Genomic DNA, 72,089 nt, shown 5'->3' with positions numbered 1-72,089 from the left:
TTAATAGTGCTGCTCCAGCAGAATTCTGTGCTGAAATCCATTTCTCAAAAGAGCAAACAGATTTTTTATATTCAATTTTGAAATCGGACATGGGGCTGGACATATTGTCAATTTCCCAGCTGCCCCAGGTCATGTGACTTGTGCTCTGATAAACTTCAGTCTCTCTTTACTGCTGTACTGCAAATTGGAGTGATATCACCCCCTCCCTTCCCCCCAGCAGCCTAACAAAAGAACAATGGGAAGGTAACCAGATAACAGCTCCCTCACACAAGATAACAGCTGCCTGGTAGATCTAAGAACAACACTCAATAGTAAAATCCAGGTCCCACTGAGACACATTCAGTTACATTGAGAAGGAAAAACAGCAGCCTGCCAGAAAGCATTTCTCTCCTAAAGTGCAGGCACAAGTCACATGACCAGGGGCAGCTGGGAAATTGACAAAATGTCTAGCCCCATGTCAGATTTCAAAATTGAATATAAAAAAATCTGTTTGCTCTTTTGAGAAATCGATTTCAGTGCAGAATTCTGCTGGAGCGGCACTATTAACTGATGCATTTTGAAAAAAAACATGTTTTCTGATGACAGGATCCCTTTAAGGATTTGTACAATGGCATGAGAATTTGCCTGAATGAGAATCCTGCTGAAAAAGCCCAAATCCTGGCCAAATACCGAATCAAATCCTAAATGCTCTGGATCCCTAGTAAATTGGACCCTAGCAACCAGATTGCTGTAATTGTAAACTGGAGAGCTGCTGAATAAAAAGCTAAAGAACTCAAAAACCACAAATAATAAAAAATGAAAACCAATTACAAATTGTCTCAGAATATCCCTCTCTAAATCTTACTAAAAGTTAATTCAAAGGTGAACAACCACTTTAAGCTACTAGAAAATGCCATCAAGGAATGTTTGTCCATTTATTTCAATATATTTAAGATGAACGACTACATCAAAGTCATCCCTGCTCTGGCCAGTCCTACTCTCACTTTCAGATTATTCTAATGTGTGTGTTTCCGATGCTGCACAGAGTAGATTGGTTAACATAGTCTAAGCCCGTCTGCCTTTGTGAATGTAGGGCATATGTAACTGCCTGACAATCAATAGACTTTAATTTTATTTTCGTTGACTAATGAAAAATAACAGTGAACTCTTACTTTGTAACAGAACATCTCCCAGTGAGAGACAAGTCCCCCTAGAGCCATCTAAAGGCATCATTATAGGGAAGACACCTGCATTCTAATTTTATGATTAGAGCTGCAAAAATAAGGTTATTAGTTGAGAGAGTGAGCCGATAAGAATAGACAGAAAAACAATTCCTAGAAAAACTGGAGCAGCTACAGAATAGTCATGAAGCAGATTTTTATTTTTTTTAGATAACCACAGACTTTTTTTTTTTTACATTGTTAAAGTTTGAGTCTAGATCTGCTTTTATCCATTAGTTACACTACACGGACAAAGGTGTGTGGACACCCCTTCTGATTATTGGAATTTTTTTAAATTGCCTCCATTGCCTACACAGGTTCCACTGCTTCATAGAATGATACAAATCTCATACTTGCTTTTAGCTTCCTACTTTGGGGCAACGGTTTGGGGAAGGTGCTCTCCTGTTTTGACACAATAATCCCCCCCTGCAAAATGTGGGGTCCAAACAGAGTTGCTTTGCTGAGAAAGGAGAGGAAGAATTTGACTGGTCCAAACAGAGACTTGGAGAATATGGAAGCAGAGCTGAACGGCACTCGAACGGATCCACAGGACCAGAGATATTCAGTTAAAAATAATTTTATTGGTAGAAAAATTAAAAATATAGCTGCATCTCCATCCACCCTATGCGTTTCGCACCCCTCAGGGTTCTTAGTCATGGGCCCAAACAGAGACTTGACCTAAACTTAACCTAAAGGGGTGGTTCACCTTCAAACAACTAGTTGTTTTCAGATAGATCACCAGAAATAACGACTTTTTCCAATGACTTTCTAGTTTCTATATGTGACCGCTTTTCTAATATTGAAGTGTAAAGTGTCCTTTTTCACCTTCTAACGCAACTCTGGCAGGGGGGGTCGCTGACCCCCCAACTGTTCTAAATTGATACATTTAGTTGATACATTTCTTATGTTTGTCCCTGCTGAGCAGAATCTCTTTCATTACAGGCAGCTGTTAGAATTAATACAATAGTTGCTAATACTCCAGAGATGCTGCTGAGAAATGTATCAACTAATTGTTACAATTTTGCAACAATTAGTTTATTTCTCAGCAGCATCTCTGGAGTATTAGCAAGTATTGTATCAATTCAGTTCAGTTCAATATCAGTTCAGAGTCTGCACTCGAATTACTGAGCTGCCAGACTGAGACAGGAACATTCAACTTTAAACGTAGATTTTGGAAAAACAGTAAAAAATAAATAATGGAAAGTAAATGAAAAAAGTCTTTATTTCTGGGGAACAATCTAAAAATAACTAAAAAAAAGTGTTTGGACGGTGAACAACCCCTTTAAACGATAAGTAAACCTTTAAAATAAGTGAATATTAAACTGATGACTGATAAACACTTTTGCAATTTGCATTGATATTTCTTTTTCAATTCCAAGATATTAAAGAAAACATGTAATGTTCATTTAAATAAATTTTCTTTCAACAGTGACACCTGCTGGTCAGTTTCAGACCATTCTGACCACTAAGTAGTGGAGGGAGTTGTCAGGAGAAATATAAAAGGCTGGGCTGATTAGGATTCTGGTTAGGAACAGCAAGCATTTTTTTCGGATCTGCACACACACAATTATCTGCAGTTGGGGAGCTTACCCCTCTTATTATATTACCAACAGTATCAATGTTTCGGGTGGGTACACCCTCCCTTCATCAGGATTCATCTGGTTAGGGACAACATTTTAAAATGATTTGGCTTCTTCTTCTGATTGTTTCCAGCTTTCAAATTGGGGTCACTGACTCATCTAAAAACAAATGTTCTTTAAAGGAACAGTAACATCAAAAAATTTTATTGTTTTAAAGTAATAAAAATATAATGTACCATTTCCCTGCACTGGTAAAACTGCTGTGTTTGCTTCAGAAACACTACTATTGTTTATATAAATCAGCTGCTGTGTAGCCATGGGGGCAGCCATTCAAAGGAGAAAAGGCTCAGGTTACACAGCAGATAAGCTCTGCAGAACATAATGGTGTTATCTGTTATCCACTATTTAACCTGTGCCATATAGACTTTTTCCAATTTCCACCATTGCTAGACAGCAGCTCATTTATATGAACTATAGTAATGTTTCTGAAGCAAACACATCAGTTTTACAAGTGCAGGGCAACAGTGCATGATATTTTCATTACTTCAAAACACTTTAAAGGGATACTGTCATGGGAAAAAAATTTTTTTTCAAAATGAATCAGTTAATAGTGCTGCTCCAGCAGAATTCTGCACTGAAATCCATTTCTCAAAAGAGCAAACAGATTTTTTTATATTCAATTTTGAAATCTGACATGGGGCTAGACATTTTGTCAATTTCCCAGCTGCCCCAAGTCATGTGACTTGTGCTCTGATAAACTTCAATCACTCTTTACTGCTGTACTGCAAGTTGGAGTGATATCACTCCCCTCCCTTCCCCCCCCCCCCAGCAGCCAAACAAAAGAACAATGGGAAGGTAACCAGATAACAGCTCCTTAACACAAGATAACAACTGCCTGGTAGATCTAAGAACAACACTCAATAGTAAAAACCCATGTCTCATTGAGACACATTCAGTTACATTGAGAAGGAAAAACAGCAGCCTGCCAGAAAGCATTTCTCTCCTAAAGTGCAGGCACAAGTCACATGACCAGGGGCAGCTGGGAAATTGACAAAATGTCTAGCCCCATGTCAGATTTTAAAATTGAATATAAAAAAATCTGTTTGCTCTTTTGAGAAATGGATTTCAGTGCAAAAGTCTGCTGGAGCAGCACTATTAACTGATTCATTTTGAAAAAATTTTTTTTTCCCATGACAGTATCCCTTTAATGTTTTGGTGTTACTGTTCCTTTAAAGGGATACTGTCATGGGAAAAAAAAAATTTTTCAAAATGAATCAGTTAATAGTGCTGCTCCAGCAGAATTCTGCACTGAAATCCATTTCTCAAAAGAGCAAACAGATTTTTTTATATTCAATTTTGAAATCTGACATGGGGCTAGACATTTTGTCAATTTCCCAGCTGCCCCATGTCATGTGACTTGTGCTCTGATAAACTTCAATTACTCTTTACTGCTGTACTGCAAGTTGGAGTGATTATCACCCCCTCCCTTTTCCCCCCAGCAGCCAAACAAAAGAACAATGGGAAGGTAACCAGATAACAGCTCCCTAACACAAGATAACAGCTGCCTGGTAGATCTAAGAACAACACTCAATCGTAAAAACCCATGTCCCACTGAGACTCCTTCAGTTACATTGAGAAGGAGAAACAGCAGCCTGCCAAAAAGCATTACTCTCCTGAAGTGCAGGCACAAGTCACATGACATGGGGCAGCTGGGAAATTGACAAAATGTCTAGCCCCGTGTCAGATTTCAAAATTGAATATAAAAAAATCTGTTTGCTCTTTTGAGAAATGGATTTCAGTGCAGAATTCTGCTGGAGCAGCACTATTAACTGATTCATTTTGAAAAAAAAATTTTTTCCCATGACAGTATCCCTTTAAGGCTACACATTTATTTCTACTGCAACTTTTTATTTCTCCTCTTTCTATTCAGGCCCCCTCCTATTCATATCCTGGTCTCTTATTCAAATCAGTGCATGGTTGCCAGGATCATTTTGACCCTAGCAACCAGATTGCTGAAATTGCAAACTGCTGAAAAAAACTCAAACGCTGAATTGTCTCAGAATATCGCTCTCTACATCTTACTAAAATTTAATTTAAAGGTGAACAACCCCTTTAAATATCATACCCTGTGTCAGCCACTTAAATAAGATGAGCCATCTATACTACTACAAGTCAAGGCTGTTTCTGTTACTCTGTTGCATACGCAGACTAAAAGAATTTATGAAGCCCATTGCTCTGTAGCCAAAATATTTCCTTTTTATAATGGGATTCACTTCTTTTAATAACAAATGGCAGCTGTGCGGCATGAGCAGCACAATTTCAAATGACCTATAAAGGAATGATTCAAAGGTTCGGCTTTTTGGTCTTTTCATTTTTTGCTTATTTTATTTTGTATTGCCAATCCTTTGAATCTGGTGCTGTTCGGTATATATCGCTTGTAGCTGGTTGGGTTAACGGAATCCTTCCCGAGCTGTCGCCTGATCAAAAGGCTGAAATGGCAGTGCGGAAATAAAGAGAAAGGCACTTTATCTTGTTTGAAAAGCTCTGCTGCTAATAACTAACCTGGAAGTCTGTAACCACCAAAGGTTCCCTTTTTATGTTCTCCTTGAGAAATCTGCTTTTCAGAAACCCTCTTTGTGTGTGTGTGCCGAGTAATTACTGCATTCGGAATGGTACACTCAGCTGGTGACTCTGGGAACTTGGCTCTATCAAATATTCCTTTGCTTTCCTGCAACACAGTGCCAGCTCTGCTTTGCGATTAATTAGTCAACAACATCCTTATAGCTACCTGTATATGTCAGTGGGAAAAAATCCAAATTCCTATGACAAATAAATAGACCAGACGCACTTATCTTACTAGTTTTGTGCCCATGCTGAGTTTGCAAATTGCAACCCCCAGAATGCTCAGCCAAACTTCAGCCGCGGTGCTTAATACAAGACTTTTTTTTTTCTAGTTTTTCTTAAAACTCAATCAAGACTAAATAAATATTTTGTGTGAGACAACTGGCGGTGAAGCAAGTAGGAGAAAAAGAATAAGACAAAAATGTGATTATAAGGAAATGGTTTAATCCAATGGGATGTGTGCTATACACGGCATTATTATGTGAGAATAAAGCAGAGACTAAAATGCACGCTTGTGTCTTGCAGGGAATATTCTATGATGTGACATTTCAAGGCCTGGCTATCATTGTTCCTTTGATAAATCTGGAACTCGCTTGTCGGGAGCCAAGAGCAAAGATGTACATTAGCTTGCGTGACAGCTACCTCTAATGGTCAGTTAGAGCGCTGCATCCAGTTTGTTGCTTGTGTTATGAGATTTACAGTGAGGAATATACTGTACTAACATTTAGGGCAGGGGCACATGGGCAGATTCGGGGAAATTTAGCTGCCTGGCGACTAATCGCCTCTTCTTCGGGGCGACAATTTCCCCGAACTGCCATCCCCCCTGCCTTCCGCCTGCTAAAATAAAAATCGACTGCACCAATTCACTCGCTGCGTTTCGATTTCAGAAGTCACCCAAACTTTCCTCGTGAGACAACTTTCGGAAATTGAATCGCCCCGAGTGCCATTGCGCTGGCGTTTTTTCATTATAGCAGGCGGAAGGCAGCCGGGAGATTCCAGTGCAGGGTGGAGTTGCCACCTTTCCCGTTAGGAACTCTGGGTGGGGTTGGGCCAATTATGTCATGGGGGCGGGGCAGTGAGAGTGTGGGCAGGGCAGTAACATCATGTGTGTTTTTGGTGGGCAGGGCTATGATGTGGTGATTGACATTTTGGCCAATCGCCACATCAATCGTAGGGAATCCTGGCTGGTTTTACAAATAAGGAAAACCAGGCAGGCAGTTCTGACCCGTACAGCCCTCCCGAAAACCGGGCTGTCTGGGTCAAAACCAAACAGGTGGCAACCCTAGGGATTGGGCAAGTACAGAGCAGGGAGTGGCTGTGCACAGGTGTTTGCACGCCATTCTTTGATGACTTAAAGGGGTTGTTCGCCTTTAAATTAACTTTTAGGGGCCCATTCACTAAGTTCGAGTGAAGGAATAGAGGGAAAAATACTTGAAGTTCGAGTAGTTTTTTGTGCTCCTCGACTATCGAATTGGTGTAAATTCGCCTGAGTAGAATGATTCGAATAGATCGAGCGCAAAAACGCTGCGACTATTCGCCCATTCGATAGTCGAAGTACTGTCTCTTTTAAAAATACTTCGACTGCTTACTTCGCCACCTAAAACCTACCGAATTACTTTAAAAGCCTATGGGAAAGTCCCATAGGCTTGTTTTCTAAGTTTTTGATCGAATAAAAAGGCATTAGATCGAATATTCGCCCATATGACTATTCGCCGGCGTAAATTCGCCCAAATTGCCTATTCGATTCTATTCCCCAGTCGAATTTCGAGGGATTTAACCCCTCGAAATTTGACCCTTGATACATCTGCCCCTTAGTATGGTGTACAGAGTGATATTCTGAGACAATTTGCTTTTAATTTTCTATTTTCCAGATATTAAGCTTTTTCTTCAACAGCTCTCCAGTTTGCAATTTCAGCAGCAATGTGGGTGTTAGGGTGTCTGAGGAAGTACGTAGTTACGAAACGCGTCAGACCTTGGGCTGTTTTCTCCTTTTAATTGAATGTAACAATAAAGATGGATGGTTTTAAACACACATTGAACCAAGTGATCATTGACTCTTGGAGTGCGCTGCAACGTCCGGTTTACTTTCTTTTTTAACTTAGCAATCTTTTTTTTTTTTAGAAATCCCCATTTGAAAGCTGGAAAGATGTAGAAGAAGAAGGCAAATCGTTCAAAAGCTATAAGAAATAAATATGAAGGTTTGTTCCTGTTATTCGCACTTTGTCTTGCGTATAGTACATTTTGTGATTCTTTCTCTGTTACAAATGCGCAACTGAAACATATTTTAACTCAAAAAATGTCAAAGAATTTTTCAATCATCTTCACCATATGAGACGTGGCAAAATGCTGTACAGGCATAGAAAATTTTATCCAGAATGCTCGGGACCTGGGGTTTTCTGGATAATGGATCTTTCTGTAATTTGGATCTTCATACTTTAAGTCTACTAGAAAATCATTTAAATATTAACTAAACCCAATAGGCTGGTTTTGCTTCCAATAAGGATTAATTAATATCTTAGTTGGGATCAAGTACAAGGTAATGTTTTTTTATTAAAGAAAGGCGATTCCCTCATTCCCATTAAGCAATAAAAAATACAGAGTGCTCCACTGCCAATGGAATTTTTAATAGGCCAAGCAGAAAAGCACATAGGCTGTAATATTTTCTGATTGATATATAACAAGTTCTATTGGCATTTCAATGCTCTGCATTTTGTAGTTATTATTTATATTCAAATGAGTACAGTGCATAAGTGATTATGATAATGTGACAACTTCTACTTCCAAGGCAATAAATGTCAGAAATAATTAGCATGCCCAGAAAAATCTTTTCATTTTTTTTACTACTAGTCCTTTAAAGGGGCAGACCAGTACAATACATAGAGTTGGTGCTAAAAATACTATATGCATATTGATTATTCAGCAAAATCTATGGTTTTGGTTATTTCTTTAGCTAAATAGGGGAAACAAAAGCTACGCCCATGTTTGGTCATTAGATAACCAGTCTGTAACACTTTTCTTAAACCCTTTGTTGTGACAGTTTTGTTAGAAGGAGAGTTTATCTGTACATACAAGCAGCACTGGATTATTGGGGTTTATGTAGAGACCAGAGGCATTTTAAGACCTTGTTGGGCCCTGGGCAAAGGAGGATCCTATTTTGTGACCACACTCCTAAATATCACATCCATTTAACAAAACATAACCCAGACATGCCAGTATAATTACTAAAGAAAATGGATAATCAGCATATTAGCCACAGCGATGCCAGTGTAATCAATGCAGAAATGATCAATTAGCATTCCATTAATCCCAGACAAGCCAATAAAATCACTAAGGGGCACATTTACTTAGGGTCGAATATCGAGGGTTAATTAACAACCGTCAAAAGTAAAATCCTTCGACTTCAAATATCGAAGGATTTACCGCATTTCCTACGATCGGACAATCGAAGGAAAAATCGATTAGATCTTTCGAATCGAACGATTCAAAGGATTTTAATCCATCGATCAAACAAATTCCTTCGATCAAAAAAAGCTTAGAAAGCCTATGGGGACCTTCCCCATAGGCTTACATTGAGGTTCGGTAGGTTTTAGGTGGCAAAGTAGGGGGTTGAAGTTTTTTTCAAAGAGACAGTACTTCGACTATCGAATAGTCGAATAGTCTAGCGATTTTTAGTTCGAATGGTTCGAATCAAAGTCAAAGTCGTAGTCAAAGGTCAAAGTAGCCAATTCGATGGTCGAAGTAGCCAAAAAAAACGTTCGAAATTGGATGTATTTTTTCTTCTATTCCTTCACTCGAGCTAAGTAAATTTGCCCCTAAAAATGGACAAAGAGCACTCCATTAACTCCACGCACACTGGTAAGAAGATAACTGGAATGCACAGTGGAACGCACAGCTGTCTTCAAGAGAGCGTAGAGGAGTAAAAGGAAATCATTTAAAAAAAATTGGATTATCTGAATAAAATGTAGTCCCCATAATGTGCTGCTTTCTGGATATTGGGATTCCAAATAATGGATCCAATAGGCATTACGTGCTTGGGGTTTTGTGATATGAATAAACTCTGCCTCTGACCTTATACCTTCTTACAGGCCATGGGGCTAAAATACACAGGTAATGGCACCTCTATAAACATTCTCAATCATAATAAACAAGTGGTAAAATAACTGAGATACCATTGTTATACTCCAACAACTCATATACCCATCATAACTGTTACAGTTTATCTATATCTGTATATACAGGTGTTGTAACTTGGCCTTGGTCTCTACTCTCTGCTGCCCCCCGTCACCAAATGCTTCTTAAAATTCCAAAAGGACAATGTTATTGCACGACATTGTGTCATAACCTACTTTTAGGGCTCTTAAATCCTTCAGTTGGGAAGCATTTGGGGCCCCCTGTTGCTATGGCAACTGTGATTTACTGGATATTAGATTTTTGCATACACTTAAAGGAGAATTCAACCCTAACGTTAAAAAAACCCCTACCCTACATAGACCCCTCCTTCCTCCTCTCCCTAACCCCAAGTCACCCCAAGTGTTACCCCGGGCAAATGCCCCTTATGATTTACTTACCCAGATTCATGCTTTGGTGTTCACGGGCGCCATCTTCTTCTCTTCGGAAATTGGAATGAGACGGCATGGCGGCGCGTGCGCAATTTTCTGTTTCGCAAGAACTGCGCATGTGCCAAAACTCATGACAATTGATGAAGCGCCGGTCTCAGATTACCAAAGCGGCTGAAGATGGCGTTGGTGAACTCCGTTGCCTGAATCTGCACAGAGAGGTCCAATAAGCCAATACCTATTAAAGGGATTGTTCACTTTTGAGTTAACTTTTAGTATGATGTAGAGAGTGATATTCTGAGACAATTTGCAATTGAGGTTTTTGAGTTTTTTATCTTTTTATTCAGCAGCTCTCCTGTTTGCAATTTCAGCAGTCTGGTTGGGTCCAAATTACCCCAGCAACCATGCAATAATTTGAATAAGAGACTGGAATATAAATAGAAGAGAAAGTATAGAAAGATTAATAATTAAAAGTAGCAATAACAATACATTTGAAGCCTTACAGAGCATTTGTTTTTTATATGGCGTCAGTGACCCCCGTTTAAAAGATGGAAAGAGTCAGAAGAAAAAGGCAAATAATTAAACAACTACAAGAAATAAATAATAAAGACCAATTGAAAAGTTGCATGAACTGACCATTCTATAACAATAATATAATATTCCTTAAAGTTAACTTAAAGGCGAACTAGCTCTTTAGTTCATTATTAAAGCAAGCTGATGTATTATAAACCAAATGCATGCACTCATTATATTAAAGGGGTTGATCACCTTTAAATTAACTTTTAGTATGATGTAGAGAGTGATATTCTGAGACGATTTGCAATTGGTTTTCATTTTTTATTATTTGTGGTTTTTAGCTTTTTATTCAGCAGCTCTCCGGTTTGCAACTTTAGTAATCCGGTTGCTAGGATCCAAATTACTCTAGCAACCATGCACTGATTTGAATAAGAGACTGGAATAAGAACAGGAGAGGCTTGAATAGAAATATAAATACTAAAAAGAAGAAATAACATATTTGTAGCCTTACAAATCATTTGTTTTTAGATGGGGTCAGTGACCCCCCCCATTTGAAAGCTGGAAAGAGTCAAAAAAAGAAGGCAAATAATTCAAAAACTATAAAAAATGGAAAGCCAATTGAAAAGTTGCTTAGAACTGGCCATTCTATAACATACTAAAAGTTAACTCAAAGGTGAACCACTTCTTTAACACAATGAACGTGATGAGCAGAATTAATTCTTGTTTCCCCTTTCCTGGAACTTAGCTGTGGTCTTCCCAGTTCCTCCTTTGGTGGAATCAATAATAAATGTAGAAATGGTTTGCTTGGGAGAACTTGCAAACTGGTCTGAAGTTCATGGGAAAATGAGGCTACATATGGTCTCAATCTTCTCAGTGGATAACCTTTGCATTGGCCTTTAACAGGTCATCTGATAAACATCAGCTTTAAGCCTTTCTCATAAATATACCACCTCCAACTGCCTGGGGCTGTCACTGTGTGCCATGAGAAGGCAATTACATGCCTGTATCTCGTGAAACTATATTTCCAAATATTTCCCTTCGTAGAAGCTATCCCCATAAAAGATCATAGCCCCCTAAGATTAATTACGAACAGATACATTATTCTTTTTTTCTTTTTTTTTAACTGGACATTTAATAGCAACTTAAATGAACTGGAAAGGCTCATTACTGAAACGTTCCCCTTAAAACGATTCCATTGCTCACCTTACAATATGCTGAGAGATATCCTTCATGCACTTTCAGGCCGAAGAGAACTATTTCTTCTTTAATAAGCGCGTAGTCGAGATTTATATCCTCCATAAACTCTGCGTCTTCCGGGCTTTTTTTCGTTTCGGATTAATTGAACACATTTGTTGAAATGGAAACCATAAGAAAATAAAGAAGACTTTATGTAAGTGTTTATGGTCGTTGGAGATGGGATTTGTAGCAGGTTATTAAGCATTCAACACTAGTCTGGGGGGGGGGATAAAATAAACACTATGCTAAATGTATCCTGTAAACATAAAGAAAATATTTTCCACCAATATGGAGGCTTTACATTTACACTTCTGCATTGCAGTGCTGGGGCCCTGAGTTCAATTCTGGCATGGGCACTATATGGCACCTATTGATGCAAAGAAGCCCAAGAGTAGTGATCGTGGGTCATCAAATTGTCAATCCCAACCCTAACCTGACCCTGCTCTATCTGCACCCAACTCGGCCCTGCTTATATATTGTTTCTTTATATACCTGCACTTGACCCGCCCCAATCTCATGACATCATCGAGGGGGCGGGGATGTTGCTGGATGCAGAAGTGACGCACAGTTAGGGGCAGATTTATCAAGGGTCGAATTTCGAAAGAAAAAAAAACTTCGAAATTCGAACATCGAATTGAAATACTTCGACTTTGAGTATCAAAGTCGAAGTATTTTTTACCAAATTTGGTCATCGAACGATTTTAGAGTACGATCAAACGATTTTACTTCCATGTGTGAAGACTTAGATAGTTGTAGAAGGTCCCCATAGGCTAACATTGCACTTCGGCAGGTTTAATTTGTATTGAAGTCGAATATTCAAACAATTTTTTACTTCGAATCGAATTCGAAGTAAATTCGAAGTCATAGTATCCTATTCGATGGTCGAAGAATCCAAAAAATTTCTTTGAATTTCGAATTTTTTTTACTTTGAAAATTCCCTCAAATTCACTTCGACCCTTGATAAATCTGTCCCTTAGGTTGAGGGAGGGAAGGCCAGCAAGGGCAACAGGCAATGCTCAGACCAAATATTTTGTGTGAATGTCAGCCCGAAACCACCCGACCCGTGATTCCCATGGGTGTCAGGCCGGCCCCACATCACTACTCAGAAGCTACAGCCACCTCCAGAGCAGGCAGTGGCTCCAGGGTTCTCAGCTCCGTGTGTAGCAAACTTGCTTTAAAAGCACCTATCAATCTTGTGCCAAACACCGGAACTGACTAGTAGTGAGCGAATTTATTCACCAGTCATGGATTCACAGTGAAGTTCCAAATTTCACCATGAGCAAATTTTTTTTCAAAACATGCGGCGAAAATTTCCCATGGATGAATTTGCTGAGAAAAAACACCCATAAGAAAAAATGGCCATTGACTTTAATGCATTTGGACAAAAAAAGTCACCATAACAAAAATACCCATTGACTTTAATGCATTATGACAAAAAGTCGCCATAAGAAAAAACTACCCATTGATTTGAATGCATTAGGACAAAAGTCTACAATAAGAAAAAACGCCCATTGACTTTAATGCATTAGGACAAAAAAGTCTCCATAAGAAAAAACACCCATTGACTTTAATGCATTAGGACAAAAAGTCGCAATAAGAAAAAACACCCGTTGACTTTAATGCATTATGATAAAAAAGTCGCCATAAGAAAAAACGACCCATTGACTTTAATGCATTAGGACAAAAAAAGTCGCCATAAAAAAAACGCCCACTGACTTTAATGCATTTGGAGCGAGAAAAATAGTTTTGTGCATAAAAATATGTCCAAAGGGTATAGTCCCTAGTTGGGCTGTGTTTACAATCCTTAGCCGGCTTTTATTTGTATCCCTTCAAGTCCAAATCCAATTTTCTAAATTTTCTAAAATGAAAGCCAGCGCCAAAGGCACAGGAAACAGACAAAATAGAAATATAGGGTAATATTGTTGTACAATGTTGTCACCTTTTGTGTTCAGCGGAAATAGTTAACTCCACCTTTAAAGTGTCCTTTAAAGAGCTTGTTTCGATGGGTACTCACAAACACATATTGTCAACTTGCAGGTAAAAAAACTCACAAAGTACGTCTCCTGGTCGCCTCGGAGGAAGACGCAGGACAAAACGCGTAAGGCAAGTGACATCACTGGAAGGCGCCCCATACCACACACGAGGAGAGGACGCTATAAGCTAAGTTTACAACTCCCTAAAAGAAGAAAGGCTTGCCGTTTGGGACTCTGTGCGGACATTTCAAGGGGGAGCTTCCAGCAGGACGGAGGCATAGACATGATTTTTTATAACAAGCACCATGTGAGTGCATTTAAACATTTTACTTTTTATAAAAATAAATAGATATTTTTTGTTGGCTGGAGTCGGCTGCAACCGCAGAGAAAATGACACGGACGAGGGTGGGGGCGGGGCCTGGCTGCACGGCCCGCACGAGGGCCCGCCCCCACCTAGTTCCGTTACTGGTGATATCACTCCAACTTGCAGTAAAGAGTGAAGTTTATCAGAGCACAAGTCACATGCAGGGCTGCCATCAGAAATCAGATGGCCCCGCACGACAAAATTTTCTGGCCCCCCCCTCGTCACCCCTCCCTCAGTATGAAGGCCACACAGGACACAGGCATTAAAACATGAAGTGCCCCCCTACAAGTTAAAAAAATAACTTTGGTGCCCAGACCCCTCCTACAAGTTTTGGTGGTCAGGTGGTGGTTAAAGAAAAAAACATTGGTGGCCAGGGCCCCACACATTTAAAAAAAAAAAAAACAATTAGCCAGGGACCCCACACATTAGCCAGGGAGTTCAGATGCCGGTATCTTCAGTTTCTTGTGCTCTGATTCGCCAGTGAAATGTAAGTCCCGGTAAAGGCGCATGGTGATTGGATAAAGTAGAGGGGAGGTTCAAACTTCGGCTTTACTGTGGCTTTACCGGGACTTACATTTCACTGGTGAATCAGAACACAAGAAGAAGTCATCGGAGCTCGGATACAGGGGCCTGGCTGTGCAAGTAAGTGCAAGTAAGTGCAGCACGGCCGGGCCCCCCTTAACTCCCCAAAACATCCGGGCCTGGGACAACAGTCCCCCCTGTCCCCCCCTGATGGCGGCCCTGGTCACATGACTGGGGGCAGCTGGGAAATTGACAATATGGCTAGTCCCATGTCAGATTTCAAAATTAAATTTAAAAAAACTGTTCTTTTGAGAAATGGATTTCAGTGCAGAATTCTGCTGGAGCAGCACTATTAACTGATGTGTTTTGAAAAAAAACAATAACATGTTTTCCCATGACAGTATCCCCTAAAATATTGATTTATTAGAGAATTTATATTACTATATTTAAGAGACAACTATTTCTTATGTAACCTTAACAGAATAGATATCTGAATGAAACAGAATAATTTAGTCAAGCTGTTTTTTGACAGTGTCTTGGGATCTACTGATCTCCAGCTAAAGGTCTTCTGATAGATCCCGATCTACCTTTTGGGCATCCTTGTTGTATGGGGTCCACTCAAAAGGGCTATTCACTGATTCTCTTGGAACTATAGCAAAATGACTAATGTTGCATTTCCATATACCTGTAGTAATAGTATAGAATACGAGGCAAATTATTTCTCCCAAGTTACACCATTTGTAGCTCAAAAAGGAAGACTTGAAGGACAGGCAATAAACAGAATAATGTCCAGATGTGACGCCATGTTGGAATGTTACAGATACTCATAGAAGTCATAGTGGATTCATATTCATATATAATTTACACAGGAGTGTCCCTTCTTGCAGGGAGAGCTGTTCATGGAAAAGGTGACCAAAAAAGGGCCACAGCATCTGAAAGGTGTGCCCAGTTGCTCCACCCTCACTGTGCTTTTGCTGATGGAGGAACAAGGGTGGAGGAACAAGGATCCGGGCCAGGTGTAGGCGGGGGGGGGGGGGTGACAAGGGTCCAGACCAGGGGTAGGCAGGGGGAACAAGGGTCCAAACCAGGGGTAGGAGGGGGGACAAGGGTCCGGATGAGGGGTAGGCGGGGGGGGGGAACAAAGGTCCAGACCATGGGTAGGCAGGGAGAACAAGGGTCCAGACCAGGGGTAGATGGGGGGGGGACAAGGATCTGGAACAGGGGTAGGCGGGGGGAACAAGGGTTTGGAACAGGGGTAGGTGGGGGGAACAAGGGTCTGGACTATGGGTAGGCATATGGTTCCCACCTTGCCGGTATTTTACCAGCCTGCCTGGTAAAAATTATGCTTGATGCCAACGTTATTAATAGGGAAAAAGAAAAAATATATATAAAAGGCTGGTATCTTATTCCAGAAAAGGTGGCAACCTTAGGTAGAACAAGGGTCCGGACCAGGGGTAGGTGAAAGAAAAGGTGCACCCAAGGCATGTGCCACTTCAGCTCATCCCTGGTTCCGGCTTTGTGCTAATGGTTTAAATGCACTTTCCATTTTCTGCCACTATGTGGCGCTGTTTGCCCAATCACCAACGATCCCAATGAGAGTATATATATATATATATATATATATATATATTACCTTTTATATTGCCTTGTCCTTTCTGCTCTCATTCTTTGCAGATTTTCAATAGCAATATTTTTTTCAAGGATTTCTGCCTCAATCTGCTGCTTTCTTTCCTCTGTAACTGGGAACGGTGTCACCCAGCCGGTGGCTTTCTGTTCTGAGTTCCATGACGGGAGGCACTTCGGAAGATGGAATATCTATGGAATCACAGGTCACTGATATCATAACATTAGCTTGAATTCATTTATTACCCAAAGTCCCCATCTGCAGCACTGGTATCAGGCGCTTTCTATGGCATTTCCTTAGCTGACTTTTCTGCCACAATCTCTTCTTTCATTTTTATCAGTTTCTGACATTATTGTAATTGACCCTTTTTGCCATATTTATTCTAAAATCTTTTGCTTAGAGGCATATGTCCAGATAAAATCACTACTGAAAGGGCAAGAAAATGCAATTTTTCAGATATAACTAGAGATGAGCGAATCTATCTCGTTTCACTTCACCAAAGAAATTGCGGAATGGTAAAAAATTGCATCAAAGTCAATTGGAGTCAAAAATTTTTTATGAATGACAATTTTTTCTCTCACTCTCGTGTGGCGACTTTTTTGTCTCATCAACTTTTTTGTCCCAATGCCTTAAAGTCAATGGGCTTTTTTTCTTTTTTTTGTCTCACTGATAATTTTTTCTTGGCGACTTTTTTCTCGCTGTTAAGTTTTTCTCGGCAGATTTTTGTGAAAAAATTTGCAGATGGCGAAGTGCATAATTTCACTGTGAATCCATGAAAAAAATTCACTCGTCACTACATATAACACTGGGCAGTGATTCAGCTTATTGATGAGCGAATAAATTTGCCAGGCGCAAATTCGCGGTGAATTTCCGTGTTTTGCCACCGGTGTATAAATTCGAGAAACCACTTCGAAAATTCGCTAACATCCAAAAAAAATTATGCGTGCGTCTAAATACTCGATCGCGCCGAAACTGTGACACGTCAACATTATTTGGGCTTTAATGCGGGTCTCAAAATTGATGCATTAAAATTTGTGATTTGTAAATTGTTTGCCATTTTGCGAATTTCAAGGGAAATTCTCAAATTTTTCGGCGAAACGGGACAAACTCGTCCATCGCTGGTTCAGTTAATTGAGTATAATTTGGTAAAGCAAGTCCCCAGTCATAGCATATATAAGGTGCTGCTTAAAGAAAATTGTTGATGTGATTATTTGTAGCCAGAAAGAGTTAAGAGTTGCCCAACTGGAATGGCAAGTTGCTGACGAGTGCCTGAACTTCTTCGGCCTCAGAAGACAGATAGGAAATAAGTTTTTATCTTGCACAGACAAGTTACAGAACTCAAACCAATGCAGCAGTTACACAGGGCTCATTTACTAATATCGGGCAAATTTTCAGGCAATCAAAATTTGACTTATTACTTATCTCTCATCTGGCCAAACAAATCTATTTACTGGTTGGTTGCAGCCTTCGGTCAGGTTTTCTTATAGTTAAGTGTTGTGGAAATTCAAGAACTGGCACAAGCTGTGTGAATTCAGGAGTCAGAACCCTGAACAAAGAGATCACAGGGTTTTATTAGACTTGTAGAAAGGGAGTTACCGACTGGAGAGCATAGAGATGATATTGAATCATCCTTTCCGAGTCCTACCCGAAGGCATGGGCTCCATTGCCCAAGATGTTCCCAGCTATGAACAGCTCGAACGGGTGGGTCCCCCTTTGCCGAAGCTAGGGAGGGCCCACCACCCCGTCCCCCGAAGGGGTTTGGGGATGTTTGGACTCCCCTTCGCCGAGGCTAGGGGGAGTCCCGTCTACCCTGGGTTCTGCCGAAGCTTCCCCCAGGGCGTGTCCTGGCCTGCGAGTCCAGCCAAAAGACCGTGACCCCATCCAGGGTGCTCAAACCAGACACAAAAAAGGTGCTGGAGTGGGCGGTGCAAGGCCATTGGTTGCCTTTTGCAAGGCTCTGGTTGGCAGCCAGAAAAAGAAAAGACTTCACGCCCACATAGAGATATTGCTCCACAGCACAGATAAACAAAGCGTGTGCTTTAGCGCAGGTGACTTTTCATTATAGCCTATGGGAAGACACGCTGAGGCAGTTCGGGGACATTGTCGCCCAGAAGACGAGGCGATTAGTCGCCAGGTGACAAAATCTCCCCGAATCTCCTCGTGTGAACTAACCCTTACAGCCAAGCAGGTGGCTCTGCCTCAAAGCCAGGGTACTAATGACCAGACTAGCTTCAGAACAGAATCCATCCAAGTCAGGGAGAGTTCACAGGGGAATCTGCATACACAGAATGTTTTTCTCTTTCATTAACAAATTAGTCCATTACATACTTCCCAACATTTTTGAAATAGAAAGAGGGACAACATTTGTACCACGCCCATTTTTGTGACCACACCTCCCTAATGACCATGTTCATTTTACAAAATGTGACAGGTTATGAAAGTTTGAACACATTTCTGTGGTTTTTATGTGTTATGGCTCTTACTCACGAGTGGTTGTAGCTGCGCTCCGTTTTTCTGCGTTCAGCCGCAGGGGACGCAGGAATAGACGCATTACATTTTTTCCAATGGGGCTGTACTCACACAGGCGCGTGTAGGCGCCAAACGCAGGAAAAATGCAGCATGTTGTGTCTCAACCTGCGTTCAGCGCCTACACGCGCCTGTGTGAGTACAGCCCCATTGGAAAAAATGTAATGCGTCTATTCCTGCGTCCCCTGCGGCTGAACGCAGAAAAACGGAACGCAGGGGAGCGCAGCTACAACCGCTCGTGAGTAAGAGCCCTAAATCATACCTCCCAACTGTCCCGTTTTCAGCCGGACAGTCCCTCTTTTGACAGCTCAACCTGCAGTCCCTCGTTTGTATTGAAAAGTCCCCACTTTCTCTGCACTGAACAGCCACAAAAAGAAACAAAGTTTCTAACTTAATTGGCTTTTGGCAGAGAGCCCAGAACAGCCACCAGGTGCAACTAAGATACTTTGTAATAATTTTGAGAAAAGCAAATAAGTAATTGTAACAATTTAGATAAGGAGGTCCCTTGGGAAAAGTTAGACTAACAGCTTAAAGGGAAATTCCCCTTCTTTAGCAAAACTGTAATAACTGAAAAAAAACCACAGAAATATGTTCAAATTAAGGATGCACCGGATCCTTTTTCAGCAGGATTCGTATTTGGCTGAATCCTTCTGCCAGGCATATGCAAATTAGGGGTGGGGAGGGAAATCACATGTCTTTTTGTCACAAAACAAAGAAGTAAAAAATGTTTCCCCCTTCCCACCCCTAATTTGCATATGCAAATTAGGATTCGGTTCGGGAATTTTTTCATGATGAATTTGCCCAAATCCAAAATATTGGATTCAGTGTATCCCTAGTTCAAACTTTCATAACCTGCCAAATTTTGTAAAATGACCATGGGTCAGTTTCCCCAAGAGACCTGCTTAACTTAAATTGTTACAATTACTTATTTGCTTATCTTAAATTGTTACAAACGTATCTAAATTCTGGGCTCTCTGCCAAAAGCCAATTAGGTTAGCAACTTTGTTTCTTTTTATGGCTGTTCAGTGCAGGAGATCAAAGAGAAAGTCGGGTCATTTCAGTAACAATCTGGGACTCCTGGTTGAGCTGTCAAAATCGTGACTCTCCCACTCAAAACGGGCCAGTTAGGAGGTATGCCTTTATACCTGTCGACAATGATCCTTAAAAATTCTGATTTATGAACTCTCAAACCTATATGCCTAGGGGTAGCAACCTAATTAAAGGGGTGGTTCACGTTTGTGTTAACTTTTAGTATGCTATAGAATGGCCAATTTTAATCAGCTTTTCAATTGGCCTTCATTTTTTTTTAGTATTTGAATTATTTGGTTTTTTTTCTTTTGACTCTTTCCAGCTTTCAGTCAGAGGTCATTGACCCCATCTAAAAAACAAATGCTCTGTAAAGTTACAAATATATTGTTATTGCTACTTTTTATTACTTGTGTTTCTATTTAGTCTCTCTCCTATTTATATTCCAGTCTCTCATTCAAATCGGTGCATGGTTGCTGGGGTAATTCGGACCCTAGCAACCAGATTGGCGAAATTTCAAACTGGTGAGGTGCTGAATAAAAAGCTAAATAACTAAAAAACCACATATAATAAAAAATAAAAAAACAATTGCAAATTGTCTCAGAATATCACTGATTTAAAGGTAAACAACCCCTTTAATATGTGATCATTAGTGATCAACCCTTGTGGGGCACGGATTCAGATAGATTATAGTGATCATTTCTCCTACTATCCTGTATAGCAGAATGATGTTTATCGACTTGGGAAATACTGTATAAGAATAGTGATTCGACAGGCACGAAATTCGCATCGAATTTCAGCGTTTTGCCGATGGCGAATAAAATTCTTCAATTTGCCTGCAAATTTTCATCTCCGTCAATTTTTTTTTGGATGCCTGTGACAAGTCTGACACCCGCGACAATTCTGAAGCCAGCAACAATTAAAGGCCCCCATTTACTTTAATGCGCGCTGGAATTGTCGCTTTCACAAATGTTTTGATGAAACGGGAGAAATTCGCCATCACTGTAGAAGAAAGTTGGCAGAAGAGCACTCGGTAAGGAAGATCACTGGACCAGGGCATTTTTTTTCTAAACAAGAGACCGGTATGGGGAAAAAAGTGATTGGCATATTACCCTTTCCTTGTCCTTTAATGCTAAATGAATATAATAAATTCTGTTCTGACTTTATATGAATGTTGGTAATCTATAGGTCATACATCTCTGTAATGTTTTACACATTTCATAGAATATATGGCTTTAATCTAGTCTACATCCCTTGGCTACACGAATCTGAATGCTGGAAAACATGCCAGTGAAATCTTTATATTATTATATTGTTCCAGACTCTGACGATGTACGCCATAAATCAAAATGACAGACGAGATATAAGAAAGCCTGACTTTACTGTGAAAAAAAACTCAACATAAAGATTTCCAAATGGGGATAGTAAGCGTATGCCCAAGGCAAGCAGGATTGAGACTAGAAAAAGTGTTTTGTGGAGCAAAATTGTGTGTCTGTATTGTCCGCAATACTTTGGACCTGGGGTCTTTCTGTAATATGAACTACAGGTATTGGATTGATTATCCGGAAACCCGTTAGCTCTGAATTACAGGAAGACCACCTCCCATTTTAATCAAATAATTCAGATTTTTAAAAATGATTTCCCCGATTTTCTGTAATGATAAAAATAATAAAATAGTACCTTGTGCTTAATTCGAACTCACATATAATTAGTCCTTATTCCTATTGGGTTTAAAGGACCAGTAACAGTAACAGTGCGCTCCTCTTCTGAAACAGTGACAGGGCTACGATCCATTGCGCGGCGCTCGATTTATCCTCCCTGGCCATCTCCTATAGAAGGCAGGGAGGAGAAATCGAGTGCCGCAGGATGGATCATCGCCGTTTCAGAAGAGGAGTGCATGCAGAGAATCCGTAAGTAATTTCTTTATAAAAGCTTTGCGAATTAAAAGTTTAGATTGTGTTGGTGTTTTTTTTCTCGTTAAAAAGAAACAATTTTTTTTTAAAAAAAATTACTGTTACTGGTCCTTTAATGGATGTTTATATAATATTTTAGTTGACAAAGTATGGAGATCCAAATTACAGAAAGACCCTTTTTCTGGAAAACCCCTGGTCCCAAGCATTCTGGATAACAGGTCCCATACCTGGACAACTGGGTTGTTTTGCCATCAATGTGGTTTTATGTAGCTTAGATACCATCAAGTACAGAGAAATTGCAGAGAAAGAAGAAATTAGCCAAAAATGGAAACCGATTGAGAATGATATTGTCCCATTTCTGAGCTGGTTGCCCATTATATTGGCAGTTAGAAGGAGGCAGACAAAGGTCAACCTGCTTAAGTTAAATGGGAATAACTGCCATAAAGACCAAACTTCCGCTTTTTGCCGCCGGCGAATAAATTTGGGAAACTTAAATCGTCAAAACATTTTGGATGCGCATCCAAGAAGTCGCTTGGATAAAAATCGCTGTGCAGCAACACTATTCAGATGTGGGCATCAATTTTCTTGTTTAACACGTTTTTCACCGTTTCATGAAATTCCCAGGAAATTTTTTGGGGAAGCGAAATGAAAGAAATTCATCCATCACTATTGTATACTGCTAACAAGCACAAACCACATCACCCTTGTTTTGTATTAGTAATAATGTTATAGAGGTATAGGATTAGCTGTCCGGAAACCCGTTATCCAGAAAGCTCCAAATTTCAGGAAGGTCATCTCCTATAAGCTCCATCTGTCCCATTTCGAAATGCATTGAAGTCCTAAGCATTAGAGATAACAGGTACCATACCTGTACTTTAAGGGGCACATTTACTTAGGGTCAAATATCAAGGGTTAATTAACTCTTGATATTCGACCGTCAAAATAAAATCCTTCGACTTTGAATATCGAAGTCGAAGGATTTACCGCTATTCGTTCGTTCGAACAATTGTAGGAAAAATTCGATTCGATTTGAAGGATTTTAATTCATCTATCAAACGATTTGCCTTCGATCAAAAAAACCTAGGAAAGCCTTTGGGGACCTTCCCCATAGGTTAACATTGATGTTCGGTAGGTTGTAGTTGGCGAAGTAGGGGGTCGAAGTTTTTTTTAAAGAGACAGTACTTCGACTATTGAATAGTTGAACGATTTTTAATTCGAATCGTTCGATTCGAAGTCGAAGTCCCAATTCGATGATCGAAGTAGCCAAAAAAAACGTTCAAAATTCGAAGTATTTTTTATTCTATTCATTCACTCAAGCTAAGCAAATGTGCCCCTAACACTTGTCTTTCTGAAGGGTCGATTGGTGTCTGCAACTCAGCTAGTTTATCATAGTTCCAATATCCTTTCAAAGGTATACCCAAAAATATTAGAACCCAAGTTTCTTGTCAAATTTGACATTAATTCATTTTTTTTCTCGTTTTGATGTAGAACTTGCCTTCTGGTGAAAATTCCTCAGTGATGCTAAGTTTCTATGAAGTCTTGCAATGGTTTCTTTTTTCTCCCCAAGGTCGTCCTCCAGATGCTTTATCTTGTCCTTCATATCATTTAAAGGGGGAACATATTCTTCAGACTGACCTTCATGGGCCATATCATTTTTGGACTCATTTTCTGGTATACATTTGTCTTCCTATAAAACAGATAATGCATTCTACAGATTTTTGCTAAATAAATAGCCTTTTAATACATGGATATTCATATTTCTGTTGTTTTAGGTTGGTAACTATTGAAATGTGAGACATTTCTACAAAAAATTTTTTTTTACAAAAACCAGTGCATTGGTAAAGGTATGTTGAAAAGAATGTTGTAAATGAAGAGTAATCATTTCCTATTTTGGATTTGTTAGAATGTGTGCTTTCCAATAATATATGGTTTCCTTGGGTAAACCAAGGGGGTTGAGTGGCAAAAACCCGAAAAATTTGTGTTTTTTTTGGTAAAAAAAACCACGATTTTTTTGGGATTTATTAAACCCCGAGGATAGAAAAAGTCTGAATATGAAATTCCGGCATTTCAGACCTGTCGAAGTTGCATATAAGTCAATGGGAGAAGTCCCAAAGATTTTTTGATCTGTGCTGGGTTTCGTGCAATAACCCGAAGACTTCGGTCTTTCCGGCCAAACATCATAAAAAAACAGTTTTTCATGATCTTTTCTGATTTTTTCCTGTAAATTCGGGAAATTGTATTCATAAATAATCCTAAAAACCTGTGTGGATTTGGACTAGGGATGCACCGAATCCAGGATTCAGTTCGGGAATCCTTTTGCCCGGCCGGGGGAGGGAGGGGAGGGAAATCGCGTGACTTTTTGTCACAAAACAAGGAAGTAAAAAAAAAAATTCCCCTTCCCACCCCTAATTTGCATATGCAAATTAGGGTTCGGATTCGGTTCGGTATTCGGCCGAATCTTTCACAAAGTATTCGGGGTTCGGCCGAATCCAACATAGTGGATTCGGTGCATCCCTAATTTGGACAGAGTTTTTTTTCCAGAAAATATTGAGATAAATTCGGACTTTGATAAATAACCCCCCTTAGTTTTAATGGATAGTGATGAGAAAAATTGTCATGTTTTGCAAAACCATGTAAAAAAGAGTGAAATTTCACTGAAATGCTTTGTAGTCAACAGGAAAGCAACATTTCATCATGGATAAGCACAGATTTTCCTGCAAAACTGTGGTGATTAAAAAAGTTCCCTCAACCCTATTAGTGGTACTTTTGGTATTGAAGTCTGTGAATATTTGCTGCTTTTAAACTCTGGCAATGTTCTGCTAGCAGTTTTTGGTCTGTTATATTTGGTATTGGTGCATTTTGGAAACTCACCATTGCTTCCCAAGAATGTCCCTTAACTGAAAGAGGACAACATATTCAGAGTCTGCTTGACAGTTACTGACTGTGTTTGTGGGAAAGCAGCTGGCAGTAAAAGGGCTAATAATGATACACCCCCACCCGTTTTGTGCTATTTTCTCAAGATTATAAATGTGTTTGATCTCCTTACAAAACAAAATCACAAGTATATTGCAACCCAGATAAAATGTTCCATAGGCAGTTCAGAAGTGGTCAAATGGCTATATATATATATATATATATATATATATATATATATATATATATATATATATATGGCATATTAATCAATGATTCAGTCTAGATGGGACATGGACAATGGCCTTAGGATTTCTCCTTATTCCGCTAACCTTTAGACAGATTTTGTGGTCAGTTTAGAAGATATGGTTAGGCCTATAACATAAAGAAGCACTGACAGAGGAGAGTTGCACTAGGAGAATTGTGCTGTGGTAGAAGACGGATAGAAGGTAGAGGTAGGGTTGCCACAAAATACCAGCCAAGGCCAGGTAGGTGTTACAAATTTACCAGCATTGTACTTGCTGGTAAATTTGGAATCCCTAGTCATTCTGCTCCTGGCCCACCTCAGATCTGCCTCCAAAAAAGCCCACTCACTTCCCCCAAACCCTGCCTACTCAAATAATCCAATTCCATGATTCTGTCTTGGCAACACTAGGTGAAGGTGACCATTGGCCAGTCAAATGAAATTTATCTCAAATGGATCAAACTCTATCCAATTGCTATGCCAAGTTAACAATCTTACCTTTTTATAAAGATGGAGTATAATATGTTTCAGTTGACCATTCTGCAGTTCCCCAATATCAATATTTTCAGATAAATCTGGTATGACATTTAGAATAGAAAAAAAAAATGAATCTAAAATGAACTGAATTAGGATATAAAAAGGAACTGATAGCTTGGATCACTATATATACAGGTAAGGGACCTGTTATCCAGAATGCTGGGGACCTGGGGTTTTCCAGATAACAGATCTTTCTGTAATGTGGATCTTTATGCCTTAAATCTACTAGAAAATCATGTAAACATTAAATAAACCCAATAGGCTGGTTTTACTTTGAATAAGGATTAATTATATCTTAGTTTGGATCAAGTACAATCTACTGTTTTATTATTACAGAGAAAAAGGAAATTTGGATCATTTCATTAGAATGGAGTCTATGGGAGATGTCCCTTCCGTAATTCAGAGCTTTCTGGATAATGGGTTTCCAGATAGCGGATCCCATACCTATATTATATATATATATATATATATATATATATATATATATATATATATATATATATATATATATATATATATATATATATATATATATATATAAGTCCTCTTGTATAGGAATGCACACTGGGATTTAAGTAAAATCTTAAATTTTTATTAAATCATAATGGTAAAAGAACACAGGTCAACGTTTCGGTCCCCTGCTTGGACCTTTATCAAGGATTGATAAAGGTCCAAGCAGGGGACCGAAACGTTGACCTGTGTTCTTTTACCATTATGATTTAATAAAAATTTAAGATTTTACTTAAATCCCAGTGTGCATTCCTATACAAGAGGACTTATATATGAACGGCATGGAGTAGCACCTGGGTGGATACTACTGCGTGGGAGTGCTTAAACCGTTGGAGTTTGTATATATATATATATATATATATATATATATACAGAGTCTCTGGACTTTTAATGACCACTGTTTACCTTGTGAGACACTACTATGTCCATGTCGAAAGAATAAAGCCTGTCTATCGTCACTGATGCCAAGGATTGTTATGCAGGTATCCATTATTTTTGCAATTTTTGTTTCTCTGGGAACTTTCATTCGCAGTTTCTTTTCAAAACCTAAAAAAAACAAAACCCAGAAATAAAGCAAAACTAAAACAGCGAATATGTTTATTTCTAAAGTAAACAAAAAAACAAGTTGGTTCCTTTAGAAAGGAACCAATTGTAAATTTTAAGACCTGGGTCAGCAACACCTTTTTAATTTCCCCAATAACCTCAGCATTTTAAACTTTTACAGAAAACATAAATATTACAAATAACGATGCTTCATATTAATCTACTTCAGTCTGTGCAGATTCCCCTCCCCCCCAAAAAAAGTGAACTGTTTTTATTTTTAAATTAATCTACTGTTCATTGCTGTTTACAAGTATTAGTTTGATGGTTGTTTTTCCCCTTTCCTATATGAGCTAATCTTTCTTTTATATTATAAGTATTATTTAATGATGGTGTTGTCTAAAGGAATTAACGTGACATGTGTTTCTACAGCAGGCAAATTAGAAATTCTATGTCTGTTCGGGTTTATAGATATTGTTCTCACCTAAGGGCCAAAAGGTTATAAACTTGTTTCTGATTCTATTAAAACACACCCAACAATGCAAACTTTGTCTGTTGTTTTACAATCTGGGACTGTTTTGATGTTAAAAGTCCTCTGAGAAAACGTATAATCTTTTCTTAAAGTTCCAAAATGTGGGCATTCGCTAATTAGTCAAAAAGTCAATATTGTCAGCACTAATCTGGTGAAAATATTCACAACGGGCAATTAACACCCCAGTCCCCTAATCTGAATGGAATGGTATAAAATATTTTAATCTTTTTGTTGTTATAAATTATCTACAGAGGAACTTACTGTTCTCATAGATAGTATCAACTAAGAACACAGAAAAAATTCTTATTACACATATATCTTTCTCTATTAAGTTGATTCACAAATTCTCTGGAAATTCTTCTGTGTGGTTTTTTAATTTACAACGAAACTCAATTTGTTGCACGCTGAATAAATGTGTTAGACAGGGTTCTAATGCTAGACAGTGTGAGACTGGGCTGGCAGGAGACTGGGAAAAACCAGGTGGGATCTTTCGAATGGATGGCCCTTAGTGATTTCGAGTAATTTCGAGAATTTCTCAACACGCCCATTCCCAATTCGCATCCGGCCCGGCCCGCTGCTGCCCCTCTATTTATAGACCTGCGCCCGCCTCACAGTGACATCACAAAAGGGGCAGGCAGTGTCGGATTGGCCCGGCGGGACACTGGGAAAAAACCCGGTGGGCCCCGACCAACTTGGGCCCCCACTGGGCCAGACCCCCTCTCCTGTTGCTCATTTTTTTATCTTTTTTAAAAAGGGATCTTCGTGACGCTAGGCGCTGTGTGCGCATGCATGCCGATGGGGCACCTTGTGCGCATATGCGCCAAAGGGGTGGCGCACTGCGCACACAGTAGGGGGACGGGGGCCTGTAGGGGGCCCCTGGACTGCAGTCTCGGTGGCCCCGGGCCCCCCAGTCCGACCCTGGGGGCAGACACAAGTCTTCCGGAAGCTGGAAGTGCTAGGTCGCAGCAGGAGAAGAGCTTGACCCGGACCCGCCCGCAGCCTGTCTCAGTCTGACCTGGACCCGCCCACGACCTGAAAATTTTGTGCAGGAGTCGGTCCGAACACGCCCGACTCGCGCGCCCTGGCAGTCATATTTGTGGTAGACCCTAGACATACCAGTCAGATCATAATGCCTGATAGAAGATATGTGCATAGGGTTGCCACCTGTCCGGATTTCACCTGGACAGCCTGGTTTTTAGAAGGGCTGCCAGGTGTCTGGATTTCCAGATTAGGAATTCCAGACAGGACATTGAAGTGAATGACATGGCGATCAATGTCAATGATCGCCACGTCATCAGTTCAGCCCCTGATGTAACCCGCACCGCCTTCCCAGGTCACACGCCCCAATTATCTATGTCATTGGCCTGCCCCCCTACGTCACAGGCCCGTCCCCTGCCCATTTTAGGGGAAAAAAGTTGGCAACCTTATATGAGCAAGAGTGCCCTGTTTTACCATAAAATTTGCAAAACCAAAGGACAATTTACAAAATTGTGAAATATAGCCAAAATGTACATTGCAGTCAATGAGCATTTTTTCTCATATGCATTGGTTAATGGGCATTTTTTTCTTGAGTTTTAATCATATCAAATGCATTGACATCAATGGGTGTTTTTTTTTCTCATACCAAGTGCCAAATGCATTTGAGTCAATGAGTGCTTGTTCTTGAATTTTTTGACCCCCGGCTTTCAGGATTCTCCTTAAGTGGAATTTAGGTGTAGCCTGGAGTAGTCCCTAAGTCTGTATACTTGGTCCCTACTCTGGACAGAAGCCCACTGAGGATTCTAATACTTACTAAATCTCCTTGGTGGAGCTCAGGCTGCTTGCTAGCTAGCTAGCTATACTACTATCTATCACAACTAGTTTGACATATGAATATATCCTAACACTTACTAGGCCCTACTTAACCTAGGTTAGGGTTGCCATCTGTCCAGTTTTCACCAAGACAGCCCGGTTTTAGAGAGGGATCTCCTGGTGTAAACTTCCTGTCCGGATTTCTAAATTTGGAAATCGGGACAGGCCTTTAAAGTAGAATTAAACCCCCCTACTGCTAAAAGCCTCCATTCGTCACCCTCCACTGACCCCCCCCGTGCTTCCTCCCTGCATAGTGTTCTATTAGGAAAAGTGACCTGGGCAGAAATACTGACCTATACGGTATATGCAGAGAAAAAGGAAATCCAGAGAAAATATACAGAGAAAAAGGAAATAGTTTTTAAAAATTTTAATTGTTTGATTATAATGGAGTCAATGGGAGATGGCCTTTCTCTGTAATTTGGAGCTTTCTGGATAATGGGTTTCCAGATAACGGATCCCATAACTGTACTGTTAGGGGCACATTTACTAAGGGTCGAATATCGAGGGTTAATTAACCCTCAATATTCGACCATCGAAGTAAAATCCTTCGACTTCGAATATCGAAGTCGAAGGATTTACCACAAATACTTAGATCGAATGATCGAAGGAAAAATCGTGCGATCAAACGATTAAATCCTTCGAACCGAACGATTCGAAGGATGTTAATCCATCGATCGAAATATTTTCCTTCGATCAAAAAAAGCTTATAAAGCTTATGGGGAAGGTCACCATAGGCTAACATTGTAGCTTGGTAGGTTTAAAGTGCCGAAGTAGGTAGTCAAAGTTTTTTTTAAAGAGACAGTACTTCGACTATCGAATGGTCGAATAGTCGAACGATTTTTAGTTCGAATAGCTTTCTGGGAACGTATAGCTATAACATGGTTTTCTGCTTTCTGAAGGAACAAAATACACATTTGGTTTTAATTTGTAAACACATCTATTGATGGATTAATCAATCCGTTGACTCAGACAGTTCACAAATTCTACTTAACTGGCCGTTCTCAGGTTTTTAACCATATCTCTTGTTTTTTTGCCAAAGCAACGCTCAAATTCTCACAACAGATGTGAACTCTTACTTCTGAGCGAGCCCACACATTGAGATCACATAACGTGCATCGGAAACACTGTATATTTACTGGAGATGGAACAATGCTGCGCTTTTCTGGAAGACTCATCAAGACAATGTTTGTGGGAAAGGAGCTGAAAGCTGTGTATTGTATTAACAGTGTTTAAATGGATTGTATACCTGTTTCGCATTCATAATTGTATATATTGGCCCATTATATATTTTTTATTTGTCTGAACAGAACTTTAACAAATTAGAGAAGTCCCCTGACCTGTCATCATGGCCCCTTTTTTTTGCATGTTTGTTTGTTTATGTAGGATATCAACCAAAGGAAGTGGGCCTGCTCTTTTGTTTTCTCATCTTGAACGGACACCTCATAAAAAAATGATAATGCAGAGTTGAGGATGTTGACAATACATTGCAAATACTATGTTTTAGTAGGATTTTTGTTAACTCTTTGGGCCCATTTACTTAGCTCGAGTGAATGAATAGAATAAAAAAAACTTTGAATTTCGAATGTTTTTTTTGGCTACTTCGACCATCGAATGGGCTACTTCGACCTTCGACTATGACTTCGACTTTGAATCGAATGGTTCGAACTAAAAATCATTCGACTATTCGACCACTCGATAGTCGAAGTACTGTCTCTTTAAGAAAAAACTTCGACCCCCTAGTTCGCCACCTAAAAGCTACCGAAGTCAATGTTAGCCTATGGGGAAGGTCCCCATAGGCTTTGCAATGTTTTTTGGGTAGAAGAAAAATAGTTTGATCGATGGATTAAAATCCTTCGAATCGAACGAGTCGAAGGATTTAATAGTTCGATCGAACGATTTTTCGTTCAATCGTTCGAATAGCGCTAAATCCTTCGACTTCGATGTTCGAAGTCGAAGGATTTAACTTTGACAGTCGAATATCGAGGGTTAATTAACCCTCGATATTCGACCCTAAGTAAATCTGCCCCTTTATGTTTATACTTCATCTAATGCAGTATCTGTCTCCGTACCTATAGGTAACTCTTGGGGGCCTATTTAATGTGTTATCTAAAACACAAAACAGTGTTAAAAGCTGTGTAAAATAAATGGCAAATTTATCGCATGTTTATTTTACGCCATGCGAATGCCGGATTTATCGCCATTATTTTACATTGCTTCCGGCAGAAGTTGCTCAAATAAAAAGCGAGCAAAAAATCACGTCACGTGATGCATGGCGAATTATTCTGCCGTTTTTTTACATCACATAATAAATATGCCCCTAAATGTCATCCTGGGTGTTACCCCTGTAACTCACATCTGGTGGAAATCTTTGCATTGGTGTAAAATGTTACTATGCTGATTATTATGGGAGCAACTGCACTTCAAGAAATGTCACAGCTGCAGGCCCGGACTGGCAATCTGTGGGTTCTGCTAAATGCCAGAGGGGCTGCCATAGAAAGTCAGTATTTAGTGGGCTGGTGGGGGCTGTTTGGGCCTCTGTATGGGCTGATTGAGCCAAGGTGTACCTGAAATGCCAGGGCCTTTTTTGATTCTCAGTCCAGACCTGCACAGTTGGATAGGGTTGCCACCTTTTCGGCCGTGGAATCCGGGCAGGGGGTGTGGCCTCAAGTGGGTGGGTCGGGCTTTGACATCAGGGGCGGTGTTATGATGCGGCAATCACTGATTGGCCGGTCGCCGCGTCAATTATAGGAAATCCTTCCCGGTTTTTCTAATTTGGAAAACCGGGCAGGCTGTTTTGATCCGGTCAGCCTTTCATAAAACTGGAGTGTCCAGGTCAAGACCGGGCAGGTGGCAACCCTAAAGCTGGACATTGTTGTCTTTTGAATTGAAAAATGAATTGCTTTGTATTTTGGCACCCTGCACTTGTAAAACTGAAATAAGAATATATAGAAGGCTTTGTCACATATCCAGATGCCATTTCTGCCTTCATCTAGTCTCTCCAATCCTAGTGCTCCCTCAAGCAGCTTCTCTCCCTGCCACAATCATTGGCACACTTCCTCCTTCCCAGTGTCGGACTGGCCCCCCGGGATACCAGGAAAACTCCCGGTGGGCCCAGGTGTCAGTGGGACCTCATGCTGCTAAACATTTGGCCTATTTCATGGGCATTCCCTATTTCTATGAGAACAAAGAGGCTAAATAGATGGAATAATTGATTATATTATAAAGAGAGCAGACTAGGAGAATAGAGGTTGATTGAGGAGATGAAAAATATTAGTACTGAGAGTGGCCCCTGGTCTAAGGTTTTTGGGTGGGCCCCTGGAATCCCAGTCCGACACTGCTTCTTCCTGCCTTCTACTTCCTGCAACCAACTTTATTAACCACCTACAGCAACAAACAAAGAAGAAACATTATCATACACTCTTACACACTGTTTAGTAAATGAGCCGTTACATGGCCAACTAAAACACTGGGGGGGGTTTTCGCTGCTAGAAATGCAGTCGCTTACCTTTTACTGTAACATTCACTGGCTCACATCTTTCGGGCATATCTTCTGTTTCACAGAGATCAATTCTATAATACATAGTTACCAATCAATAATGTCTTCTAAAATGAGATGAGGAAAACCCTTCTAATGAGCTTTTTGGTGGAAAATCAACACGTTAAGTATCAGTAGGGCAGGAAAAGAGAGACTTTTAAATACTTACCCCCGGATGTAATATATAGCACTAAATTTGCCCAGGAGCAGTAACCCATAGCAACCAAAAAGATGTTTGCATTTAAACAAGTGACCAGTAAAATCTACCTGCTTATATGTTGCTATTGGTTACTGCCCCATGGCAAACTTAGTTCCTTTTATTACATAACCCCAATAATCTCTAAGGGGCTGATTTACTAATGCTTGAGCCTCTGGCCTTGAGCATTCGGTTCCAAAAACCAAGCAAACATTCCTAAAGCCTTGCACGGTTTCTGCACTGCATACCTCCCAACTGATCCGTTTTGAGCGGGTCAGTACCGCTTTTGACAACTTAACCCGCATTGGATTGTTACTGAAATGTCCCGACTTTCTCTCTCACGTCTCCTGCACTGAACAGCCAGAAAAAGATACAAGGTTACTAACTTAATTGTCTTTTGGCAGAGAGCCAAGAACAGCCATGAGGTGCACTAAGATACTTTTGTAACAATTGTGTTTTTTAACTTTTGGGTTTGCTTCTCCTTTAAAGGGCAATTCACATTTTTTGCAAAACTATAATAACAAAAAAAAACACAGAAATATGTTCAAAACTTTCATAACCTGCCAAATGTTGTGCTACACACACCAACTCTTTTTGTCCCTCTTGCTATTTCCCAAATGTTGGGAGGTGTGGCACTAGAATACCCTGGCTTGCTGCAGATCATTTTTTTGGTGGGGTTTTCAAAAAAAAATAAATAATAATAAGCTCAGCACCTAAAACCTGCCAAGCTTATTTTTTTTTGTGGGGAAAAAATGATTGGCAGCAAGCCGAAGTATTTGTATAGAAACCATGCTTGACTTTAGGAACCAAAATGCTTGAGTATTAGTAATGATGAGTAATTTTTTTTTTCCAGCTATGGATTCGTGGTGAAATTCCACATTTCCCCTTCTTCTTTTTTTCCCAAAAATTTTCAGTGGAAAAATTGCTGTAACAAAAAAAGTCACCAAGACAAAAAGTCCACATAAGAAAAAACCTCCATCGACAAATGTATTTGGACAAAAAATCACCATAAGAAAAATTGTTGCTTGCGGAAAAAATTGTTGCTTGCGGAAAAAATTGTTGCGCGTAAAAAAATATTGACGCCCATTGACTTCAATGCATTTCGCTCATGACTAAGCATTAATAAATCAGCCACAAAGTATTTCCCAGCATGAAATAAAACTGATGAAGTTTTTTCCTAAACAATACATAAAGATAATATAGGGAATAATAAACCCCCTGTTATAATATATAAGGATATATGTCACCAATTAGTTCCATGACTATCTAAAGTCACAAGAACGAAGACAGTTATACAGGTTATGAAACTCCAAGAAATACCTACATACCGTTATCCAGAATGTTCTGGACCTGGGGTTTTCTAGATAAGAAGTCTTGACATAATTTGTATCTGCACACCTTTAGTCTACTAAAAACCAATTAAACATGAATTAAACCCAATAGGATTGTTTTAACTAAAATAAGGATTCATTATATCTTAGTTGGGATCAAGTACAAGCTACTGTTTTATTATTACAGAGAAAAAGGAAATCATTTTTAAAAATTTGAATTATTTGATTAACATGGAGCCTATGAGAGATGGCCTTCCTGGAATTCAGAGCTTTCTGGATAACAGGTTTCCAGATAACGCATCTCATACCTGTACAAGTTTCAGTGAGTCATCTAACACACATGAAACTAATTATAACTGGTGACATCATCAAAAATTACCCCAAAACACAATCAAAAGGTCCAACAAAAAAACTTTAAAAATAAACACTGAGCAAACTGACAGATACACAGATAACATGATACACAGATAACAGTTCTAGCTCTGGTGTCTATTGGGCATTTTCTCAGTCCAAGACTCTAGTGGTATTTCCATTAATATATTGCATATTGTTTAATATGCCAGTTCAATAATTATATTCTATTTCTTGGGGGCACCTGTCCTCTTCCCTGTAATAATTGTTAACACTTTTTTAAACACAAATATTCGAGATATTTATTGTATATCCCAGAGGGCCACGTTTTTTGTACTTCTTTTGATTTTATAAATAGTTACAGCAATAACTAAGCTTGCTTGGTAAATATTCATTGCTTTGCATTACAGTCCTCCATATAAAGTGTTAAAGCTGCATTTGTAAACCTAATTTTTGGTCTATTCCAAATGCTAAATTCTAAAGTGCCTCACCCTGATGCAGTCACACCCTGTGAGTCTTGCCAAAATATCTGTGTTAAATACAGTTTTTTCTGTAGCAGACATTAGGGGGCCGATTCACTAACTTTGAGTGAAGGATTCGAAGGTAAAAAACTTCGAATTTCGAAGTTTTTTTTGGGCTACTTCGACCATCGAATGGGCTACTTCGACCTTCGACTACGACTTCGAATAGAAGGATTCGTAGTAAAAATCGTTCGACTATTCGACCATTCAATAGTCGAAGTACTGTCTCTTTAAAAAAAACTTCGACCCCCTAGTTCGCCATCTAAAAGCTACCGAAGTCAATGTTAGCCTATGGGGAAGGTCCCCATAGGCTTGGCTAACTTTTTTTGATCGAAGGATATTCCTTCGATCGTTGGATTAAAATCCTTCGAATCGTTCGATTCGAAGGATTTTATCGTTCGATCGAAGGAATTATCCTTCGATCGTTCGATCGTACTATCTGCGCTAAATCCTTCGACTTCGATATTCGAAGTCGAAGGATTTTAATTCCTAGTCGAATATCGAGGGTTAATTAACCCTCGATATTCGACCCATAGTGAATCGGCCCCCATATATACTATTCAGTAGATCAGAAAGTCTGTTATCAGTGTAGAGTTCAGAGGGATGGGAAATACATCTCAGTTGACCAGGCTTGCATTACATGTCTGTCTTTCACTGAAAGAAATGTTTTAGTCTTATTTTGTTTCAACAACACCAATAACTGTAGCAAGGTATAGGTTTGGGACCTGTTATCCAGAATGGTCAGGACCTGGGGTTTTCCGAATAACTGATCTTTCAGTAATTTGGATCTTCATACCTTAAGTCTACTAGAAAATCATGTATACATTAAGGGGGTTATATATCAAAGTCCAAATGTATCGAATTTTTCTCTGAAAAAAACTCCCACCAAATCCGAACAGGTTTTTTCACCAAATTTCGTTTGCAGGAAAAAAAAAAAAAAGAATACGAATCATACAAATTTTTGGGATTTTCCACCTGAAAATTTGGATTTTTTCCGATTTTTTAACGAAAACCCGAAATCTTCGGATTGTTGCGCAAAACCCAGTGCAGAACAAAAAATCTTTGGAACTTCTCCCATTGACTTACATGCAACCTAGGCAGGTCTGAGATGCCGGATTTTCGGATTCAGACTTTTTTATTTATTATTATAGAGAAAAAGCAAATCATTTTTAAAAATTTTAATTATTTGATTAACATGGAGCCTATGGGAGATGGCCTTCCTGGAATTCAGAGCTTTCTGGATAACAGGTTTCCAGATAACGCATCCCATACCTGTATAAGTGTCAGTGAGTCAAATCTTTGGAACTTCTCCCATTGACTAACATGCAACCTAGGCAGGTCTGAAATGCCGGATTTTCGGATTCAGACTTTTTCCATCCTCAGGGTATAATAAATCCCGAAAAATTTGTGGGGTTTTTTCCCAATAAAAATTTGGATTTTATACTAAAAAAAGACAACATTTTCAGGTTTTTGGCATTCGTAGTTGAGCAAATAACCCCTAAATAAACCAATAGGCTGGTTTTGCTTCCAGTAAGGATTAATTATCTTAGTTTGGATTGAGAATAAGGTAATGTTTTATTAACAGAGAAAAAGAAAATTATTTTTAATAATTTGGATCATTTGGATAAAATGGAATCTATGGCTGATGGCCTCCCTGTAATTTGGAGCTTTCTGGATAATGGGTTTCCGGATAACAGATCTCATACCTACATGGCAATCCATAGGGATCCATGCACTTACACCTAGTGATGAGCGAATTTATTTGCCAGGGGCAAATTGGCGGCCATTTCACCGGCGAATAAATTTTCAAATTTGCCACGAAAATTCACTGGCGAAAAATTCGCCGGTGCCAATTTAGATGCCGGCGACGATAAACAGACGCCCATTGACTTTAATGGGCGTCGGCGTCAACTTTGATCTCTGTTTTGCAAATCTTTCGCCAGTTTCGCGGCAAAGCGAAACGGGACAAATTCACCCATCACTACTTACACCCAACAGACAGTAATGATTGTCAGCTGAAATACTACTACTGCTAGATGACAAATGTTAGTCTGGATGAGGCCTTTCTGGATCCCGGAGGTGTCAATGTAGGATAAATTCCCTGTGTATTCTAACATATTGCATTTGATAAGGGTGCGGCCAGTGTAATCATTGATATTAAAAAATAATTTCAATGGAATTTACATTTAATTTCGCAATTTGCTTACTAGCACAAACATGTTGATACGTTTTATCAGTAACTATTACTTACCCTGTTTGATGTATCACTTACATGGTTTGGCAAGTATCATTTCCGCTCACAACCAGATTTTTGGTGTTGAGATTTAGCAAAGCCGCAGTAACATAGGTAATGTCACATGGACCCAATGAGTCTATATTTTAGGACAAAACGTAGAATATAGAAAATCAAAATGACTTGAAACTTTACATATACCGGTAAGTGATATTTCATATCATCTCTCGCCGTGATGGACAGTGCCTTTAGACTTGCTCCAAATGTCATATCTTGTCTGGCGCTTGCCTTGTGCCCTGTTTGAAAGTGCCAAAAAGTGCACCTATAGCAGACAATGCCGTGTACCAGAGTAATCACTGAAAAGGTATCCCTCATTGGCCCATTTACTTAGCTCGAGTGAAGGAATGAATTAAAAAAACTTTGAATTTCGAATGTTTTTTTTGGCTACTTCGACCATCGAATGGGCTACTTCGACCTTCGACTATGACTTCGAATCGAACGATTCGAACTAAAAATCGTTAGACTATTCGACCATTCGATAGTCAAAGTATTTAACCAAGATAAAATTATTGAAGGCAAAACCAGCCAGTTTATTTAAAGGGATACTGTCATGGGAAAAAAACATTTTTTCAAAATGAATCAGTTAATAGTGCTGATCCAGCAGAATTCTGCACTGAAATCCATTTGTCAAAAGAGCAAACAGATTTTTTTATATTCAATTTTGAAATCTGACATGGGGCTAGACATATTGTCAATTTCCTAGCTGCCCCAAGTCATGTGACGTGTGCTCTGATAAACTTCAATCACTCTTTACTGCTGTACTGCAAGTTGGAGTGATATCAACCCCCTCCCTTCCCCCCCCCCCCAGCAGCCAAACAAAAGAACAATGGGAAGGTAACCAGATAGCAGTTCCCTAACACAAGATAACAGCTGCCTGGTAGATCTAAGAACAACACTCAATAGTAAAAACCCATGTCCCACTGAGACACATTCAGTTACATTGAGAAGGAAAAACAGCAGCCTGCCAAAAAGCATTTCTCTCCTAAAGTGCAGGCACAAGTCACATGACCAGGGGCAGCTGGGAAATTGACAAAATGTCTAGCCCCATGTCAGATTTCAAAATTGAATATAAAAAAATCTGTTTGCTCTTTTGAGAAATGGATTTCAGTGCAGAATTCTGCTGGAGCAGCACTATTAACTGATTCATTTTGAAAAAATGTTTTTTTCCCATGACAGTATCCCTTTAAATAAACTGGCTGGTTTTGCCTTTAATAATGTTATCTTGGTTAAAGGATAAGTAAACCTTTAAAATAAGTGAATTTTAAATTGACAAGGGTGATATGCTAAGCACTTTTGCAATGTACATTCATTATTTATTTATTTTTTTATTCCAAGATATTAATGGATACATGTACTGTCAATATGAATGAATTTTGTTACAACAGCGCCTCTTGCTGATCATTTTCCAACCAGCCTGACCAAGTAGTCAAGGAAGTTGTCAGGAGAAAGAAAGAGGCTGCTCTGATGTTCTTCTGCATAGGAAAAAAATGGAAACCTTTCCTAAGCAAAAGAACATCAGAGCAGCCTCTTTCTTTTTCCTGACAACTTCCTTGACTACTTGGTGGTCAGACTGGTTAGAAAATGGCCAGCAGGTGGCGCTGTTGTACCCAAATTCATTCATATTCCCAGTACATGTTTCCCTTAATATCTTGGAATTAAAAATAAATAAATGATGAGTGTACACTGCAAAAGTGCTTAGAATAGCACCCTCATCAATTTTACATTCGCTTATTTTGAAGGTTTACTTATCCTTTAAGATTAAGTACAAGGTACTTAAAGTACAAGGAAATAGTTTTTAAAAATTGGAATCATTTCATTAAAAAACTTTGATTTCAATACTTATTATTTCATTAAAAAACTTTGATTTCAATACTTCGCCAACTTAAATGAAGTTTAACGTTTTTGGCATTCGAAGGAAAATCGTACGAATCGTATGATTCGTATGGAGTCTTTGGGAGACTGCAATTTGTAGCTTTCTGGATAATGGGTTTCCAGATAATGGATCCCATTCTTGTATTGTATACATGACACCAAGCCTCAAGGGAGGATCATTATTTAATTAACCCCATACATTTTTATATAACATTCTTCCATTTGCTCCAGTTTTTGTGTTTGGTTGTTGCCTGTCCAACCTTCTATCTGAAAATATGTTGCAATACACACACACAAGTGTCTTTACATCATTAAAATAAATTTTCTTACATAATAATTCATCTATCTTCTGGCTGATAGCATCAGGTGGATGAAGTTCTTTGTACACAGCGGAGAGCAACGTTTCCTTTTCTTCTGTGGCTTTTATTTGTAGAACATCAAGTAGACTTTGGTCAACGTCATACAGGTGATGGCCTTTTAAACTTGCATCTGTAATAACAAAAAAAGATGCTAAACTCTATTAGTATATATTTTAGGGCATATATTAGAGTTTTCTTCGAATAATATCGTCCAGACAATATTAATATGTCATTAAGATTGTTAGCCAGCGAGCCTCAGCCAGATGTCCACAGTTTAATTCATCAAGGGCGGAAACAAAACACTGAGAACATTTGATATTCAACTTTCCCTTGTATTTTTCACCAACTATAATATTGGGAGTGACCTCAGCACTGACCATGTATAGAGCACAAGTTAATTAGATATGCACAGCTTAGTTTATACAGGGCTACAAAAACAAATCAGGGAATGTTTCGTAATCCTCAGTCCTTTGGTCAGCTTCCTAGTTTCAGGGATCCTACTGGAGCTATTTCAGGAAACACTTTAGAAGTCTTGATCAAAGCGTCTGTACCAAATCCCCATATAAATTTGGATAGTTGTCATATAATATTTCAAGCTCAAGGCAAGAATGTGTTGTTCTTATTTTGCTACTGTGAGAACCTGGAAACCCCAAATATTAATATGCCTTAAAGGGGAACTATCACGAAAATTTTAATTTAATATAAGCTTCATCATACTGAAAAAAGAAACTTTCTAAATACAACCAATTAAGTATTCTGCATCTGTTTCTCCTCATTCTGTCTTCATGCAGCAGTTGGGTGTCAGATATTCATTGACAGTTACATCCCATATATCTTATAGGGAGGCTCCTTTCCTAGCAGATGATTAGAGCTCATTCAAATAACTGATTCCAGTACAAACAAAATCTAACAAAATAACTGCCTTTTGCAAAACTTCTGCATGTAGAGAGACAGGATGTCTGGTGATTTTAATAGAATGTGTATCTAATACATCTTCTAGGCAAAATGAGCCCCCCTATAAGAGATATAGGATCTAACTGTCAATGATTATCTGACACACAACTCCTGCATGAAGAGAGAATGAAGAGAAACAGATGCTGAGTGTGGAATAGTGAAGATAAACTTGATTATTTCAGAAACGGTACAGAATTTTTAATTGCTTATATTTAGAAAGTTTCGTATTTCAGTATGCTGAAACTTATATTTAGTGATGGGCGAATTTGCGCAGTTTTGCCGAAAAATTGGCGAATTTTGTGCGAAAAAACGGACGCCGGCATCCATTTTTTTTTGACGCAGGTGAATTTTCGCGCCCATTTCACGAATCGCGCAAATTTGCCGCAAATTCGCGCCTGGTGAATAAATTCACCCATCACTAGTTATATTAAATTTTCATTTACCCCTTTAAGTTTGAAAAGTACATGCATATTCAGTAGACAGTATGATTTGCCCTCAATGGTTTAGGGAAAAATATACAGTATATATATATTAATAGTATATCACAGATATATAGTGTGCATGAAACATATGATGGATAGTTAACTAAGTAGAAATAATGGCTTCAAACAGCCATGTTTTTTTGCAATTGTAGCATGATATATAGTAAGTAGTTTTTTCCTCCAGATCTTTGCTTTACCTATGAATACAGCTCTACCTGTGTTCAGCAGTTATGCATTCATGTGTGGTGGGGGGTATGGCATGTAGACTAAATGCAAATAAAAGTGGTTCTTAGAGGGAGGACTCAATAATAGCGATGAGTGATTTTTTTCGCTATGCATGGATCTGTGGCGAAACTCCATATTTTGCCTTCGGAAGATTTTTCCATGAATCGGAGACAGAAATTTGCCAAGAAAAAAACGCTTCAGTGAAATGTATCGTACAGCATAGTTGGAGACCAGAAGTGTATTAACTCTTGATATCTTTCAAGGGGTCAGGAACTTTATATAATATCAGGTTTTATCTGTCTTTATTAGCTTTGACAACTTGGTCGTGCAAGAAAATGATAGTAGATGCTCTGGGTGATTTTAAATATCGCAATCGCTGTCTGGTGGATACTCTTTGGGATTGTGGCTTTAAAAGTAGTGATGGGCGAATTTATTTGCCAGGCACGAATTTGTGGCGAATTTGCATTAATCGACGCCTGCGAATAAATGAGCGAAACGGCCACGAAAATTCGCTGGTGAAAATTCGCTGGTGTCAAAAAAAAAAAAAATGGACGCCGGCGTCTGTTTTTTGTACGCCACCGCATTTTCGCCAAAAACGAGACAGCGAAACAGCACAAATTCACCCATCAATATTTAAAACTTGGTTAGAAGGTATCTTGTGCACACCTTTTACAATTCTAAAAATATTTGCCATGGGGCTAATTTATGAAAGTTTGTAGAACGTTTATTTCTCTGAATCGTACTTTTTTAGCGCAAACAAAACATTTTTCGCATAGTTACTTAATCCACAATTTTTTCGTAATTTATCAAGTGTAAACAATAAAATCTACAGATACAAAAGTAGGACAAGTAAAAGCTGTGGAAGTTCGCTTTTCTTTTCTTGCAAAAGATTTGTTGTTGGTTTTTGGAGATCAAAACCTTCATTAGAATAGAAGAAAAATACTTCGAATTTAGAATGTCTTTTTTGGCTAATTCGACCATCGAATTGGCTACTTCGACTACGACTTTGACTTCGAATCAAACGATTCGAACTAAAAATCGTTCGACTATTCAACCATTCGATAGTCGAAGTACTGTCTCTTTAAAAAAAACTTCGACCCCCTACTTCGCCAACTAAAACCTACCGAGGTACAATGTTAGCCTATGGGGAAGGAATTTCGTTCGATCGATGGATTAAAATCCAATTCGATGGATTTAATCGTTCGATCGAACGATTTTTCCTTCGATCGTACGAACGAAGGAAATGCAGTAACCCTCGATATTCGACCATTAGTAAATGTGCCCCTTAAGTTTGCCCAGGAGCTGTAACCCATAGTAATCAATCTGCAGGTACAATTTACTGGTCACCTTTTTAAAAGCCCTGATTGGTTGTTATGCGTTACTGCTACTTGGCAAACTTTGTGCTTTTTATTCCCTAATGAGAGAATAATGGTCATAAAAAGCATAGTTACGCTTTATTATTATACCAGTTATTATACTAATATAATGCTAGTATTATACACTCTAATGCAATTTTGATATGAAAGCACATTGTGCTTTTAAATAGAGTAACATGCGGGAGCATTATTTTTCTTTCTAGTAGCTATATTTCCGAAATGGACCCTTATTAAAAGTTATACTGTGTTTGTTTGTACTGGCAGAACACAGTGAGTATGTGCATTATCTATTAATGTTCTCAGACGGCACTTTCTGCATAAACATTGCCTTTATTCAGTCTGTATCTGTAAAGGATTTACTTTGAAATGAAAATAAATATTCAATTATTGGGGCTAGCATCAGAAATAGTCCATGGGAAGAGCAAGCAAACCTGTTATTTAAAGAAACCCTTTTTTATGATTCAATAATTCTATTAAATATTTAGTAATATACAACTTAGGGGCAGGTTTTTTAAGGTTCGAGTTGTGTTTTCCATGAGGAATTAGAGGTTTGGAGGCAGGGTCGGACTGGGGGGCTTGGGGCCCACCAGGGCTGCTGCCCCAGGGCCCCCCTTCGGTCCCCCCTGCTGATCCGCCGTACCGTGTTTGTGCGTATGCGTGCAGCACCGGGTTTGTGTGCATGACAAAGGGAGGTCGCTGGCATTAAGGGTGCCCACAAGAGCCAGGGCCCACCGGGTTTTTTCCCAGTGTCCCGCCAGCACAGTCCGACCCTGTTTCGTGGTTATTTTGAGTTAATTGGCTACTTCGACCTTCGACTAGGACTTCGAATCGAACAATTCAACTAAAAATCATTAGACTATTAGACCATTTGAAAGTCGAAGTACTGTCTCTTTAAAAAAAACTTCGACCCCCTACTTCGCCATCTAAAACCTACTGAGGTACAATGTTAGCTCCCCATAGGCTTTCTAGCAATTTTCTGATCGAAGGAATTTCGTTAGATCGATGGATTTAATCGTTCGATCGAACGATTTTTCCTTCGATCGTACGAACGAAGGAAATGCGGTAAGTCCTTCGACTTCGATATTCGAAGTTGATGGATTTTACTTCGACGGTCGAATATCGAGGGATAATAAACTCTCGATATTCGACCATTAGTAAATGTGCCCCTTAAGTTTGCCCAGGAGCTGTAACCCATAGTAATCAATCAGCAAGTACAATTTACTGTACCTGCTCTGTAACGGATCTGGGCCGGCAGGGCCCACAAGAGCCAGGGCCCGCCGGGTTTTTTCCCGGTGTCCCGCCAGCACAGTCCGACCTGTTTCGAGGTTATTTTTGAGTCAAATAATTTGAAAATGTATTATGCCCGACCCTGGAAATAGCTCAAATCTGAAAACACATCATCTAATACCTGTAGAGATCATGTAGGAGTCAATGGGGCAAATTAACTAAAGGCCGAATTTTCGATGCGAAGGCATCGCCACACTTCACGCCAGTGGCGTAACTATAGAGGAAGCAGACCCTGCAATTGCAGGGGGGCCCAGGAGTGTAGGGGGCCCAGTGAGACCCTAATTAATGAGCAATTTTAATATATCTTGGTTAAATAGGCCAACTTATAAATATTTTGGGGCCCTAAATTGAATTTGCTATGGGGCCAGTAACAACTAGTTACGCCACTGCTTCACGCCACTTCGTCAGGCGCTAATTCGCTACCACTACAATAATTCACTAAAATGTAAAGTTGCGTCTCGGGCAGCCAAACGCTGGCAAACTTTCACCAGCATCAATTCGTCAGCGTGAGCATTTCATAGCGACTGCTTATTATTAAAAATGTCCGAGGAAGCATAATAAAGACAAAAGAGATCCTCTAATGCCCTAGACATGAGCCCACCCTAAAACAAATGTGGAATGCCCCTCAAATGGTTTAAAAAAAATGAAAAGTGAAAACTTTTAAAGACAATCTCACTTTAAAATATGAAAAACACCAGCTTTTTTTATAATTTTTATAACTCTTCGGCAAACAGGATATGATGTCACTGACATAAGACAGAGGAGGATGTAGCTTCTTCTTATCAGTTCGCCAGGTCTAGGCTGGCGAAGGAAACTCTGGCGAAAGTGAAAACGTTCTGTAAAATTCACACGTTAGTGAATTTGCCGAGTAAAATGCGTCTGGCGAAAGCGAACATCTTCGATGTACTCTTTCACTAGCGAATTGTCCTCTACGCCTGTTCGTAAATTGGCGATGTCCCTGTGAATGAGATTTCTGGCAAATATTCTCGAGCGATGGCCAATGGCAGAAGTCCCTTGAACCATTTGAAGATGTTAATAGTCTTCATGATGTTCGAGTTTTTTTCAGAGGGTTTCGCTCAAAAACTCGACCAATTCGATTTGTTAACCCTGAACGCACTGATTCGAGTTTTTCCCATTTGAGTTTTTCCTTAAATTAGAAACCATTCCAGTTGTGGGTTCATTTGAGGTTTAAAACCTTCACAAACCTTTAAAATTTCGACCTTTGATAAATAATCCCCTTAATGTGTTTATTCACTGACCATGCCTTGAATTATATCCCTGAAACCGTAGCTTTGGGAAAAGTTTGGGAGGCGTCTGCCAGCATCTTTAGTGAATTAATTTCCCATAACATTTCATTATTAGTAGGTGGACAAAAATGTTGACATTTTGGATAATAGAAATATATCACAGTCTTTCTGAATCATTCGTGTATACACCCTGTTTCTCTATAATTTTAAGGTTATCGGGACTATCATAATATCTTTACACATTTCTTACATAATAACAGCTTATTAAAGGAAAATATTGTTAGTCATTATAGTAATAAAAGTGTAATATAGTATAGTTATGGGACCTGTTATCCAGAATGATCGGGACATAGGGACAAATTCACTAACCTGCGGAGTTGCGCTAGCGCAGGCTTCGCCACACTTTGCCTCACTTCGCCAGGGCGCCGCTAATTCACTAAAATCCGAAGTTGCTTTCAGGCAGACAAATGGTAGTGAAGCTGCGCTAGCGTTAATTCGTCAAGGAAAGCGAAGTTATGCTAGCGATGCCTACTTTGCACACGGCGCCAAGTTAAAGTACAATGGACGTATATGTAGCAACAAATACATTACACTACACAAGACTGGGAAAGCTTCATAAAATAAAATAGAGTTGTTATATTGCCCTATACATGTGCCCACTGTATAGTTTAGGTGCCATATGTTAGGAAATGTAGGGGGGAAGGAGGGTACCCCCAAAAAAAATTATGATCTTTTTCAGCCTATCACCCTTAAAAAAAAGGAAAAGACGCCAGTGTTTTTTTGGACTTAGATAAAATTTCAACTTTTTTTGAAGCAATCCTTATCTTCTCTATTGCACTTCGCCTGGTCTGAGGTGGCGAAGGCAAGTCTGGCGCAAGAGGTAACGTTCAGTAAAATGCGCAAGTTAGTGAATTAGCGTAGTTACATCCCATAGCGCAACTTCGCCTGGTGTAAGGGTTGCGAAATAGCGCTAGAGTAGGTCCACTTCAATAGCAAATTTACGCCAGCGTCCGTTAGTAAATTGGCAAAGTAACGAAATGACGTCACGCTGGCGAATTTGCTTCGCACTTTAGTGAGTTTGCCCCATAGAGTTTCCCTTATGAAATATCTTTAAACATCAATTAAACCAAACAGAATTGTTTTGCATCCAATTAGAATTAATTATATCTTAGTTGGGATCAAGGTACTGTTTCATTACTACAGGGAAAAATGAAATCATTTTAAAAAATTTGAATTATTTTATTATAATGGAGTCCATGGGAGACGGCCTTTCCGTAATTCGGAGCTTTCTGGATAACGGGTTTTCCGGATAATGGACGCTATACCTGTACACTTTAATAAAGGGGGCTCGGTGAATTCACCGCTTCCAAGAAGATGTTCAAAAAAAAAAAAACCACGCTCACCTTTAATTCGAGGAATGCATTTGTCCAACCCAAGGCTCAGAAACCAGTGGCAGAGTTCCTCCGTGCTCATTTCTGATAGAGGTTTCGGTTTCGTTTCAGCAGTAGGATCCTGAAAAAGTGACCAGCAAAAGAAGAACATTATACCTAATACCTAATATACCTCTTTACCTAATGTCTTCTAAAAATCATTTGAACATTAATTAACCCCAAAAGAATTGTTTTGACTCAAATATGAATGAATTATATCTTTGCTGGGATCAAAGGGGCTGTTCACCTTCCAAGACTTTTTCAGTTCAGTTGGTTTGAGATCGTTCACCAGAAATAAAGACTTTGTTTTCATTACTTTCTTTTATTTATTTCTGACGTTTTTACTAATAACGCTGTTCTAAATGGATCCATTAGTTGATCCATGATCCCTGCTGAGCAGAATCTCGGAGTTTTATTAAAGGCAGCTGATATAATTGATCCAATAGTTACATTTATATTCCCTCATAGATCCCACTGAGAAATGGATCAACTAGGGGCAGATTTATCAAGGGTCAAATTTTGAAGTGTAAAATACTTTGAAATTCGACCATCGAATTAAAATACTTCGAATTCGAATATCGAAGTCAAAGTATTTTTCACCGAATTTGGCCATCGAACAATCCAAGTCAAATCGTTAGATCGATTTTAGCGTACGATCGAACGATTTTACTTCGATGTGTAAAGACTTAAAAAATTGTTGTATGAGGTCCCCATAGGCTAACATAGCACTTCGGCATGTTTAATTTGGCGAAGTATTGAAGTAGAAGTAAATTCGAAGTCGTAGTATCCTATTCGATGGTCAAGTAGCCAAAAAATTACTTCCAATTTCGATTTTTTTTTACTTCGAAAATACCCTCGAATTCACTTCGACCCTTGATAAATCTGCCCCTTAATGTAGCAAATTGTGACAATTTATCCTGTTTTGCTTGGCTGAAAAAATTTGCAAAACTGTTAAAAAATGTATGAAATGCCAAAAAATTCATGAAACAAATTTTTTTTTATAGGCAGTAATAAGGCCTTTGGTTGAAATGGAAGGATAAAACTACGTATGCATTTGTCACGGGTCTTTTTTTGTTTTGTTTTGTACAAAACGCAGCTAGCCGCATGGCAAATTATTTACACAGTTTTGCAAACATTTTTCCTGGTGGCGAAACCCAGAAATTTGCAGCAAATCTGTGAATGGCAACATTTTTCACTCATCACTAATATTATTATAATTATCATTATTATGAGCTGCCAGACTGAAACGCCAAAGACAGGAACTTTAAATGGGTGGTTCACCTTTAAATAAACTTTAAGTATATTATAAAATGGCCAATTCCAAGAAAATTTGCAATTGGACTAATTTTTTTTTTATAGTTTTTTAATGATTTGCCTTTTTCTTCTGATTCTTTCCAGCTTTCAAGTGGGGGGGGTCTAAAAATGCTCTGTAAGGCTGCAAATTTATTGTTATTGCGACTTTTAAATACTCACAGGGGCAGATTTATCAAGGGTCGAAGTGAATTCGAGGGAATTTTCGAAGTAAAAAATTTGAAATTCAGTCATTTTTTGGATACTTCAACCATCAAATAGGATACTACGACTTCAACTTTACTTTGACTTTGAGTTAAAGTAAAAATCGTTTGAATATTCGACCATTCAATAATCGAAGTACTGTCTCTTTAAAAAGACTTCAACTTCAATACTTCACCAATTAAACCTGCCGAAGTGCTATGTTAGCCTATGGGGACCTTCTACAAACTTTTTTAAAGTCTTTACACATCGAATAAAAATCCTTCGATCGTACCCTAAAATCGTTCAAATCATTTGATTCGATCTATTTAATCATTCGTTTCAAACGATTTCATCGTTCGATCGAATGATTTTTATTCGATAGTACGATTGCCAAATTCGGTAAAAAAACTTCGAAGTTTTTCAATTCGATGGTCGAATTTCGAAGTTTTTTGTACTTCGAAATTCGACCCTTGATAAATCTGCACCATATTTTTGTTCAGACCCTCCCCTAATTATATTCCAGTCTCTTGTTCAAACCAATGCATGGTTGCTAGGGTATGCTGAATAAACTAAAATGCTAAATAAAAACCTGAATAACTCAAAAACCACAAATAATAAAAGATGAAAAACAATTTCAAATTGTCTCGGAATATTCCTCTCTAAATCATACTAAAAGTTTGCTCAAAGGTGAATAATCCTTTTAAACTTTAAACCTTCATTTTGGGAAAAACGGTAAATGGAAGGCAATTGGAAAAGTAATTCTGGAGAACAATCTGAGAATAACTAATCTTAAAAGAGTGTTTGGATGGTGACCAACCCCTTTAAGTACAAGCTACTGTCTTATAAATACAGAGAGAAAGGAAATCATTTTTAAACATCTGAATTATTTGATTAAAATGAAGTCTGTGGGAGATGTGGGGTAATTCTGAGGTTTCTGGATAATGGGTTTCTGGATAACAGATTCCATTCGTGTAATATATAATATAATAATGTGCATCTACAAGTGCAGTTGCCTTCCCTGTGAATTCCCCCCAGTCAGCTTTGCATACAACCACACTATTTAAAGAAACTTTCATCAAAATGTGCTCCTTGCATTTCCGAAATAATCGCACTCAACTCTGTTTAGTCCTTCCTGCATTCCCTCCTCAATTGAGAGCTGCTCCATCTATAGACATGGGAACCCTGGAGATACCGCTACCTCCAGACCAAGCAGTAGCTCCAGGGTTCCTTCAGTGCCTACATCAGGCGCCACATTACTGGTGTTTGCATGTGAGCACCAATAGAGCCCAGAGCAGTGCAATTTACCATCAACCCCCTGCAATTTGTTCACTGCACTTGCAGACATTCATGTGCCTGTGATGTACAGGAGTAATGCAGGTCTCTGGCTGCAAATGTCCCTCATTATTCTTAGAACAAAACAACTCTGGCTATTCTAACAGTTTCTGTATATGAATTAGGGATGCACTGAATCCTCTATTTTGGATTCAGCCAAACCCCCGAATCCTTCACGAAAGATTCGGCCGAATACCGAACTGAATATTAACCCTAATTTGCATATGCAAAGGAAGGTGAAAACATTTTTTCCTTCCTTGTTTTGTGACAAAAAGTCACGCGATTTCCCTCTCCGCACCTAATTTGCATATGCAAATTAGGATCCGGATTTGGTTCGGCCAGGCAGAAGGATTCAGCCAAATGCGAATCCTGCTGAAAAAGGCCGAATCCTGGCCGAATCCCGAACCGAATCCTGGATTAGGAGCATCCCTAATATGAATACTTATTTGCAAATTTAGGAGATAATGGTAACATTAAACTCGACTTTTTGAAGATTTATTATATCCCAATGCTGCAAAAAGCCTGTATCCAAAAAAAACACGCCATCTCAGACCTGTTGAGGTCATGTATAAGTCAATGGGAGAAGCGCCTATCTCAATTTGAAGATTTCGTGGTCTGCGCTCGGTTTAGCCTGAAAATCCGGTTTTTGGGCAAAAAACTCCAAAAATTAGAGCGAATCAGGTAAAAGCGGGTTAAGCAATTTGGGGAAAAGCCCAAAAAATTTGAGCATGGGAGTTTGTTTTTTATTTTTAAATTTATTTAAAATGTTATTTTATATTTTAAATAAAATATGAGATGAATTTGGCTTTTAGTAATTAACCCCCTAAATGTCCTGGGTTCAAACACATTTACTCTACAATCTATTATAGCTTTATCAATAAAGCTCAGGATTATGGAAAGCCCGTCTTCCATTGGATCCATTTTATACAAACAATTCGATTTTTTTCAGTTTTCTCTGTGATAATAAAACAGCACATTGTACTTAATAGTAACTAAGCTGCATTAATCCATATCAGTGGCAAAACAGTTTAATTTACTGTTTAAATACTTTTAAGTAGACAGGTATGGGGATCCAAATTATGCAAAAACACCTAATCCGGAATACCCCAGGTCCCAAGCATTCCGGGTAATAGATCCCACAGCTAATTTACGTTGAAGATTGTTACGATGCATTTGCACACACACATACAATAATAGTATAAACAAAACAATTGAGTCTTACCATTTCTTTATTGATCTCATTGTCCACTTTTAAGGTTTGGGAATAGGAGGCTGTAAAATTAAAAAATAGAATGTAACAGATATGTATTCATGTATAACTTTAATTATAAATTGATGCTCTGCACATAGTGCTTTACAATACAATATACTACAGATATGACACCTGTTATCCAGAATGCTCGGGACTTGAGGTTTTCCGGATACCGGATTTTTCCGTATTTTGGATCTATATACCTTAAGTCTGCTAGAAAATCATGTAAACATGAAATAAACCCCATAAGCTGGTTTTGCTTCCAATAAGATTTAATTATATCTAAGTTTGGGGTCAAGTACAAGATACTGTTTTATTATTACAGAGAAAACGTGAATCATTTTTAAACATTTTGATTATTTTGATAAAATGGAGTCTATGGGAGATGGGCATTCTGTAATTCGGAGCTTTCTGGATAACAGGTGTCTGGATAACTGATCCCATACCTGTACAATATAGTAAGAGAACAAACAGTGGGACAGAGAGAGCAATGAATAAAGGCAAAAATATCTGACATCAAATAATTGTTTAGCCCAACTCTAAACCCTAAGTGGCCTTCAAGCTGGGCTTTCTGGTATTTAAGAGAGCAAATAAGAATTCTCCCAAAATCTTCCCCAAACTAACCTTTAGGAAAACCGTAGGGCATAGGACCTCAGTGACGTAGGTATAAAAAACACTTTGTTTCTTTCAGCATAAAAAATGCAGGTGGATTAGAATACCCAGTAACGTAACTTGGTGGGGGCAGGCCCTGGTGCGGGCCGTGCAGACGGGCCCGCCCCCACCCTCGTCTGCGCAATTTTTCTCTGCCGCTGCAGCCGGCTGCAGCGCGCACGATCTTCCGGGGGGGGGGGCCCTGCGGGGGTGCGGGCCCTGGCCCATTTGCACCCCCTGCTCCCCCGGTAGTTACGCCCCTGAGAATACCCCTGACCCTAACATCTGCCTACTATAGATGCCATTAAAGGCAGCATACAATGAGCTATGCTAAACTGGATGTGAATATAATGGTTAGGTTATTATATTTATGTGTATATGCAACCAGGCAGGGTTCTACGACTGCTGTTAATAATTACATTGTGTTGTCGGCAGCTAAATAAACTAGATATACGCTCCATTTATATTTCCCAAATTAAAGTATTATATTAAATTTGACATAAAGCGACAGTATCACATACATACCTAAACTTATTCTTCTGTTTTTTCGATTCTTTAAACATGCGCGCGTCTGATTATTGCTGGTAAGTGGGGAAAGATTTCCAAGGCTGTATCTTCTATCAGACATTGTCTTGAGACATATGGTAACATAAGTAAGATGATGATACATACATTACATAATATTAGCACAAATAGATTTAGAGGTGATTTATCAAAGGTCGAGTTTGTGAGGTTTTTCATACCTTGAATGAACTCACAGCTCAAATGGTTTCCGATTGATTAAAAAAAACCCCGAATGGAATAAACTTGAACCAGTGAGTTTGGGGTGAAAACCCCGAAATTTATCTTCAAGTTTTTCAAAAGAGTTTTTTGGGTAAAAACAACTTGACTTATGATAAATGACCCCTTAATATTAGTACAACTCTACAAGGCATGCACACTAAGGGGCAGCGTTAATTAACCCTCGATATTCGACTGGGAATTAAAATCCTTCGACTTCGAATATCGAAGTCGAAGGATGTTGCGCAAATAGTTAGATCGAACGATTCAAAGGAATAATCGATTCGAAGGATTTTAATACATCGATCGAGCCTATGGGCTAACATTGAGTTCGGTAGCTTTTAGGTGGCGAACTAGAGGGTCGAAGTTTTTTCTTAAAGAGACAGTACTTCGACTAACGAATGGTCGAATAGTCAAACGATTTTTAGTTCGAATCCTTCGATTCGAAGTCGAAGTCGTAGTCGAAGGTCGAAGTAGCCCATTCGATGGTCAAAGTAGCCAAAAAAAACACTTCGAAATGCGAAGTATTTTTTCTTCTATTCCTTCACTCGAACTTAATGAATGGGCCCCTATAACTTAACTAGAAAGCTCAACTAACTCTATCTCAATACCAGACAATGGAAGGTAAGGTAAGGTCTTGGTAATGTTCGTACATGGAGAAGAAACTGGCTAAAGGATTAGGTTTGTGGGTCAGAGAGTGGGTGTCACTGGTATAGTCTCTGCTTGGAGTAGGGTTCTTACCAGGGTCCCATAGGGTTCTTTATTGTGTTCACTTTTATTCCTGAACCAACAATTATATATTTTTTAGCTGTAATATTGGTATGTACGCAACCATCTCAGTGCATTGTGTCTGATCCTGTGCTTTCAGAAAGAGCCAGATATTGCACATAAACAAACTGGACAGACCATCAAATATTGTGTCATACTCCCTAGCCCAAAAAAGAAATAAATTGCTATTTTTATTCATGACTGCTTCTGAGAAAGCTTTTGTAATGAAATCTTACCCCGGTGGGGGTCGGTGGGGGTCGGCGGGGACGCCCGCCGCACTCCAAGTGGGGACGCCCGCCATGATGTTCTGCGCCGGTTCCTAGGGCATGCGCCGTTCGCCTCCTTGCATCTTGAAGGCGCAGGCAATGGCACGAAATTTAAAAGTACCTAAAGGTACATTTTCTTTTATCACATTGCCCGTTATAGGAGTTTGTTCCTGGTGCTTCCTGAGCTTTTGCTATTCCTGTTTTGAACCTGTTTGATTCCTGTTGTGACCCCTGCCTGGCTTTTGACTATTCTGACCTCTGGATCCTGACCCCTGCCTGAATACCGACTACCTTTTCTGCTTTACCCTCTGATTGACTTCCTGGTTTGATCCTTGCCTGCCTGACTATGTTTATTCTCTGCCTGCCTCGACCCGGCCTGATCTGACTACTCTATTGCCTAACGCCTTGTACTATGACCTTCTGCCCAAAGACTTTGCTTTAGTCGTGCCCCTCTGCCTATCCAGAACCGCTAGCCTTGCACCTCTCGTTTAAGTCCTGGTGGCTGAGGGCTTCTCCCGAGGCCAAAGAGCGAGCCAAGACCAGGGTGCTTGGCATTTGTTCTGGTGTTGGGTGCCGACCGTTACAGCTTTATTCTATTATTCAATAAAACAAGAAATTCCTTTGATAACAGATATTATCTCATACCTTAATCAACTAAGTTGGCAGGAAGCTAGCAAGGCTAAAACAAGTGAAGCTAAATTCAAGTCTTATAAAAAGACATAGTCACTCTATTTTGATAGAAAAACAAAAATCAGATCTTTAAATTGTTGGTGTAAATATTTAATCTACTCTCCATGATTGAGAGATCTCTCCTTTCTGTTTTAGTATAGGTATGTTTGGAAACAATGGATCTTTTCCTTTTCTTTATTCATCCTCTGGGCATAGTTTAATATGTTAAGCTATTGGTTTGTTTATCTATTGATTTTTTTATTGATCATTTTTTTCTTTCCATATCCTGATTTCTTGGGTAAGCTGATAGTTGGGACTTATATTCTGGAACCTGCATCTGAACATTCTGTCACCATGAAACATATATATTTATTGTCAAACTTTATTAAAATGCTTAAAAAAAACAAAGCAAGAAAGAGCCAGCACTTCACATTGGAACTGCTTTTAGATAAGCTATTGTTTCTCCAACTCATTGTAACTGAAGGAGTCACAATGGGACTTGGATTTTTACTATTGAGTGCTGTTATCTTGTGTCAAGGAGCTGCTATCTGGTTACCTTCACATTGTTCTGTTGAACAGGGAGGGGAGCTGTTATCACTCTAACTTGCAGCACAGCAGTAAAGAGTGACTGAAGTTTATCTGAAGTCTGACACCTGGGAAACAGGCAATATGTCTAGCCCCATGTCAGATATCTGCCGGAGCAACAATATTAACCGATGCATTTTGAAAAAAAAAACATGTTTTCCCATCATAGAAATGACCTAGGGGAGGTTATCAGTGTTTGCAGATGGCACAAAACTATGCAGCCCAATTAATTCCATACAGGACTTCCGGCAGGATCTGACAAACTGGCGCGTCTTTTTTTTTGTCATACAAGTCTATGGCCGTCATTTCCGCGGCGAAACAAGTCCGAAAAAAATTGGCCATCCCTACTATTGAGAACATGGTTGTCCACAAAACGTGTCAAGCTTGTTGGCTGCTGTGCGCTCCAGTGTCGGACTGGCCCGGCGGGAAACCGGGAAAAAACCCGATGGGCCCCGACCCTCGTGGGCCCCTGCCGGGCCAGAACCCTTTCCAATCGCGAAAAAAAATTTCTGGCGATGCGCAGCGCCGCCTGCGCGCCAAACCTGTTGCGCATGCGCACCGAAACACGCTGTTTCGCATGCGCGCCGAGCGCCGGTGTTGCTGGCCCGACGCATTTTAGTAGGGGGCGGGGGGCCGGAGGGGGGGGCCGGAGGGGGGCCCCTGGACAGCAGTCCCGGTGGGCCCCCAGCCCCCAGTCCGACCCTGGTGCGCTCTGTCTGTTGTTTTAAAGATTTTCTAATAAAGCAATGGTTTTAAAACCTGCTGGTTTAAGAATATTGTTCGGAAACCTTCGGCATCGGAAACAGTTTTCACAGGTCAGTGAGTGAGTGCTCCCTGTTTTTGTGTTTCCTAAATTCATTTGCCATCTTGGATTCAGGAAGAATGTTTCCCTCTCTGAGGCGATTTGAAAAGACAAGATTTTAATGGGGGAATGTAATAAAAGTCTCCAAGAGAAAAACAATTAACACCAATAAGAATTAAAATTCACATCTCACAATGTAATATTCTTCCTTAAACTGTTAACTGTGAATTTTAATTGTGCGTAGTGAATTTTAATTGCACACTTTTAAAAAGTGCTTGAAGGTGTCGTAATCTTTTGGAACAAACATAACTTTTTCAGTAAGAAGTTTTATAACATTCACAGCGCAAACTATAAAATTGACAAACTTTCTTCCACTGTCAGAAGAGGTCACTAAACAGTTTCCGGTTTTGCAAAAGCTTTATTACATTTGTGCAAAGGAAAATTTGTTCGTGCAAAGGCATAACTTTTCGCATTGCGAATAGTTTTTCCGTTACCGACTTTTATTACATTCCCCTTTAAGAGTATTTTTCCTTTCTCTTTTTCAACTAGTAGTTGGGCAGGCTTTATTTTAACATAAGGTTCAACTATATGGATGTGTAACTTGTTTAACTTAAATATGTTACTTTTAGACAAGTACTAAGTAAAAACATTGATTTTAGCCTTTTAGGGTAATATTATCTCCTGTACAGCGATACATTTCCCCTTGGCAAAACGAAACCTGGCGCTTTAGGCAGAGACCCACTGCGGGAGGACACTCGGAACAATTCGTTTTCTGAAGTCGCATGAAGTTTTCTCATGAGGCAACTTTGGGCAACTTCAGAAAACAAAGCACTCGGAGTGCCATCCCGCTGGAGATTTCGATTCTAGCCGGCGGGAAGGCAGTTCAGGGAGATTAGTCGCCTGAAGAAGAGGCGATTTGTCGCCGGGCAACTAAATATCCCTGAATCTCCACGTGTCTCTGCCCTAGGGGCAAATTTACTTACCTCCGAAATTGCGCCAGCGACGGCTTCGCTGACATCGAAACACTTCGCCAGGCGTAGATTCACCAGGACAACGTTAATTCCCGAAAATCCGAAGTTGCGTCCAGGGCGCCAAATGCTTGTGAAGTTGCATTAGTGTTACTGCGGCAAGCAAAGCGAAGTTACGCTAGCGTTGGCTAATTTGCATATGACGGGAAGTTAAAGTACAATGGACGTATATGTTGCAACAAATACATTACACTACATAAGCCCAGGGAAACTTAATAAAATAAAATAAAGTTGTTCTATTGCCCTAAACATGAGCCCAGTGTATAGTTTATGTGCCATATGTTAGGAAATGTAGGGTACCGCCCAAAAAAATGATTAGTGATGGGCGAATTTATTCGCCAGGAGTGAATTCGCAGCGAATTTGCGTGATTCGCCGACGGCGAATAAATTTGTGAAACGGGGGTGAAAATTTGTTGGCGAAAATTGGCTGGCGTCAAAAACCAGATGCTGGCGTCAAAAACGAGATGCCGGCACCGTTTCGCAAATTTTTGGCCGTTTCGCAAATTTTTTGCCGTTTAGCGAATTTCACAGGAAATTCACAAAAACCGCCCATCATTAATTATGATCTTTTGCAGCCTATCACCCTGTAAAAAGTAAACGACGCCAACATTTCAACAATTTTTTGACCAAGTCCTATCTACTCTATTGCACTTTGCCTGGTCTGAGGTGGCGAAGGAAAGTCTGGCGCAAGAGTTCAGGAAAATCTCAAATTAGCGTAGTTAGCGTAGTTACGCTCGTTCGCCAGAGTGCAACTTCGCCTGGCGTTAGGGTGCGAAGTACCGCTAGCCTCTATCTCCTTCGCTAGTAAATCTGCGAAGTTCCGAAATGACATCACGCCCTTTAGTAAATTTCCCCCCTAGTGTCTTGATTTGGCCCAGGATTATCACAGCTTTTTTGTTATCAGTATAGAACCCACTTTCCATTACACATGTGTTAGAAATGTGTGTGATTTATTAGTAGTAACTGCTTAGGATAAATGATGGACTGTCTTTAAAATTTCAGTATTAATAAATCTGGTTAGAAATACATTCATAGGTCATTGTTGCTTAACTTTAACTAATGGGACCCACATTGAGTCTTGAAGTTGGTTTTCTAACCCTATATTTAAATTAAAATGATGCATTTGCTTCTACTATCAGCTGCAAATATAAACGACCTCTGAATGACGTAAAACCTGTTTTTTATTCCTGACCTATTTGTAAAGAATCCCAGATGTAGGTCAGCTGATACCTCGGGTGTATATCATTGCCTTTTTAACATGCTGCGGCCAAATACATATTTAGTTGATAAAAATGCTACACACCTTGTATAATGCAAATAACCCTAAAATGAATAGCTTCTTTATCTCATATCTTCTGTATAGACCTGTGAGGCTTTCTGATTTCCTGGGTTGTCTATATTAGGGAATATGCTGAAGTTGTTGCTGGCATACCTCCCATCTGTCCCATTTTTCGTGGGACAGTCCCGATTTTGACAGCTGTTACGGAAATGTCCAGACTTTCTCTTTGATCTCCTGCACTGAACAGCCAGAAAAAGATACAACGTTTCTAACTTAATTGGCTTTTGGCAGAGAGCCCAAAATATGTGACTTCGGTGCACTTCGATACTTTCGTAACAATTTTAGATAAGCAAAACAATTGTACCAATTTAATATATGCAGGTCTCTTGGGGAAACTGTGAGGGTAATTCACCTTCATTAGCAAAACTTTAATAACACATAAAAACCCCAGAAATGTGTTCAAACGTTCATAACCTGCCAATTTTTGTAAAACGAACATGGTAATTAGGGGGTGTGGCCACAAAACAGACGTGGTCCAAAAAATTGCCATGCCAAGTCTTTTTATCCCTCTTTCTATTTCCGAAATGTTGGGAGGTATGTGCTGGTACCACTGATCTAACCTAACTTAACTTAGCAAGTAGGGCCATTTTCTGCTTGCAGTGGACACATGGATGAGTTAGTGCAAGTCAAAGCACTTTCTTGCATTAAAACAATTCAAAACTATTTAAGATACTAACTGATGGAATCTCATGAGAGTTATTGTGCTATTACAGGTCAACAACAATGTATATGACATTTTTAAATGGTGTTTAGTGATGAGCGAATCTGCCCCGTTTCGCATCGCTGATTAATTCACTAAACAGCTGAAAAATTTACATTAAAGTCTGCTCCAGCCCCTCAGCTGACTCCATGACTGCAGTCTACTCCAGCCCCTCAGCCGACTCCATGCCTGCAGTCTACTCCAGCCCCTCAGCCGACTCCATGCCTGCAGTCTGCTCCAGCACCTCAGCCAACTCCATTACTGCAGTCTGCTACAGCTACAGTAAATTCGCCAGCGACGTTGTGTCCAGGGCGCCGAACTCTGGCAAAGTTGCGCTAGTGTTACTGCACCAAGCAAAGCAAAGTTGCGCTAACGTTGGCTAATTTGCATACGGCGGGAAGTTAAAGTTGAATGGACGTATATGTTGCAGCAAATACATTACTCTACACAAGCCCAGGGAAACCTTAATAAAATAAAATAAAGTTGTTATATCGCCCTACACATGAGCCCAGTGTATAGTTTATGTGCCATATTGTAGAAAATGTAGGGGGCAAGACGGGTACCCAAAAAAAATTTTACAGACTTTTGCAGCCTATCACCCTTAAAAAAGTAAAAGACAAGCGTTTTTTGGGACTTTTTTCAACTAAAAATTAATGAAGCCCAATACACTCCATTGCACTTCCCCTGGCCTGAGCTGGTGAAGTCTGGTGTAACAGGTAACGTTCAGTAAAATGCGCATTTTAGTGAATTTGCAAAATAAAGCTCTTTCGCTGAGTGAAACTTCGTCTGGCGTAAGAGTGTGAAGTAGCGATAGAGTCTATCTCCTTCGCTAGCGAATTTTCTCTAACGTTAGTCACTTCGCCCTTTAGTAAATTTGCCCCATTGTGTTTTCCAAAATCACAAATGCAGATATATATCAGGTTGTGACAGTGTGTGCATTCATTTTCCATTTTTATTATGCTTTTAATATAATACACTATTTCATACTTACAGGGGACATTCTCGAAGTATCAAATGGTAGAAATCGAATTATTCGAGACATCCGTTCTGAGTCACAGCATCCGTTTTTAACATTTTCGTCTGAAAGAAAATAAGACGACCCCTTGTTAATGGTATGAATATTACACAGCAGATTTCATCTTCTACCGACTCATTTAAATGACAGAAAGCTATTAAACAACACAAAAATGAGGCCAGTAGGGGTCATTTACGATCACTAGCGCCATTGCTGTTCCACAAATTTTCCCAAAATCTTAACACACTGGCCACAACTGCCCCAGGCACAACTCCCCCTGGTGGAATTTTGGGTAAGAATGTTGCATTGTGGGGGAAAAAGCATGCCTATTGTGATTTTGGTTGTAAATGACCTTTATGTTGTTTTGGAAATTGTACAGTCTTCATTTAGGCAAACATTTTATTAATTTTATTAATTCTCCTTCATGTGTTGGCGGCCACATGAAGGAGAAGTGTACGCGCAGGAGGTGTTCAAAGGGGGGTTATAGGGGGCCGGAAGGGGTTTTGTGGATGGGGTGGGGGGGTGTGTATGTGGTGCCTAGTGATGGGCGAATTTATTCGCCAGGCGCGAATTCGCGTGATTCGCCGTCGGCGAATACATTTGCAAAACCCCCGCGAAAATTGGACGCTGGCGAATTTTCTGGATAATGGATCTTTCCATATTTTGGATCATCACACCTTAAGTCTACTAGAAAATAATGTAAATATTAAATAAACCTCATAGGTTGGTTTTGCCTCCAATAAGGATTAATTATATCTTAGTTGGGATCAAGTACAAGGTACTGTTTTATTATTACAGAGAAAAAGGAAATCATTGTAAAAATTTGGATTGTTTGGATAAAATGGAGTCTATGGCTTTTCCGTAACTCGTTTCCGGATCCCATACCTGTAATAATAAAACAGTATCTTGATCCCACCGAAGATATAATTAATCCTTATTGGAAGCAAAACCAGACTAGTGATGGGTGAATTTATTCACCAGACGCGAATTCTAATAAATTCCCAAATTTGCTGGGAAAAATTTTTGACGCTGGTGACGGTTTTGACGCCGGCGTCAAAGTTTTTTTGGCCTCGAAATCCCCGCTTCGTGAATTTTCCTCCAGTTTCTCGAATTTGTGGGAAATTTGCGAAATTCATGGCGCAGCGAAACGGGACAAATTCGCCCATCACTAAACTAGACTATTGGGTGTATTTAATGTTTACATGATTTTCTAGTAGACTTAAGGAGATCCAAATTACAGAAAGATCCGTTATCCAGAAAACCCCAGGTCCCCAGTATTCTGGATAACAGGTCCCATATCTGTATCTAAGCTCTCCTGAAAGTGCAAAGTGCACCGTATGAGAAATTGCCAATAAAAATGAAGAATTATGAGCAGGATTTTCTTCATGCCTTCACATATTGTTTGGGTCAAAATATGACATGCCTTTTAAAAAGTATGTTCTATCCATGCTGTTTCCTAATAACATTGATCCGTTTCATAATTGGTAACAAGCAGACATACACGCCGTATGAAAGGGAGAAATCCACTTTCAACATATTCGTTTACACCACTTCTGAAAATGACATTATGGAGCGTGTTGAATGATTATTTTAACAGTTGCATTTAATTACCCACATGCAATTTGCTACCAGAGGTTTCATAATTCATGGGTAGCGCGTCAAATATTTCAAATATGTCTCTGGCTCGGAACAGTCATGTCTGAATGGGGAGAGGCAGATATTGGGATCCAGCATGTATCGTATCAGGTTTCGTTTTAGGATAAACTATTTATATAAGCCTTGGTTTGAATATTTAAAGAACCTGTACACTAAGCAGCAGATTTTCGTGAAGGTGAATTTTCGAATGAAAAAAAATTAGAATTTCGAGGTATTTTTTGTGTTCTTCCACTAGAGAATAGTTTCAAAATCAAATTGAAAATTCGAATATCGAAATTTATCATGTACTGGCTCTTTAAAAATTCAACTTCGACCATTCGTTTTAGCCTATGGGGGACCTACTAGAATCTACCTGGAGTCTTTAAAAAAAAATCTATGTTTTTTTTGGGAAAAACGTCAAATCGAATTTGATCAAATGCGATATTCCTTCGATTCGTACGATTCGGCTGAATACGGACCTATTAGATCGAAAACTGACCTATTTGACCAAAAGAAACTTCGACTTCATTTCGTTTGGTCTTTTTGAATTCGAATTTCTACGTTTTTTTCAATTCGAAATTCGACCCTTGATAAATATGCCCCTAAGCATCAAAAAAAAATTAGTTGATCATTTTCTTTTTTCTAATATTTATCAGTTCCCTGTTTGAAATACTGAGAATGACTGTTCTGAGTGTGAAATTCTCCAAATTATAAAGTGTTGATAAGACAAGTGTTGACTTGTTTTGTCCCGTTTCACTTCGCTGAAAAAAATTCGAATTTCCAGCGCAATTAGCCTAATGAAGAAAAATTCATGAAACGCAAATTTTGATGCCCACGTCAATTCAGATGCTCCTGCCCTCTTTCTATAGATCTGCACCCGCCCCGCCCCACAGTGACATCACAAAAGGGATGGGGTGGAGGCAGGCGAAGTCTATAAGTTCCGGTGCCGGAAGCCGGCAGTACTAGGTCGCTCGACCCGCACCCGACTGCGAGCCGAAGATTTTGTGCAGGAGTCAGCCAGAACCCACCCGACCCGCGGGTTTTGGGTCGGCCGGCACATCACTAACATGCACTGCCGCCTCATGAGATCTCACCCCCCAGGCCCCCCATCCCCCCATCAGGTAATGGTGCAGTGCTCAGAATGAGGAGCAAGTCTGGGTTTTTTCTTCCCAGGCATCCCAGCCCAGTCCGACCCTGCTTATAGATTGTAAGCTCAAAGGGACAGGAACCTCATTCTAACTGCATGTTGAAACTCCAAGCACTGGACCCAAGTTTAAAGCACCGCATGCGGGTGTAAAAATACAAGTTCAAGAAAGAAGATGAGAATATAATGAAGCTAAGATTTATGCCAATTGAAGATATAGAATTAAATCTACCATTGAGCAGTCAAAGGCTGAATATGGTGCTTGATATCTTTGATATAAAATCATTGCAGCTCTTGTCACTCCTTGCTGCCTTGGTGAAACGTTCAACGCAAAACACTAGAGCCATCGGCCAGGCTAGGGAAGAGGCCACATTTTTTCAGTTAAATCATTAACCGTGTTTAATTTTTAATTCAACAAATGACTTCACAATCAGCGACTGTCAACCATGAACTTGTTTTTTTTTCCCTGTTTAAATTGGGGGAATAGAAATTCTCTTTAATACGCTGCAGCCCTAAACAGTCATGTGGTTGTTGGGCCAGCTCCATTAAAGCTTTTCTCTTTTACAGCTCTAAACATGCTGTAAAATGTCTTTACAAGCCAGATCTCACTACACTTCCCATATTGTTCTTATTAACATTTTTGCTTCTTAGAGGAATTTGGGGCCTAATCACATTTCACATATTGCTAGGGTAAAGTCTTTATGTTGTAAAAGTCAGAAAGGATTAAATCCAAACAAATGTTCAGTTCATACAGTATATACAAAAGGTAAGCTGCGGATTCATTGTTGAACCAGTGCGGGGAGTTATAAGGGATCTCTTGATGACCTAATTGGTACTCACATATCATTAAACACCTGCTGTCCTAAAAATACTTTTTCAGGGACAATTTAAAACGAGGGAAATAAAATATAGGAATCTCAAAGCATTTAGGACAGAGACACCCGCTCAGATTTGGGGAGAATAGTCGCCCAGTGACACATCTCCTCTTCCTCGGGGCGACTAATGTCCCCGAACTGCCTCCTGCCGGCTAGAATGTAAATTGAAAGCGAGTTGGCAATCGGTGCACTTGGAAACTTCGGGCGACTTTGGAAAACTAAGCGATCCAAGTGCCATCCTGCCAGCGATTTACATTCTAGCCAGTGGTCGGCAGTTTGGGGAGATTAGTCGCCCCGAAGAAGAGGAGATTTGTCTTTGGGCAACTAATCTCCCCCAATCTGAGTGTGTGTCTCTGCCTTTACAGTTGGTTAAAATGTCATTTCCATTGCTATCTCATATTCTAAATTCAAAATTCTGCAAAGTTTCAAACTACAGGTATTCAATTAAATTATTTGAAATGATTCAAATAAATAGAAAATTATAATATGCTGTAGAGGATTGGTAGACATATTCTTCCCGATTGACCAGTCAACTAACAGAGCACAGATTATGCCAATTGGGTAAGGCAACAGGAATAACGCAGAAGAAAATATGAAAAGTGGAGACAAAGCAGTGCCTTTAAAAGGCAACCCCTTTATTAGGTTGAAACATGCAAACATGGTATGGTAACCCAATAGTTGTGTTCCAGGAACTATCAGTTAAAACACAACTAATCATGGACTCACGGACTCAGTGGAAAAAGGGAAGATTGTATCATACTTACCGTGATCTTCCTTTCCTGGACACTCCATGTCATACTTACCGGGATAGCCCCGCCCCAGTGCTCCCATCAGAAGGACCCTCCCCAAAGCTTTAAAAGCCCAACCCCACCCCCCAGTCCGGTGTCTCATAATAAGCTTCTAGAAACTACCGAAAAAGGGATGGGAAACCTGACATGGAGTGTCCAGGAAAGGAAGATCACGGTAAGTATGATACAATCTTCCCTTTTCCTGGACACTCCATGTCATACTTACCGGGACTTAGCAAGCTAATATCCCAATGGGAGGGAATTTGTTACACATAAGGAAGTGGCCGAGTATAATCTATACCAGATAAAACTCAGAAGAATGAAACCCCCAAAGGTGGACCAAAATCACCTTGTGGAAATCTGTGAACTCTGTATTTTCAGAGGAAATGGACTGGAAGAGAATAAAAGGAGTACTCCTTAAAGGAACCCACACCAAAGTAATGATACCGAGTGTGAAACCAGCATGACAATTACATTTAAAAAGAGAGAACTATCTCTAATTAAATAGAAGCGGATAGGAACCCAGAGTAGCACTTCTACATAGTCTTACTCCTACTACATACCAGCACGTTTATTCCAACCGCATAACATCCACAAGAGGACTCTTGGAAATGGCTCAAAAGCATGGTACCTGCAAAAGAGGATTTAGTAGGGGGAAGGAAAAATACCATCACTAGTATTCTACATGACCCCGCTCTGTATGACACTACCGGTACATGGCATCACCTAGTGTAGTTCCCCGTCTCTTTAATACTAAGGAACCTGTATTTATTCTAGACCATAACCAATACACCTCTCAATGAGAGGTCCGTAGAATGACTTATGGAGAAGGAGTGCTGCCAATGTGGGAATACCTTACCTGCCCTGTGAGGTATCTAGAAGCATTCTGCAGTCTGTACAGATTGAAATTGTTTTTCTCTTTAGCTCATGATCCAACACCAAACAAGACTGGATAGTATTAAAGATCAGCGTGCCCTGGAGTAGACCAGGTAAAAGAAATGCCTGCAGATATGCATAACCTTGCTATGATACAGTCCTCCAGCCTTCACCGATGTGACCTGTACATAGCTGGAGTTATTGTACCCCATCGATTGAGCCTATAAACAATCTGTATGGCCTGCTCCCATGAGTTTACCATATAGGAAGAAATTTGAATGACTCAAGGAAGTATTACAACCAACAATACTGCTAGAGATTGGTTATTCTCAAATCCCCGGACATGGACAGTTCCATGAGACCATCCTTAAGTGTTCAAGATTAAAATTAATCTAGGTATGGAGATATAATTATTTACCTATTCTGCAATGGAACTCCCCTACTAACCATACTAGCATGTCCAAGCCTGTTGGCAAGAGATGCAATAAGCGAATATAATTACCCAATTTCCCCAGAGTCTCTCCTGATAGTCGAAGCCCGGTGTTGGCTGGAGGGGTCGGCACCTCTCCCAATCGTATCTATGTAGAAAATTAGCCGAACAACACAAGCCAGCACAGCGGGGATCTCCCCTGCAAATCCACTAGGCCAAGTGACGCAACGCCCCGGGGGCGTGCCCCCCCATCAGACATGTCTGATGAAGGGGCACGCCCCCGAAACGCCACACCACCCGACCCCACAAACCCGCAGGGGAGATCCCCGCCACACCAGCCCGTGCCGTTCGGCCAATCCTCTACATACAAGAGATGCAATAACCAGGACCTTGCCTAAGGCCGATACTGCAGCCTTGGTCTAAAAGCATAAAGTGTACAAGACCCTTTTTATAGCTTGATGTTAAACCCTATGATACTTACCTCAACTAGCCAGGCCAGTCTATGGTGGTGTAAAAGGCTAAACCCAGAGTAACATAGACCTTTATAAAACCCAGCATGCCAAAATTGCATGCTTCCTGTCCACCATATAGATTAACATTACAGAATAGCCTGTTATAACGAACCTGTGGATTAAAACTTTTAGCTATAACTGAATTGATGGAGAATACCTAATTTTACAGCCAGCTTTATATGGTACCCATTAATATAATATGTCCCATGAATATATAGTCCGAGAGCTGACCCCTATTGTATTGGAGACAAACTAAATAGGTCTGTATTATAAAATACCTCATTGCAAAACTCTAAAACCCTGTGGCAGTAGTGAATACAGTATATGTGATTTAACCAAACATTTGCACTGACTGATGCACCCACTGTCTTCCAGACTGAGACCAGATAAGTTGCACCCCTGTAACCAAGAAAGAGATCCTGATGAATATCATACCAGTTTTATAAATAGACCTTGATTTATCATTGGAATATACAGAACATTTATCTTGCCTGATATCCAGCTGTTGCGATATTAGAATCCTTGTTAATGTATATATGACTGTATACATGTCTACATCCATTTAGCCCCAGGCCAATCCTATCGCAGAAGCAGGATACGTATTTATCTTATTTTCTTAATCAGCAGGAATAAGTCCAGTCGTAGAACATAGATTCTAATCAGCGAGATCCTAAAGACTGATAACTATTCCAACAGCCTATATAGTTATGAATGTAAGCAAATATATGGACCACGTCGACTTCAAAAGTTGTGGTCTACAAGTCCATGTTATAATACAGCCATTGTATAATACCTACCTGCTGTTTGACTATTGCATAACACCCATATGCAATATAGTCGTATACCTTTAAACCAGAATTGGCCACTACTCTCACACCATCTTTGTAACGGTGCATAATCCTATATATTACATAGCATTTATATGAATCAGAATTGGCCTTAGCCAATCCGTTTAGACAAGATACATGTCTACATCAGTTACCACCTTTACTGTATCTGTAACCCATATACCGATTGTGGCATACTTACCGGGACACAGTCCCCTAAGCCATAATGGACTGCTGTAAATAAGGGTATAATACTTATCTGCAACACAGCTGACGTACATAATTTAGTTCATAATACCTATATCTGACATGGCTAGCGCCTTTAAGTCAGTCTTGGCTGCTGTTATCAGCAAGCATACGTTACCCTATTGGCTTATTTGCAAGAGTAATGCATGCTTATAACCTAAATCAAAGTTACTTGAAACAGACATGACCCAGGGATACTGAAGCCTTAACTTGTGTTACCATGCTTACATATAAACCTGAAGGTTATATAGGCACCCTCCGGAAATGCCTAGAACCTTACCACACCCATTACTCATCAGTTTAACATTTACCTTCAGTTTGGTTGTTCTATTGATTGGTGTCCAAACCAGAGAGATGTATAGCATGTACATTTACTTTAGTTATAACCTTAGTAAGCACCAAAGCCACTGAAATGTTTAAGCATATACATACAGTAAGGTTATAGTAGTGACCAGTGGCTGGCCCAATTAATGTATGACATGTGCATTAGTATGTGGTTATTATAGCCAGCTCCGAACCACTGATGTTACCCCATCTACATTCAGTTTGGTGTAATATTAAAAAGTGCCTATACCAAAAATGTCTAACATGTACATTCATATTTGGTTATTAAAACCAGCTCTAGAACCACTAAAAAGTTTCCACATATACAGTCAGTTTGGTTACCACATAATGCAGCAACAGGCCCAGAAATGTATAACATATGCATTTGTATTTGGTTATTCAAGCTAGCTCTAGAATCACTGAAATGTTTCACATATACAGTCAGTTTGGTTACTGCCTTATGCAGTGACAGACACAGAAATGTATAATATATGCATTTATATTTGGTTATTCAAGCCAGCTCTAGAATCACTGAAAATGTTTCCACGTATACAGTCAGTTTGGTTACTGCCTTATGCAGTGACCGGCCCATAAATGTATAACATATGCATTTGTATTTGGTTATTAAAGTCAGTTCTAAAATCACTGAAATGTTTCCACATATACAGACAGTTTGGTTACTGCCTTATGCAGCGACAGGCCCATAAATGTATAACATATGCATTTGTATTTGGTTATTAAAGCCAGCTCTAGAATCACTGAAATGTTTCCACATATACAGTCAGTTTGGTTGCAATATTCAGTAGTGCCAGGACTAGGAATTCCTACATCATGCAGACAGAGCACTCTGCCCACGAGTAAAGAGGCCCCTTTCTCTGGCTGCCCATCCCAGCTAGCCAGTATCCACATGCCCACACATATACACACAGATATATACACATATATATACTGGCTAAACAGTTTACTTCCTTCCATACAGCAATGTCTAAGCTTCTAAGCTGGCTAAATCAGAAGCAGAGTAGAAGAAGTACATGTTAATTTAGTTCACAAACCTATACTATAAAGGAAAGAGTTGTAACACAGAACCTTACCTGATGTTTCAGATAATCAATCTGAGCTGCTAAGGGAGGGGTGGGAGGGGATCTACCTGTTCATTAACTGAACCTGAACACTGACCTCCAGACTAATTACCCAATTACCTGCAGCTGCTGTAAACCGAACCTGCAGATCAACATAGTATTCTCAGTGCTGAAATAAGAAGGCTAACATTGTATTTGCAACATTCACATAACATATAGACAAGTCTTGCCTTAATGCTGATTTCAGACCCTGCAGATCATCATTGCATAGAACTGCTCTCAGCACGTAGAAACAGTATTGCATTATCACTGCATTGCATTATCATTGCTCATAGAACGTATATATCAGCCTTGCACCTGCACAGTTCTTCCAATGGCCAACATGGTTCATACTTTTTTAAGAGTTAGGAGACTCTGGAAACAAGGTGGCATTCTCAGCTTAAATTTAGCTTTAAATGCCAGTAGATTTAAGACCTCAGGGTTTTCTTTTATTTAACCCTGGAAGCTGCCAATTACCTCAACCTTGGGAAAGTCTTTTGAGGGAGGCAGCTGGCTCTGACAACTAAATTCCTCCAGAAGAAAAAAATAATACCCCCATGTGGGGGAAAAAAGAGAAGGAGGCCATAAGGTTCAGGCCGCTAACTAAATATTTGTTATCAGAATAACGTACCTAACTGCCACCTCCCTCTCCCATCCGTAAAAATCATAAAGGGTGTATGAGCCATATACCCCGATGCCGCTGGACGCTTTTTAGACATGCCCAGGTAGGCATACGGATGGGGGGACATAGCACTTGCCACAGACCTGGATGTAATCAGGCTGGAGGGCACATGGATCAAGGAAAGCAATGATATTAGCCACAGTAAAACTGTGCCTACCTGATCCAGATGATTAAACACTGAAGATTCCACCTGAGGTAATGTGCTTAGGGGTAAAAGATCACCAGGACCAACCCCGAGTCCCTAGGACGCTAACAGCAGCCCTACTGCTTCCCCAAGGTTAAAAAGAAAACTTGCTTCTAACAGGAGCAAAAAAAAAAACTGAAGCAGAAGGAAAAAAAAAGACACCGGACTGGGGGGTGGGGTTGGGCTTTTAAAGCTTTGGGGAGGGTCCTTCTGATGGGAGCACTGGGGCGGGGCTATCCCGGTAAGTATGACATGGAGTGTCCAGGAAAAGGGTGTTGCAGAACTTCAACCGTCAGGTTCATTAAATAAATTGTGAGACATTGGTTTTTAAAACAAATGACAACTCTTTATTTACAGGATATAGTACAATCTTCAGGAGGATAGTACACAGCACAAATCAATAGCATTAACTCACATACAAAGAACACAGCCAGTGCTAAACCCATCGAGGGTCATTATGTGGAATGAGTCAACTGAGAAATGTCCAATCCTAGTGAAGGCCCTCCAAGGGGAACCTAGACGAGCTATAGTAGTACCTAAGTCTGAACACTAGGTTAAAAACGTAGTACTTGGGCCCAGCCCAGTCCCACTCCCAACTGGAAAATGCAGGCAATCCCTCACCAATTGCGGCACAAGGTTAGAGGTATGCATTGTTGGGTACTGTGCCTGGAGAAGCTCACGGGGTGGGGGCTCCTGAGGGTGTGTGGGGGCCATTGAGATGGCACCTCCAGTGGACCCAATGCATTCCAGTCTGATGCTGCCCTTCTCTATGGGTGTTACACCCAGGACTTCTAATCCTTCTAATTGTTCTCAGTGGAGCCTCAGTCTGCTCACTAGCTAACCTGAACCTATCTCTTCTTCCAGTAGTGAGCTATTAGAGAACTATCCTCACACTAGCTTCTCCTACTGGGCCTACCGATTGCGGCACAAAGTAAAAGGTACGCATTGTTGGGTATTGTGCCTGGAGAAGCTTACGACTGGGGTGGGGGCCCTGAGGGTGTGTGGAGGCCCTTGAGGTGGCAGCCCCAGTTGACCCAATGCAACACAGCCTGATGCTGCCATACTCTATGGGTGGTACATCCAGGACTTCTAATCATTCTAATTCTTCTCAGTGGAGCCTCAGGCTGCTTACTAGCTAACCTGAACCTATCTCTTCCTCCAGGAGGGAGCTATTAGAGAACTATCCTCACGCTAGCTTCTCCTACTGGGCCTACCTCTACCCAGGCTCTAAGTACACCTATGGATACCACTTTTTCAACATGCGGTAGTCAAAGAAGCCAAACACATGTTGGCTTTCCCTTTTAAAGAATAGAACAATTACAACCCCTTGCCAGTTATTGAACTGAATCAAAGAGAACAGAAGCAAAATAATGATACTGCTACCAAGACAAATGCTCTAGGAAGTCTCCTGCTTTCTTTGCTTCTACTGGTTCCTCTTGGGTTATTTTGTCTGCAATATTCCTTGAATTAGTAAAATATTCTTACACGGTAATAATGCTAACCATATAGAAAGAACATACAGCGATAATTGATGAAATCCTATTTTAACCTCAGAACAAGGAATGTTTTCCATAGTTTGTTTATCATTACGAGTTCACTATCATAATACACAGCAGTGTTAATAGGATTTTACCATGGGAAAAAAAAGACACAACTGTTTTACTGTACCACACCCAAATCAGAAAAACATGTTATTAGCCAATTATCATGTGGGAAAACATTCCCAGCTTTACTAATGTGTTTATTCCTCAATATCTTTAGATTGGAATCTTTAGATAGAATGTTAAAATATTTTTATTGGGGTTGACACAGATTATATTCCCAACCAGCGTTTGCTTAATGAACTGTTAACATGGTGCCACGCGGCAAATAATAACACCTATATTGTAACATACATTAAATACATGGGGCCCATTATTTGGTATCTTTTAACAAGCTGTGCCTATGGTAACTACTTGTAAAAAAAATATTCTACTATTTAACAAGTATGAGATATTACAGTTTGGGATGTACCGAATCCTGGATCTGGCTAAATCCGAACCTTTTTCAGCAGGATTTGTCAGATGCAAGAGCCTGGCTGAATCAATTTAGAACCCTTAAAATGACGTGACTTTAGGTCATGTGATAAAGATGATTGCGTGATTAAGGGGACTTTCTTTCCCCTTCCCACTCCCTAATTTGCCAAATCCAAAAGCCTGGCCGAACCGATTCAAAACCCTTAAAATTACGTGACTTTAGGTCATGTGATAAAGATTATTGCGTGATTAAGGGGACTTTCTTTCCTACTTCCACTCCCTAATTTGCCAAATCCAAAATCCAAATTCAAAACCCTTAAAATAACGTTAATTTAGGTCATGTGATTAAGGGGACTTTCTTTCCCCTCCGTTCCCTAATTTGCCAAATACAAAAACCTGGCTAAACCGACTCTGAATCCTTAAAATTACATGATTTAAGGTCACATGTTTAAAGGGATTACTTTATTAAAGGAATTGTTCAGTATAAAAATAAAAACTAGGTAAATAGATAGGCTGTGCAAAACAAAAAATGTTTCTAATATAGTTAGTTCAGCAAAAATGTAATGTATAAAAGCTGCAGTGACTGGATGTCTAACATAATAGCCAGAACACTACTTCCTGCTTCTCAGCTCTCTTGGTTTCCACTGACTGGTTATCCTGGTGACTAAGCAGTAACCTATCGGTGACTTGAGGGGGCCACATGGGTCATAACTGTTGCTTTTGAATCTGAGCTGAATGCTGAGGATCAATTGCAAACTCACTGAACAGTTATGTCCCATGTGGCCCCCCTTAAAGTCGCTGACTAACTCAGAGTTAGAGAGCTGAAAAGCAGGAAGTAGTGTTCTGGCTATTATGTGAGACATCCAGTCACTCCAGCCTTTATACATTACATTTTTGGCTAACTAACTATATTAGAAGCATTATTTACTTTTCACAGCCTATCTATTTACCCAGTTTTTGTTTTTACACTGAACACTGAACTGAACTTACACTGACTTTTGTAAATTATGGTTCAGAGTTGTCATGTGATTCGTCCAAATCCTTTTTGGACGATTTGGAATGTGTTTGCTGCTTGGAATTACACACCATATTTATTAAGGTATGTATTGGCCCATAACTTTTTATTGTGTAAATATTTTTGTCTCTTAATATGCCCAATTTACTATGTGACTTTGACACACAACAGGTCATGTGAAACGTGGGTTTTAAATCTGAGGTCACTTGTATTCATTTTATATTGGACGGATAAAGGGAGCAGTGGATCAAAAACATTGCCTTTCCATGAATTGGAAGAGAGGTACTTTATACGTATATTTTTTTTACATTCCATTAAAAGTTTAAAAACCTTATTGAAAACAAAGAATTATATTTAACAACATAATTAAACAGAACAAGTCAGAATCAAAATATATCCGGAGCCATGTTTAATTTTTCTAATTTGATCTTACTAGTAACTCAACTTAAATACTGTTTTTTTCCCCCTCACATTTATTTTTCTTAGCAGCAAAG

At 39.6% G+C, this 72,089-nt stretch overlaps 1 protein-coding gene across 1 annotated transcript; it reads right to left on the bottom strand.

Moving 5' to 3' along the window:
- Window positions 1-23,119: 23,119 nt before the first annotated feature.
- Window positions 23,120-59,183, bottom strand: LOC121393584. The gene is made up of 10 exons (XM_041562413.1): window positions 58,901-59,183; window positions 51,498-51,603; window positions 50,292-50,341; window positions 46,217-46,325; window positions 39,214-39,372; window positions 36,991-37,090; window positions 32,290-32,354; window positions 26,267-26,407; window positions 25,313-25,389; window positions 23,120-23,344 (listed from the first exon to the last, which is right to left on the bottom strand). Exons 1-10 carry the CDS (start codon window positions 58,949-58,951, stop codon window positions 23,120-23,122), a joined length of 1,083 nt encoding a protein of 360 aa, XP_041418347.1. The 5' UTR covers window positions 58,952-59,183.
- Window positions 59,184-72,089: the final 12,906 nt, after the last annotated feature.

This window comes from Xenopus laevis, chromosome 5L, assembly GCF_017654675.1.
Source record: "Xenopus laevis strain J_2021 chromosome 5L, Xenopus_laevis_v10.1, whole genome shotgun sequence".
Lineage (NCBI taxonomy): Eukaryota > Metazoa > Chordata > Amphibia > Anura > Pipidae > Xenopus > Xenopus laevis.
Note: the sequence above shows the minus strand (reverse complement) of the source record. Positions and strands in the feature narration are given on the sequence as shown.

Coding starts and splice junctions, on each gene's coding strand:
- LOC121393584 (XM_041562413.1), bottom strand. CDS start 58,951: ATGTCTCGAATAATTCGATTTCTACCATTTGATACTTCGAGAATGTCC. Junction 50,342..51,497: donor AAACAGAAGAATAAGTTTAG/GTATGTATGTGA, acceptor TTAATTTTACAG/CCTCCTATTCCCAAACCTTA. Junction 26,408..32,289: donor AGTGAATGTTACAGTAAAAG/GTAAGCGACTGC, acceptor TGTTTTTTTTAG/GTTTTGAAAAGAAACTGCGA.